The sequence below is a fragment of the Zingiber officinale genome, chromosome 3A (assembly GCF_018446385.1).
Source record: "Zingiber officinale cultivar Zhangliang chromosome 3A, Zo_v1.1, whole genome shotgun sequence".
NCBI lineage: Eukaryota > Viridiplantae > Streptophyta > Magnoliopsida > Zingiberales > Zingiberaceae > Zingiber > Zingiber officinale.
In genome coordinates this window covers 111,387,110-111,443,508 of record NC_055990.1, presented here as the reverse complement: position 1 = coordinate 111,443,508, position 56,399 = coordinate 111,387,110, and the positions used below count along the sequence as shown (strand labels likewise).

At 36.5% G+C, this 56,399-nt stretch overlaps 3 protein-coding genes across 4 annotated transcripts; 1 reads left to right on the top strand and 2 right to left on the bottom strand.

Moving 5' to 3' along the window:
* Positions 1–27,701: 27,701 nt before the first annotated feature.
* Positions 27,702–28,915, bottom strand: LOC122052275 (aquaporin TIP3-1-like). 2 transcript variants are annotated; one of them, XM_042613725.1, is made up of 4 exons: positions 28,881–28,915; positions 28,470–28,588; positions 28,148–28,395; positions 27,702–28,085 (listed from the first exon to the last, which is right to left on the bottom strand). In XM_042613725.1, exons 1-4 carry the CDS (start codon positions 28,913–28,915, stop codon positions 27,702–27,704), a joined length of 786 nt encoding a protein of 261 aa, XP_042469659.1. The 2 variants fall into 2 exon arrangements, with proteins under 2 accessions (XP_042469659.1, XP_042469660.1); XM_042613726.1 differs by lacking the exon at positions 28,881–28,915 and having other exon boundaries at positions 28,470–28,602.
* A 4,050-nt stretch (positions 28,916–32,965) lies between these two features.
* On the top strand, positions 32,966–36,903 carry LOC122052274 (probable prolyl 4-hydroxylase 3). Its single transcript, XM_042613724.1, has 8 exons — positions 32,966–33,245; positions 33,351–33,435; positions 34,633–34,730; positions 34,810–34,907; positions 35,538–35,667; positions 35,764–35,942; positions 36,026–36,115; positions 36,671–36,903. Exons 1-7 carry the CDS (start codon positions 33,049–33,051, stop codon positions 36,097–36,099), a joined length of 861 nt encoding a protein of 286 aa, XP_042469658.1. The 5' UTR covers positions 32,966–33,048; the 3' UTR covers positions 36,100–36,115; positions 36,671–36,903.
* A 1,152-nt stretch (positions 36,904–38,055) lies between these two features.
* On the bottom strand, positions 38,056–40,225 carry LOC122052272 (expansin-B16-like). Its single transcript, XM_042613723.1, has 4 exons — positions 40,056–40,225; positions 39,397–39,703; positions 39,202–39,331; positions 38,056–38,694 (listed from the first exon to the last, which is right to left on the bottom strand). Exons 1-4 carry the CDS (start codon positions 40,201–40,203, stop codon positions 38,500–38,502), a joined length of 780 nt encoding a protein of 259 aa, XP_042469657.1. The 5' UTR covers positions 40,204–40,225; the 3' UTR covers positions 38,056–38,499.
* Between the last annotated feature and the right edge of the window lie 16,174 nt (positions 40,226–56,399).

Genomic DNA, 56,399 nt, shown 5'->3' with positions numbered 1-56,399 from the left:
ATTCTTTTCTTAATCTTTTGTAGAAAGAAATATTTAATTTTTAAACTCTCTTTTAAATCATGAATATGGTTACAAAAAAGAAAAGTTTTCTTAAAATTAAAATCCACCTTTCAATCTACAAATAAGGAAAGATTTCAAATCTGTTCTTAATCTTTTGTAGAAAGCTATAAAAGGAAATATTTAAATTTTAAACTCTCTTTTAAAACCATGTTATCCACATAAGAAAAAATTTAAATAAAATCTCTTTTATATTATATGTGGTCGGCCACACCTAGCTTGGTCTCCAAGCTAGGGTCGGCCACTAATCTTGGCTCAATCCTTGGGTCTTGGCCGACCCTAGCTTGGGTTCCTAGCTAGCTTGGTCGGCCACCAAAGAGTGGGTAAGAAGGTGGGTATAATTCTCTACATACAAGAGGCTACGATAGGGACCAAGAGGAGGAATTGGTTTTGGTCTCCCGATGAAAATAAGCTTCCCGTGTTCGCCCCGAACACAACTTAATTTCATCAATAATAATTCATACCGCTAAAGAATTATTATTGAACTACCACACCAATCCCAAATTATATTTTGGGCTCCTTCTTATTATGAGTGTGTTAGTCTCCCTGTGTTTAAGATGTCGAATGCCCACTAATTAAATGAGTTACTGACAACTCACTTAATTAATATCTTAGTCCAAGAGTAGTATCACTCAACCTCCTCGTCATGTCGGACTAAGTCCACCTGCAGGGTTTAACATGACAATCCTTATGAGCTCCTCTTGGGGTTATTCTCAACCTAAATGAGTTACTGACAACTCACTTAATTAATATCTTAGTCCAAGAGTAGTATCACTCAACCTCCTCGTCATGTCGGATTAAGTCCACCTGCAGGGTTTAACATGACAATCTTTATGAGCTCCTCTTGGGGTCATTCTCAACCTAGATTACTAGGACACGGTTTCCTTCTATAATCAACAACACACACTATAAGTAATATCATTTCTCAACTTATCGGGCTTATTGATTTATCGAGCTAAATCTCACCCATTGATAAGTCAAAGAAATAAATATTAAATATATGTGTTTGTTATTATATTAGGATTAAGATCACACACTTCCATAATAACTAAGCTCTAGTTCTTTTATCGAGTCAGTATAAAAAGAACTTACCTAAAATGGTCCTACTCAATACACTTAAAGTGTACTAGTGTAATTTATTAGTCAAGATAAATTAATCCCTAATCACACTATGACTTTACCGACGGTTTGTTCCTTTCCATCTTAGTCGTGAGCAACTGTTTATAATTTATAAAGAACTGATAACATGATCTTCTGTGCGTGACACCACATACCATGTTATCTACTATATAAATTAATTGAACAACTACACTTAACATAAATGTAGATATTTTTGACCAATGTGATTCTTTATAAATGTTTACAAAAGCTAGGCTTTTAGTATACATTCCAACAATATCCCACTTATACTAAAAGACTATGTTGCCATAAATGCTGCCATACATCTGATTCTCAACCCTTCAACATGCCCATCATAAGCTCTTGCTTTAAGGACCTTAGTGAAAAGATCTACAGGTTATCACCTCATGCAATATAGGCGGCAACAACTTTTCTCATTATACGATGTTTCGTATTGGGTGGTACTTGCGCTCTATTGTGTTTACTTGTCTTATGGACTTATGTTTTCTTCGAGTTTGCTATTGCACCACTATTATTACAATAAATTGTAATAATTTTTGGACAAACTAGAAATCATATCTAAGTCCATTATCAAGTTTCTGAGTCATACAACTTCTATGATTGCCTTAGAGGCTGCCACATACTCAGCTTCTATGGTGGAGTCCAAATAACATCTATGTTTAATACTCCTCCATTGTTATGGCTTTACCTCCTAAAGTAAACATAAAACCCTGAGGTCGGCTTACTATTGTCCCTATCTAATTGAAAGTCAAAATCCGTGTAAACCACAGGGATCAAATTATCTACCTTGTAAACTAGCATATAATCTCTAGTCCCTCTAGGGTACTTTAATATATGCTTTACGGTAGTCTAGTGTCCTGGTCCTGGGTTACTTCGATATTTGCTAACTATGCCCTGGGCAAAATAGATATCCAGTCTCGTACACAATATTACATACATTAGGCTTCCGATAGCCGAAGTATAAGGAACTGTCTTCATGTCCTTTATCTCCTTTGATGTCTTCGAAGACATTTCTTTAGATAAAGCTACTCCAAGAAAGGTAGAAAACCTTTCTTGGAGTCTTGCATGCTAAAACGAGCAAGGATTGTTTCGATATATGAAGCTTGGGATAAGCAAAATATTCTTTTCTTGCGATCCCTTATTATTTTGATCCCAAGAATATATGCATTCTCCCAAGTCCTTCGTACCGAATTGTTTGGACAACCATACCCTTACTTCCGACAACACATTGATATTGTTTCCAACTACCAAAAATGTTATTTACGTATAGTACAAGAAATACCACCACGTTTCTATCACACTTCTTGTATACACAAGACTCATCCGGTTATTAAATAAATCCATAGGTCTAGATTAATTTATTAAACCGGATGTTCCAAGACCTTGAAGCTTTGCTTCAGTCCATAGACTGATTGAGCTTGCACACAAGATGCTCTTTGCCCTTTGCAATAAACCCTTCTGGTTGCTTTATATGGATATTTTCTTCAAGACTTCCATTAAGGAAAGCTATCTTGACATCCACTTGCAAAATCTCATAGTTCATATGAGTAACAATAGATAAAGAATTCGGACAGACTTAAGCACGACTACCGGTGAGAAAGTTTCCTTTTTCAACAAGCCTTGCTTTGAAAGTTTCCACCTTCCCATCTATCCTTCTTTTCCTATTGTAGACCCAATGGTTTTTACACTATCTGGTGGCTCTACAAGCTCCCAGAATTTATTAGAACATATATATTCTAATTCTGTATTCATTTTTCAAAGATGCTGCATCTTTATCTTGGAGCGCTTCGTCATATGTCCAGGAATTAAATTCATGTTCTCCAGGGATCAAGTCCAAAGACTTTTCCGAAATATGAATATTTCAGGTTGCCTAACAACCCTCCCACTACGATGAGGAACTTTCTACAATTGTGTATCATCTGTGATACGTGTTGCAGTTTATTGTGATATTTCATCTTGTGCAGTTGGTACTAGATTAGACGTGTCCTTTATTATTTCCTTAAGAACAAATTTACTTATGGGCTTATGGCTTATTACATAGTCCTCTTCTAAAAATCGGGCATTGGTGCTAACAATGACCTTATAATTTTTAGGACTATGAACCTCCTTTCGTTTCTCTAGGATAACCTACAAACAAGTGAACTCCTGTCCAACTTATCAGTGTCTCTCATGTGCTAGACCACCTAAATCCGAATATACTTTAGACTAGACTTACGCCTATTCTGCAATTGTATGGGAGTAGAGAGTTCTGACTTAGAAGGTACTATGTTCACTTCTGTTTCCAGTGTATATCCTCAAAACGAATTTTGGTAATTCTGAATAACTCATTATTGATCTAACTATTTTCATAAGAGTCATATACCTTCGTTCTACTACACCATTATGTTGGGGTGTACCAGGTGCAGTTAGTTGGGATTGAATCCCGACTTCTGATAAGTGACTCCTAAACTCTCCTAAGAGGTGCTTGCCACTATGATCTAATCGTAGTGTCTTGATATTTTTAGCTTGACGTTACTTCACATCAGCCTAGTACTCTTTGAACTAATCAAAGCACTTAGACTTGTGGCGCGTCAAGTAAATGTATCCTTATCTCGAATAATCGTCTATAAAAGAAATGAAATATTCGAAATAACCTCTTGCCTGGATAGTTAAAGGTCTACACAAATCAGAATGAACCAATTCCAACATATCTTTGGCTCCATACCCCATAGACTTAAAAGCTTCTTGGTTATTTTTCCTTCCAAGTAAGACTCGCAGGTTGAAAAAGATTTCCACTACCAATGAACCCAAGAGTTCATTGGTTATTATCCTTTGAATCCTAGCCTTAGATGCCAAAAATATGATTGGTTCATTTCCAAATGTTGCTTTCTCTTATTAAAGTTAGAAGATTTGTTATTAATTTCCATTTATTGCATCGTGGGAGTTATTGGATTATAAATTGTCAACCAACATACCAGAACAGATAACTTCCCTATTTTTCTTGATAACAAGTTTGTTATCAAAATAGACAGAATATCTATTCTTTGATAGTTTAGAAACCGAAATCAAGTTCTTTCTAAACTTGGTATGTAAAGCTAATTTTCTCAAAATCCACTTTTTATTCCTCTCGGAGGATAAACACCTCCCACTGCAACAGTTACTACTTTTGCAGCAATGCCCATGTAGACGGTGATTTTCCTTTCATATAGTTGTCGGGTTTCTTGGAACCCATGCAATAAATTGCAGACATGATCAGTGATTCCCGTATCTATACACCGTGTACCGGAAGATAACTTCACTAAACATGTAACAACTAATGAATAAAATACACCTTTATTGTTTTTAGTTCTAAGAAGACATCCCACCTTAATGTCCAAGTCTTATTTCCAATCATTATAATTGGGACCACTAAGTCTATCCTATAGTATAACCGCTAGGAGATTGACCAACATTTTAAATCCTAAGAATCACAAAAATATTTGGTCAAGACCAACTCCTTAAAAATCCCCATGAATTTTGTATGCTACGTTAGTGTGGGTGTATACAAATTCAAAGAGGAGATTTTATCCATTAATTTTATTATCTCGTCAACCTTACTTTATAACGAATAAAATTAATAGTTGGTCTTGTCTTTGGTCAAATATTTAGTCAAAACTTTGAATTTAAAATAACATTGATTCCTCAAACAATATTATTTAAATTCACCAACACCTCAAACACCGGGAATTATGCATGTCACGTTAGTGTGGACGTATACAAATTCAACATTTGTAAGAGGAGGGTCTTACTCATTAATTATCTTGTCAACCTTAAATTACCTCAAACACCATGAATTTTGTATGTCACGTTAGTGTGGACGTATACAAATTCAATTGTTTGTAAGAGGAGGTATTACCCATTTTATATTGTCAACCTAACTTTATGACAAATAAAATTACCTCAAACACCGTGAATTTTGTATGACATGTTAGTGTGGACGTATACAAATTCAAACATTTGTAAGAAGGGGGTTTTACCTAACTTTATGACAAATTAATAGTTGGTATTCCTTTGGTCCGCAAAATAATAGAAGTGACTCCGTTGGAGAGGATATTATTGAATGCGTCTAAGTGTATAACATTACTTGATACTTAGTCCATTAAATAGGATTATGCCCCTTCAGTTGGAGAAGATCACACACTCCTAAATAATTTCCTATAACCATCCATAAAGGAAGTTTGATCTAGTGATCCGCAACAAACCCATCCGTTGTGGAGGGAGGCACTCAGAGTCAACACGCAAGTTTGTTGCATCATTTACAAACCAGTAATGGAGACCGTGGAATTTATTTAAAACTCCCTCTCCCACTTAGTTATTTAAGGTGAGGAATTTTAACTATAACAAGCACATATCATATGCACACACACATCACAGTAAATAAAAGCAATAAATATGGAAATTAATTTTCCAACTATTATGGCTTCTTCCATCACTGTCCTTCACGTGTTGCCATCCCTAGAAATCATGTCATCGGGTCCATCGAGCTTTCTTTTCCGCTGCGCCTCTGGTCCTCCAATAGCACCATGCCTCGCAAGGATACGATCCGCGACAAAAATAGAATTTTTACATATATCGATCCTATATTCCATAAAAGAATGTACATGTAATCTAGATCGAAACAAAAATGTAAAATTTTAATAACTAATACAGCTCCTGCTGTATTTAATTTTACAATCATGCACACACAATAAAATGCCCTTGACATATCCAAGGGTCCAATCACACAATATCTATATGTCATAATAGTTGGAGCATGCAACTACAAAATTAGCACATCCTACTATTATCCTGCCTAAATTATGTATGACATGTGCATAATCTATTTGAAAACCAAACACACAGAGGCAAACCCTAGCTCTGATACCAATTGTTGGTTGGTCCTAGGAAGATCATACCAGTTCCACTGTACAAAAATTTTATACAAGTATTGAACCTTTCCTAAACAACCTATTGTGTTATTTAGAAGTTAAATTAGGAATAGCAAACGGAACTTAACATTATTGATTCCAAATTTAACTTATCTGTTCTTAATGGTTTAGACTTGGATCGCAAGCGAAACTTAACACTATTGATCTAAATCCACCTATGTTATGAATTTAATAAAATATTAATTTCCAAAATTGGCTTCCAGGACTGTATGGTGAGACACGTGGCCTTCTTGGGTATGGGAGCATCCACCATCGCCTAGACAAAGCCTTTTAAGGAAAGCTAATATTTAATTTCCTTATATAACTCTAGGTTTAACCAAAAAGAACAATCGAATCACAAATTCGAAAAATAAAACAAAAGAAACACAAATTCGAAAACTCTAGAATCATATGCCTCTTGTGTTTGGTATTTCCAAAAATAACTATACAAAGAAAACTAGTATGATGTGGAAAACAATTACTAGTTATACCTTTCTTTGTAAGCAAATAACCTCTTGATCTTCTACCGTATTCCTTTTCTTATCCCGGACGTTATGTGGGCAATGATCTACCAAGATAAGAACCACCAAAGCTCCTTCTTCTCCTTGCAAGATTCGGCCACCACAAGTACTCCAAGAATAGATGTGGTTCGGCCACCACCATCAAGCTCCAAGGGATGCTTCCTTTCTCTCCTTCTTCTCCAAGCTAGAATCTGGCCACCTTCAAGCTCCATGAGATTATAAGGTTCGACCAATGAAGAAGAAAGAAAAGGAAGAAGGAAAAAAATAATAGGGCCGGCCACCACCAAGGAGGAAAAGAGAAGAAAAAAAATAGAATAGAGTCGTTCTTTTTGAAGGCACCTCTACCCCCTCTTTTATAATCCTTGGTCTTGGCAAATAAGGAAATTTAAATAAAAACTTCCTCAATTCCTTTGCCATGAAAAAGAAAATTTAATTAATTAAAAATCAATTTCCTTTTCTCACATAACATGGTCGGCCACCTATATTTCCTTCAAGGAAAGTTTTTATTCATAAGAATTAAAACTTCCTAATTTGTTTCCGGAAATTTTTAATAAAAATTTCTCTAATAATTTTTCCCTTCAAGGTGGATTATAAAAAGAAATTTTATAAATTAAAAATTTTCTTTTAAACATGTGGATGATTTCCAAAAAGGAAAGTTATCTCTAAAATTAAAATCTCCTTTCAATCTATAAATAAGGAAAGATATCTATTCTTTTCTTAATCTTTTGTAGAAAGGAAATATTTAATTTTTAAACTCTCTTTTAAATCATGAACATGGTTACAAAAAAGAAAAGTTTTCTTAAAATTAAAATCCACCTTTCAATCTACAAATAAGGAAAGATTTCAAATCTTTTCTTAATCTTTTGTAGAAAACTATAAAAAGAAAGATTTAAATTTTAAACTCTCTTTTAAAACCATGTTGTCCACATAAGAAAAAATTTAAATAAAATCCCTTTTATATTATATGTGGCCGACCATACCTAGCTTGGTCTCCAAGCTAGGGCCGGCCACTAATCTTGGCTCAATCCTTGGGTCTTGGCCGGCCCTAGCTTGGGTTCCAAGCTAGCTTGGTCGGCCACCAAAGAGTGGGTAAGAAGGTGGGTATAATTCTCTACATACAAGAGGCTACGATAGGGACCAAGAGGAGGAATTGGTTTTGGTCTCCCGATGAAAATAAGCTTCCCGTGTTCACCCCGAACACACAACTTAATTTCATCAATAATAATTCATACCGCTAAAGAATTATTATTGAACTACCACACCAATCCCAAATTATATTTTGGGATCCTTTTTATTATGAGTGTGTTAGTCTCTCTGTGTTTAAGATATCGAATGCCCACTAATTAAATGAGTTACTGACAACTCACTTAATTAATATCTTAGTCCAAGAGTAGTACCACTCAACCTCCTCATCATGTCGGAATAAGTCCACCTGCAGGGTTTAACATGACAATCCTTATGAGCTCCTCTTGGGGTCATTCTCAACCTAGATTACGAGGACACGGTTTCCTTCTATAATCAACAACACACACTATAAGTAATATCATTTCCCAACTTATCAGGCTTATTGATTTATCGAGCTAAATCTCACCCATTGATAAGTTAAAGAAATAAATACTAAATATATGTGTTTGTTATTATATTAGGATTAAGATCACACACTTCCACAATAACTAAGGTCTAGTTCTTTTATCGAGCCAGTATAAAAAGAACTTACCTAAAATGACCCTACTCAATACACTTAGAGTGTACTAGTGTAATTTATTAGTTAAGATAAACTAATCCCTAATCACACTACGACTTTACCGACGGTTTGTTCCTTTCCATCTTAGTCGTGATCAACTGTTTATAATTTATAAAGAACTGATAACATGATCTTCTGTGCATGACACCACACACCATGTTATCTACGATATAAATTAATTGAACAACTACACTTAACATAAATGTAGATATTTTTGACCAATGTGATTCTTTATAAATGTTTACAAAAGCTAGGCTTTTAGTATACATTCCAACACCTTTGCCCAGTCGAACGCGTATCAGGTTAAGTATCTCTGGCCCGCCGGTGTTGGAGTGTATACTAAAAGCCTAGCTTTTGTAAACATTTATTTTTGAAATAAAAGCATCACATTGGTCAATATCTGTATTTATTTGTTAAATGTAATTGTTCAATTAATTTATAAAGTAGATAACATGGAGTGTGGTGTCACACTAAGGAGATCATGTTGTCGGTTCTCTATAAATTATAAACAGTTGCTCACGACTAAGATGGAAAGGAACAAACCATCAGAATAGTTGTAGTGTAATTAAGTATTTGTTTATCTTGACTAATAAATTACACTGATACACTTTAAGTGTATTGAGTAGGATCATTTAGGTAAGTTCTTTTTGTACTGACCTAGTAAAAGAACCTTGACCTTAGTTATTATGGAAGTGTGTGCTCTTAATCCTAATATAATAACAAGCACATATATTTAATATTTATTTCTTTGACTTATCAAAGGGTGAGTTTTAGCTCGATAAATCAATATGTCTGATAAGTTGGGAAATGATATTACTTATAGTGTGTGTTGCTGATTATAAAAGGAATCTGTGTCCTAGTTATCTAGGTTGAGAATGTTCCCAAGAGGAGCTCATAAGGATTGTCATGTTAAACCATGTAGGTGGACCTAGTCCGACATGACAAAGAAGTTGAGTGGTACTACTCTTGGAGCTAGATATTAATTAAGTGAGTTGTCAGTAACTTACTTAATTAGTGGGCATTCGTAATCTTAAACACAGGGAGACTAACACACTCATGATAAGAAGGAGCCTATAATGTAATTTGGGATTGGTGCGGTAGTGCGATAATAACTCTCTAGTGGAATGAGTTATTATCGATGAACTTGAGTTGTGTGTTCGGGGCGAACACGGGACACTCAAGCTCATCGGAAGGCCAAAACCAATTTCTTCTCTAGGTCCCTGTCGTAGCCTCATTATAGCCTCAAGTCCATCCAAATGTAAGGCTCTTCTTGGTGTCCAAGAAGTGGACCGGTCCAATGCTTGGTGACCAAGCAAGAGCCGACCACATCCTCTTCTATAGGGGTCGGCCCTTTGCTTGGTGACCAAGCATGTAGGGGCCTGCCACAATAAATCAAAAAGGGAGGGTTGTTTTGAATTTTTAAAATCTTTTCTTTGTAGAAAACTATAAGTTTTAAAAGAGAGATTTTAATTTTTAAAACTTTCCTTATTTGAATTAGGCCACATGTTTTAATAGAGAGTTTTAAAAGTTTTAAAACTTTCCTTTTTTAACCATCCTCATGGTTTAAGAAAAAAAAAAGATAAGTTTTAAAATTAAAATTTTCTATCATCATGTTAAAAAAGGAAATTTTATAAGAGAAATTTTAAATTTTAAAACATGGTTTTAATTTTTAGAACTTTCTTTTTTTAACTCCTACTTTAGGAAAGAGAGCTTGTAAATTTTATAAGAGGATTACTTCTTGTAAAAAGTTTAAAAAATATATTCCTTATTCCTCTTGATGAGGTGGTTGACCACCTTGCTTGGTGCCCAAGCAAGTAGCCGGCCATAATAAAATAAATAAAATCATCAAAAAATCAAAATTGGTGATTGATTCAATCAAGAGGAAAGAAAAGGAAAAATAAAAAGTGAAAAGGAAAAACTCTGGGATGATTTTATTTTTTGTAAAAAGTTTTCCCTTATTTGCCTTGGGCAAGTAATATAAAAGAAGGGGTGAGGGGGCTTCATGGGACACAACTCTTATTCTTTTGCTTGGTGATCTCTTGGTGGTCGGCCCCTCTCTCCCTTCTCTTTTCCCTTTTGCTCTCTTCTCCTTGGTGGTGTTGGTGGCCGAATTTCAAAAGAAGAGGAAGAAGCTTTTGGGTGGTGTTCATCTTGGAGGACCGTCGCCCACACGACTTCCAAGGCGAGGCGAGGAATACGACAGAAGATCTCGAGGTCATTAACTTACAAAGAGAAGGTATAACTAGTAATTTTCTTCCGCATCATACTAGTTATTTTCTTTGTAAGAATTCTAAATACAAGAGGCAATTAGATCTAGTTTTTCGAGTTTGTGTTTCTTCTTTTTCGAATTTGTGATTCGATTGTTCTTTTTGGTTAACCTAGAGTTATTTAAGAAAATTAAATATTAGCTTTCCTTAAAAGGTTTTTCCTAGGTGGTAGTGGTTGCTCCCATATCCAAGAAGGCCATGTGCCTCGCCATGCAGTCCTAGAAGTCAATTTTGGAAATTAATATTTAATGGAATTAATAACTTAGGTAGATTTAAATCAATAGTGTTAAGTTCCGCTTGCGATTCAAAACTAAACCATTAAGAACAGATAAGTTAAATTTGGAATCAATGATGTTAAGTTCCGTCTGCGATTCCTAATTTAACTTCTAAAGAACACAATAGGTTATTTAAGGAAAGGTTCGACACTTGTACAAACAAAATTTGTACAATGGAACCGGTACGTTTTCCTAGGACTAACCAACAACTGAATCTATACATGGTCGGGTGTTCACAAAGAACCTTATATTTGTTTAGTCTTTACTCGGTCGAATGCGTATCAAGAACTATATAAGGTTAAGTATCTCTGGGTCTGCCCAGGCTATGCCCGGTCGAGTGTTCACAGAGAACCTTATATTCATTCAACCTTTACCCAGCTGAACGCGTATTGAGAACGATATAAGGTTAAGTATCTCTGGGCCCGCCCAGGCGGGTGGTCACAGAGAACCTTATATTCGTTCAGCCTTTACCCGACCGAATGCGTATCAAGAACTATATAAGGTTAAGCATCTCTGGATCCGCTTGGGCTATGCCCGGCCGGGTGTTTATAGAGAATTTTATGTTCATTCAGCCTTTACCCGACTGAACGCGTATCGAGAACTATATAAGGTTAATTATCTTTGGGCCCGCCTGAGCTATGCCAGACCGGGTGTTTAGAAAGAACCTTATGTTTGTTTAGCCTTTACCCGACCAAACACATATCGAGAACTATATAAGGTTAAGTATCTCTAGGCTCGCTCGGGCTATGCCCAACCGGGTGTTCACAAAGAACCTTATATTTGTTCAGCCTTTACCCAACAGAATGTGTATCGAGAACTATATAAGGTTAAGTATCTTTAGGCCTGGCCGGTTGTTTATAGAGAAACTTATGTTTGTTCAGTCTTTACCCGGCCAAACGCATATCGAGAACTATATAAGGTTAAGTATTTTTGGGTCCAGCCGGGTGTTTATAGAGAACCTTATATTCATTCAGCCTTTACCTGACCGAACGCATATCGAGAACTATATAAGGTTAATTGCCTTTAGGCTCTCCCGAGTTTTGCCCAGGCAAGTACCCGTGGAAAACCTTACGTTCGGTTGAACTTCGCCCGACCAGATTCACCTAAGTCCATTCAACCATGAATTGACCAAGTGCCCTATTTATCTTTTTCTACCAAGCTTACCGCCAGGCGACCCTATATGAGTGTTCTGCTTCAAAGCTACATGGACGAGATTTTAGGGACTTCGAGGCTAGGTTATCAATATAACCAAATATCACTTTATCTCCACTTTGACTTGACCTCTACGTCATCTCTTAAATCCACTCACTATAACTCATATCAATAGATATTATAATTTTTAGAAAAACTTAGGAAACATATTTTGTACGATGTTACATTTTTTGAAAAATCTTGAGAAATATATTTTGTATGGAGTTTATCATATTTTAAATGAAATATATTGATTTTTAAATTTTTCTATTAAACTATATTCAAATTGTACGTTAGTAAAAAAAAAATTCCTATAGAGATCTGTTTTCTCTTTTCACCTAAGGGCCCTCAAAAGTTAAGGCCGGCCTGCATATGGCGAAAACTGATTCGACTTAAATCGTGTTTTTTTGTATTTAGTTTAGTTTTCCATATGATTTTCCATAATCATTTTGAATAGTTGCGATCATCTAGAAACCAAAACGAGACATCTCCTTCTCGATTTATAGCCAACACATTTTCGATAAGAAAAAAAACTTCTTAGTTAATGCGTCTTATAAATATTCAAAATTGATATGATTTTTTTTAAATATATAATATATTTTAATTAAGTTAAAATTTAGTTGAGTATTAAAATTTATAATATGTATAAGTAAATTAGCCAATGATTTTAAAAAAATATTATAATTTAGTCAAATAACAGTTTTTTTTATATCTAGATAGTTGTAAGAGTTCAATCAGTTTTTAATTTTTATTTTATTTTCATATATTTAGTATTTAGACTTTATTATTTATTTAGATTCTTAATAAATTTTAATGAAAACTTAATTAAGTATTGTAAATTAAATTCATAATTCTAATAAACATTAGATCTGGCAGAGACAGCAAACGTAGCAGATCCAGAACTCAATCATTACGGATCTAGGTCAGTTGGAGACGAACTCAAGTCCAGCCGGACCACTCTTTCGAGTACAACTCAAACCAATCCCGTCTAGAACTTGGTCCGCCCACTCGAGTTGAGTCAGTCAATTTATTAGGTCAAGTCAGCCGACTCATGACCCAACTCAACCCAAATTAAGTCCATCCAACCAGCGAAGGCCTGAACACCCGCTCCGGGTTCATCGTCGTGCTGTCGAACGGGTCGCCTGCTAGTACTAAGTACCAAGGTCGCCTCAACCTTTTTGAGGCCCTAGGCAGAAAAAAATAAGGCCTTAATATTTTTTTAAAATAAATATTATTAGAGATGTTTAATTTTATTAGTTATAGTAAAAAGTAGAAGTTGTCACCCTAGCAGCTTAACACGACCAATCTTACGATCATCTATGAGAAGGTAAATCAGGAAGTTATAATTGACTACTGTGGGAAGAGTGTTTTTCTCGGCTTTATCGAGATTCAACCCCTTGTCCATTGTGCATTAGCCAACTCAACCATGTCCCGGGGTGACATTTAATTTTATTAGTAAAATTTAAACACTACAAAAAAAAAATAAACCTTTAGAAGCGGTTTTAAGACACCTATAGCAACGGTATTCACCCGCTGCTAAATCTATTGCACCGGTTCAAAACCGTTGCAGATGTTGGCGACGCTAAAGCCAACAAATGCGGTAAAACTGACTTGTGGTTCATGACTAAGAACCGATTCTGATGGGTACCTATAGAAGCGGTTAATGACCGATCCTGATGCATACCTATAGAAGCGGTTAATGACCGGTGCGAATGGATACCTATAGAAGCGGTTAATGACCGACGCTGATGGCTACCTATAGAAGCGATTAATGACCGCCTCTATAGAAGGTTCCAATCTAGACAACTGCCCTTTAGAAGCGGTTATAACCGGTTCTAGAGGTCTAGTTATAGGAACGGTTAAAACCGCCTATTATTGAATTACCAATTTTACAAAAAAAAAAAAAAATCCTATTTTCTATTGTACTTGTAGAATTCAAATCAAATGCTGAAATTAAATTAATTGATAATATTCATATTTCATTTCACAAACCTAATTTATTTCCATAACGCATAAATATAAATTGGATTACTAAATCAACACATACAATTTGTATTTCATTTCAAAACATTCATAACATATAACATTTAACTCCACACTATAACACAAACATAATATTTTCTTCGATCTCCAAAATATATACAATCTTCAATAATAAGTTTTCTCCACAAAAAAATATCAAAAGGCATATGCTCCAAATGACAAAAGACATTTGTTTCAAGCGACAAAAGACATTTGCTCCAACCTTCAATAGAATTACCAAATTATATTCTATCAACATATTTCAATATATAATGAAAAAATATTTAACAAAAGCTTATACCAAATTAAAACATCAAAAGCTATGAAACTATCAACTAGACAAGAAATGCTGAAGAAATAGCGGAATTGTGGAACTTGTATGATCACACTTCAATGGTACAAGATTCTATTCTCAAAACATCAAAATCTAAGTAGATGGCGGTTATGTTGTAATCTTGGTTCTCAAGGTTCTAGCTTCATTCAACACATTGTAAGAGACAAGTTAAACAAATAGATAAGTAATTGTGTTGATCTTATCAAATTCGCAAAAAAGTCACTGTCAATTGCAATTAATTTCGAGGACATGAATGTGGACATGACATCCTTACTTGTAGAGGAAATTGAAAATTGTACTAGTACCTAGAAAGTATACAATATTGACAAACAAATTAATAGGTTCATACCTTTACAGAAAGCTTTTCTTCAAGATATTTGCAAGCCTCTCTCATTGCAAGCTATCAAGAAATATTGAGAAACATTAATTGGCAGTTTCAGAAGGGAAAATGAAATGAAATGAATTAATTATTAGATAGATGTAGATCAAGTAGTACATATACAATCAATTCTTAAGGGTTGAGGTTGTGACAAGTTTGACTTGCTCTTCATATATACACTTTTCAATCAATAGGATTATTGAAATGTAAGATTCAGAGGAACAAGCATGCAAGAATAGTATAAAAAAAACTCATATGCCTAGGATTATGAATTAACTTATTTTAAACATCAATTTTAAAAAGAGCTTGGATACACTCAAGAAAAAATCTCAAGTAAAACTCTTAAGGATAGACACATAAATGATGAGACCTACCATTTCACTTTTTGTGGGTCCCATCATTTATGTGTCTATCCTTAAGAGTTTTCCTTGAGATTTTTCCTTAAGAATATCATTTTTCTTTTAAAAAATAGAAAGTCAGGAATACTCTAATAAGAACATCTATAATTTAAAAACCAACTTCTCTAGTTATTATCTGTTTCTGGTGATGAAGAGGATCTACACCTATCTTCTTCTGCAGGTGATGGAACTTGTTGTTGCATAATATTTGCAAACATAGCTGCCATCTACAAAAATAAATAAATTTGCTATTAATGTACTTAACTATACAAATAATTTTAAATAATTATTTTTTTAGTGAGAAATGTTATTACTTGTGTCGGTAATAATTCGGGTCCACGAGAACCCCCAACACTTCCCGACATCATACTTAACATTACTCGTGCAAAATTCTGGAATTGATCATTTTCTTGCATTTATTTTTTTATCTGCTCTATTTCTATTTGTCATTGTGCTTCTCGCAACTCCATATATTTAATTTTCTCTCTCATTTCGTTAAATTTATTTGTCAAATTTGAATTTGAGTGATAATCTTGCCAATACATTGAGCTGCATTTACATTGCTCTGGGAACACTTGGTTAGGCAGCGCACTAGCTCTTAAATATCGTACCCGACCAGAATGCTCAGGTCCAAAAACCTCACTATATAAAGAATATAATTAAAGTCCAACCATATGTAACAACTTTACAAAAATGAAATGAAATTATAAGTAAATTGTTACCGAAATGCCTCCTCATGGACTTCCAATGGTTATGTTCCTTCAGGTTTATCTTGGAGGAGACGATCTACAATCTCTTTAAGTAAATTCTAACAAGAAAATAAATTATTACTATAAATAAAAAATATATAAAAGTTATCTTAAAAAGTAAAACATTATTACCTTAATTCGTATTGCCTTATCGTCAATAGCGGCACCTCCTTTCTTTCTACTTCTCCGACTCAATTGTTGTATTTCAATATGACTTGGTTTTCTACCATTCTCTTGAGACTAACAAGATAAGAAATCCAAATTTAACACCAAATATTAATAGAATAAGTTATTCTATATGTGCAACAACTTATATTGCTAATTTACACATTCCATCAAAAGCTAACTAATATACATTACATTGCTTGTAATCAATATTTAGAATCTCATAAAACCTTGGAACTTCAAGGATAAGAGCATTAAAGTGTAAAACAATAAATGAACAATGAGAAACTAATTATAAAGAAGAAAATAAATAATTTTGATTCTCACAAATTTATATTCCAATGACGGAATATTAGTGTGTCCCTATGCATGAGTCCCTTTCTTTTTGTTTGCATTTTCTCTATTGATTTTCAAAGTTTTCTGGCACAAAAATTTATAATGAAATTATAACATTTATAAACTTATGTCAAAAATAATTCATACTAGTTATACCTCAGTAGACTTCCAATAGTTACATAAAACTTCCTAAGTTTGAGGTGTCAATCCATGAGGAATGAGTTGTATTGCAACAAGCTCTTCTAGTGGAGTATTTGAATCATAAGATTAGCTTTCACTTCAATCATCCACCGTCTCCATCCATCTCCCATCATTTGCATTATAACTCTTCTATGGTGATTGGGGATATAGAAACATGCATATAAACATAAAATGAAATATGTTCAAGCTTTAAATTTAAAGTTGAAGCTAAACACTTGTAAACTTATAGTAACAAGTTACCATGCATCATTCAAGCGATTTGTTGGCATTTTTCTCCAATCTAAAAAGTGTAGGGGCAACACAAGTCCATTTCGTGCAATAGTCCCAATAAAATTTGCAAGCGTCGGTTGTAGATCACCATAAGGTTGCCCCCTTTCATTGAATTCAACTACGAGCACATGATCGGGATGTAATGCATGAATATCTCTTATGGTAGTCTTGTCCTGTTTTCTTTGCTGACTTTGGGATGAAGACATGACCTCATTTTCAATTTAAAAAAAAAAGTAATTTGCACTTAGTGTTGCAAAAATAATTTACTGTTCATATCCAAAAATATTTTTCACCTTGCTCATTAACCTCCTCATTTTGTATCTCCAATGGTGAATGAGATGTTGTGTATTGTGATCGTTTTCATCATCAACTCCTCTGTTACTTGATTCTTCTCTCCTAGATTGTCTTTGCTATTTTGGATTGGCTTTCACATTATTTTGTTTGCCATTTTCGAAAGTTACCTACATAACACAACATATAAATATGAATCAATATAGCGAAGGAAGATGTTATATATATAAGAGAATGAATCAATATTTAGTAGAAAAATTTATTTATCCATCTCATACAAAACATAGCAATGTAGAAGTATGATTAGTCAATTCATGCATAACTTAAGAAAAGCTCATCTACAAACAACTCATTGAGTGTTATCTCAAAGGGAAACAAAGAAAGGATATTTTGTTTAAAAGGAATGAAGGTTTGGTATTAAAGTCATATACAAATGCTAATTAATTATACTGGATCAATGGTTGAAAGGAGGTAAACCACTAAATATTGTACCTTTCTTGGTGGTAACCTCATGATGGGGAAGAGCAAGAAACAACATGTGGTAGTGTCGTCTCTATAGCAAAGACAAAAAATTTAACAAGACCTAAAAATCAAGAATACTTGAAGTTCAAGTGGGATGATGAAAAATCAAGAAATCACCGACTCTTGTAAGACACATAAAGCAAGACCTGAAAACCCTAACAACATATAGGAATCAGAAATAGGTCAAATCCTTTGTAGAAGGCTTCTAAAATAAAAAAAAAAACAACAAAATAAATACTAGCTGCGTACCTAACCTTGAGGTTCTCCTGGGTCTTGTAAGACACAGAAAAGCAAGACCTAACCTTGAAGCAGGAGGAGGTTATGCTAGCTGCATACCTGGGAGGAGACGGAGGTTCTCCTGGCAGAAGGAGGCAGAGGTCAGAGGCTCGTCAGCGATGGATTCTGTGGAAGCGAGGACACAGCAACAGCAGTGTAGTGATGAACACACTTTGGCAGAATCGGTAGGAAATAGTGGGAGTAAGAAAAGGGGGAGGGAGATATAGCGGGAACGGGAAATTTTGGGTAATTTTGGGTTCGAAATTAACGTGAAGATCAGCGGTGTAGATCATTTGGTTCGAACCTCAATCGATTGGGACAACATTCTCAATTGATTGAATTTATCAATCGATCAACAGATCGATTCAACAGCGTTGTGCTCTCACGTAGAAACACAGAAACTTCGTGAATCGATCGGTCGATAGATTGGATACCTCCAATCGATCGGTTGGTCGATCCAGGAACATTCTGTGCTTCGCATAAGTTTCATAAATCGATCAGTCGATCGATTGGAGTAAACCAATCGATCGGCTGATCGATCCAGGATCGTTCTATGATTTGCTCAGAAACTTCATCAATCGATCAGCCGATGGATTGGTTTACTCCAATCGATCGGCTGATCGATCCAGGAATGTTCTGTGAGATTCGGACTTGCGTCTCAATCGATCGCCAAATCAATTGATACCTGATGAATCGATCAAGTGATCGATTCAACGACGATTGAGACTGCAGTTCTGATTATTTTCAGCTCTGAGTATCTTAAATGCACCACTAATTATATACTAATCCAAAAATCATGAAATTTTGGGTAGACACTACATATATATGTCTTCTATGATTAAGGAAAAATAAGTTTTAACGAAAATGGTTCTTATGTCCGAAGATTGGCACGTAATTGGAAATCGTTTAAACCTTCAATCATTTTTGTAAGTTTGTATCCAACTATGCAATAGTAACTCTTATCCAAACACAAACTTCAACAGGGTTTTTCAAAAATGAGTTTGATTGTATTTCAAAATAAAATTTTTTTAATCATAATTGTTGGGCTAAATGCACATGATTTGTACACTTGCTTTCCCTATAATTGGACAAATGAATGTTTCGTATGAAATCCAATTTTCTTTCTTAACACAGATTCAGAACTCTTTAACTGAATTCTGAGTTTACTGTTAGTTAATATATTTGTCAACTCTCTTAATTGAGAGCACATGTATTCATTTAGATTTTTTTATGATCAATTACTTGTAACTAGCACATGGCACACAACCTAAGAGAGCTAACACATGAAGTGAAGATTCATGTTCTTTTTTTTAAGTAACAATTCTTGTTGATAGAGCTTTAGAATTCTAAAGATAGTTTCAACATAATGAACGACAACACAAAAATCAACTAAAGCTTTCATCATCTGTTTCATTGTTCACAACCGAAAGAACATCAACTATTGAGCCCTCTACATCAGTTCTAATTAATTCAACATCTACTCTATTTACAACACCTAATATCGATTCCATATTAGAAAAATTATTATGAATAAAATGCATCGTATTCATATCATCTTCATTGCTCATATTGTATGTATCTCTTGGTGTGTGACGAATGACATAGTACCAATCCTCCTCCTTTGGATCACGAACATAATAAACCATTTGAGCTTGTGTAGCCAAAATAAAAGGTTCATGTTCCTCACGTTCTCCTGTATGTATCAAGCGTGAAAAATTCAGCATTGAAAATCCAAATAGATCAATTTTGAAACCTGTAGTAGTGTTAACCCAATCGCATCGAAAAAGAACAATTCATCCACGGCCACCATAATCAAGTGAGAGGGCATCAGTTACTCGACCATAATAGATTGACTCATGATCATCATTATCATGCATCGCCTGCACCATAACTCCACTATTCTGCACCTTTTTATTTTTTTTCAGATTCCATCGTGCGAAATGCAAACTCATTTATGTTGAACCCATGATAACTAAATGCTACTAGATTTAGACCACGCGAAAGCACCCTAAGGTCTAAGTCATCGATTCATTCATTTACTCGATCAACCTGTAAGGTACGCATATAATTTTTACAGTAAAAAAAATTAACAAGTCTATTTATTAAAAATTTATAATATAAAATAAATCACATATATGACTTACTCGTTTTGCTAACCATTCTGGAAATTACATTCTAACCATGTCATCCAACTGAAAATTACTTGGGCATTGGCCATATCTATGTCTTCTCTTCAGTTCATTTTTTATTTCACTGTTCAATATCAATATTAATATATAATTAGAAAAATGATTGATCATAAAACAATAAAATATTATGCAAAAAATTAAAAAAATAGTAATACTTACTCACGATATGGTTGCAACATTATACAATTAAAGAGAATATATCTATGAGCATGAGTTAGAGTTTTTTCATCCAAGGTAACTACTTGAAGCCCTTTTGTTGGTCGCCCTATATGTGGAAACATCGGTAGTGTGGGAAACTCATCATTTGGTGTCTCTTTATGTCATGTTCCAGGATTGTTTAATGATCTGTTACCATCTATATAACGAGAACAAAAACTACACATTCATTTGCTAAATATGCCTCTGCAATGTTGGCTTCTGGTCGTGCTTTATTTCTAACAAAATTTTTAAGTTTCCCCAGATATCTTTCTATTGGGTAGATCCACCGATAATGTACAGGCCCAGCAATTCTTGCTTCATACGCTAAATGTACCATCAAATGAACCATTATTGTGAAAAAAGATGGTGGAAATTTTCTCTCTAATTGGCATTAAACCAAAATAACTCCTTCTTCAGCCTTCTGTAATTCTTCTTCTTGTAGGTCTTTGTACACAGTGTTCTAAAATATTCACACAAAATAATAAGTGGAGCAGTTACCTTTTTTGACAACACGCGACGAAGAGCAATTGGAAGGAATTGTTCCATCATAATATGACAATCATAGCTTTTCAAGCCCATAATCCTACAACGTCCAATATCCACACACTTTGAGATATCAGATGACATACCATCAGGAACACGAATATCTTTCAATATAGAACAAAATATCTTTTTTTCATCTTTAGACATAGAGTAACATGCAGGTGACAAATACTCTCTACCATTTGATTGTGTCCGGGGCCATAATTGTTTCATAATACCCAAATTCTTTAAATCTCTACGTGCTGCATAATTATCTTTGCTCTTGTTGGAATCATCTAAAAGTGTTCCAATAATGTTGTCGCAAACATTTTTTTCAATATGCATAGGGTCCAAATTATGTCCTATCAAATTAAATTCCCAGTACGAAAGGCTAAAAAATATGCTTTGTTTTCTCCACATTTGTTCAACTGATCCTGTTTTTATTCTCGCATTTGGTTTTGATGCATTACTCTTACCAAAAATCACATTCTTATTTAAGGTCATTCGTAGAACGTCAGATCCCGACAATGGCGCCAAATCCAACTCACGTTGCTATGGTTTTCCATAACTTGACATTGTTCGCAGTTCTGAATCTTGTGGTAGAAAACGACGATGCCCTCTGAATGACCACTTTTTGCCATGTTTTAGGTACACTGCATCTGTATTATCAGCACAAGTTGGACATGCATTCTTGGCATATATATTCCATCCAGACAAACAACCTAAACCAGGAAAATCACTGACTATCCAAAGTAATGCAGCCCGCAGTTGAAATATTTTTTTGTCACAAGCATCAAATGTGGCAATCACATTTTCCCATAAATCTTTCAATTCAGTCAATAAGGGACGCAAATATATATCAATATCATTTCCAGGTGCTTTTGGTCCTGGAATAAGAGTGGATAAAATAATAGAATAAGACTTCATGCATTCCCAAGGTGGCAAATTGTAAGGTAATAGGCCAAGTACTATGTGAAGTCCTTTGATTTTTAAATGGATTAAACCCATCAGCAGCGAGTCCCAAGCGTATGTTTCTAGGATCAGATGCAAATTCATAATGACGATCATCAAATTCCTTCCATGCTCAAGAATCAGCTGGATGCCTTAGATTTTCATCCGAAACACGTTTTTTGAAATGTCACTGCATATTTTCAGACGTCTTGGATGACATGAATAATCGTTGCAATCTTGGTTTTAACGGAAAATACCAAAAGACTTTGGCTGGAATTTTAACCTCGAGACATTTTTTCCACCTTTATATGATTCCTTGATGATTTCTGTAAATTTTTCCATCTTGGAAGGTTATTCTCACTTTCCCCCCAATAAATCATGCAATCATTTGGGCAAGCGTGTATTTTTTCATAATGAAGTCCTAAACTAGAAATTAGTTTCTTTGCTTCATAAAATGACTTAGGCACTTGAGCTTCAGATGGAAGTACTCGACGAAGGAAGTCCAACAATGTTGTAAATGACTTATCACTCCATTTTCCATTCACTTTCAATTGAAATAACTCAACAAGGAACGACAGTTTAGAAAACTCTGTGCATCCGGTATATAGTTGTTGTTTCCCTTCCTCTATTAGTTGATAGAAATCTTTCACATTAGAATTCATCGGTGTATGACTCGTTGATACTCCAATGTAATTTTCATTACTTGTAGATCCTTCATACATTCCAAATACATTATGCAACATTTCTTGTACCATGGGTTCATGGCTAGTTACTTCAGAAACTTGTTGCACCGAATCATGAAGTTCTTTGTTATCATGATCTTGTACAATTAGTTTTTCTCCATGAAAATTCCAAATGCGATAATCTTGTAAGATACCATTTATCATCAGATGTTCGTGTACTGTCTCACGATCATGACTCAATGAGTGTATGCATTTGCAACAAGGACATGATATCGTGACATCTGGAGCCGCATCACAAAATGCATAACGTAAAAAATATAAGATTCCCACCTGATACTCAATACTGCTATGTGGCGCAGCCATCCATTACTTCTGCATAATTTAATGTTGTTCAATAATTTATAAAAGTTAACACAATGAAGTAAGATTTATCAAAATTAAAGAAACTTCGTAGATAAAATTTCAAAGAATATAATTCAACAAACATATATATAAATACAATACCTAAATATAAAAATGAACCATAGCATCATAGACATGTTGTAAGCAAACTACAATAATAAACTTGAAAAATAATACGGATAACTTGTAAAAAAAGGTAAATTAAATTAAGGGATTCATTGGAAAAAATTACAAATTTACCGGCCAATACAAATTAAACCCTAATCGATTATAATTTTTATCACCATTAACATATAAAAACATTGTCACCATACTAAAAATAAACCAAGAAATTACCTCGAGAAACAAAATCAAAGGCGCGATTTATTATGTGGATGTCGAAGGATGATGCTAGGGTGCAATTAATTTGATGTGTCACTAGAATAGAGAGGATCACCGAAACATAGATGGTCTATAGAAAAGAAAAGGTCGCTGGAATAGAGAGGATCACCGAAATAGAAAGGTTTGCTGGAATTGTGAAAATAATATGAGATGCGAGCATGTTTTTTTATTAATCTCGTATGTACCCTTTAGAAGAGGTCGTATGTAACCTTTAGAAGCGGTTCTAAACCGCTTCTAAAAGAAACTTATAGGAATGGTTCTAATAATCGGTTCTATATGTGTCCAATAGCAACGGTTTACCAATCGCTTCAAAAAAACTCAATTGAAGCGGTTTTAAGAACGGTTACACTTGACCGATTCTATTGGGTCTGCTTTTACAAGCACTTAATCAACCGCTGCTAATATTGCGGTCCTAATGTCCAATTTTTTTAGTGAAAAGAACAATTTCATATATTGCCAATAATAATTTATACAATTGGAAGTAGTGACAAACTATGCCACTTATCAATAACTTTATCTTGTGTCAAACTTCACTTCTTTATTAGTAAAATTTAAAATATAAAAAATATTTATGTTAACTAATTTGGAAATGAGTAATAAATTATTATAGTATTATTAATATGCATTTTAATTGTTATTTTAAAAAATATCAATCAATTTTAACTTTGAGTAAAGAAAGTTTTGACACAACAATAAAATTATTGTATGTAACATAGAGAAATAGGTTCGAGTACTAAATATAGTCATTATGTAAAATAGACACTTTCTTGAAATCTTGTATTGGAGGGAACTTCGTAAATTAAATTATATTTTTATTAATTTTAATTTTGATAAATTATTAAGAAAATTTATTTAACCAAAAATAGTTAACTAATAAACATCAACGATGAATTATTAAAAAAATTGAAAGAAAAATAAAATTGTTAAAAAAATATAATGAAAGAGTAGATAGAACAGAAAAAATAAAATTTAGAAAAATAAATATAATTTGACTAGTAAAAAAATTAAAATTGCTAATAAAAATAAATACTAAATTTATTTTAATTATAATTTTAAGTATTTAATATACAACTTCATATATATATATATATATATATATTGGTGGGCCCCAATATAATAGGGGCCCTAGGCATAGACCTTAATAGTCTATGCCTTTAGCCGACCCTGCTAAGTACTAAAGCCATCCACATTGCATATGTTAATGAGGTGTTATACCATCCCTTAGTGATAAACACCATTATGAAGGGGTGTTTTAACATCCCTTCACTTGAACGCGTTCAAACAATGCTTGTCCACCCTATATTTTTATTTTATTTATTTTTTTAAAAAAATTATTTATTAAAAATTATAAATTTTAAAATTGAAAATTAAATAAAATGGCTAGTTTTTAATCGCTATTTTTTAACGACTAATTAACGGTTAATTCAAAATTTCATCTACTCACTGCACTCCAATTCTACTAAGTATTCTTCCCACCTATTTTTTAAGTTCCTATAATATTCTTTTCTATCCGAAATGGATGAACATAATAGGACGTTTTTTACAAATTATTGAGTAGACTGTGAGACACATAAATAATAAATATTAATGTTAAAAGGAATGTGAGTGAAAAAAGATATATTATTATAATAAGTATTTGGCAGTGAAACATATATTTTTTGATGAGATGGTGAGTATTATAATGATGATACATTATAAATGCTCTAATAAACCTGATCAATTACCCTATCCAATCGGACTTAAGGGCAATATATTAGATCAATTACCCTATCCAATCGGACCTAAGGGTGATTAGATATATTGCGTTCCCTTTGTAAAATGAAAGGCCAAGTAGAGAGTAAGTTGTTCACTACAATCCGTGAGACCATAATGGCGATCCTATGGCCAAGTGGTCGCTGATCGACCCTAATATACCCGATCCATTACCCTATCCAATCGGACCTAAGGACGATCGGATATATTGCGTTTCCTTTGTAAAATGAAAAACCAGGTAGAGAGTAAGTTGTTAAGTACAATCCGTGAGATCAAAATGGCGATTCCATGGCCAAGTGGTCGCCGATCGACCCAGCGTGAGGTTCTCATAGAAGTTTATGTAGTAAAAGATAGAAAATATTCCACCAACAATTAGGTGGTGTTTGGTTTATGGGTTTGGGAATGAGGGAATGAATTCATTCCCAAACCTTGTGTTTGGTTAATGGAAATGGAATCAAGATTTTGGAATGAAACCCAAAAATTTGGGTATGGATGAAACCCACCCCCTCCCTTGGGTTTTGATGGAATAGGATTGTGAATTAAGTTTTAGACAAAAATATCTTTAGTATATTTGTTCATTTTTTTTTTATTTCACACACTCTCTCTCATCATATTTTCTCGCTCCTTATTTTGTCATCACATTTTCTCTCTCAATATACTTTCTCTCTCCTCATTCTCTCTCTATATTCTCTCCCATCATATACTCTATCTCCTTATTTTCTCTCTCTTCATTATCTTCTATTACACTTTCTCTCCCATTATACATTTTCTACTTATTTTTTATCATATTTTCTCTCTCATCGTACTTTCTCTCTCATCATGCTTTCTCTCACCTCAATCTCTCTCAGCATACTCTCTCTCCTCATTTTCTCTCATCACACTTTCTCTCTCTTTATTCTCTCTCATCACACACTCTCTCTTTATTTTCTCTAAGCACACTTTCTCTCTCATCATATTTTCTCTCTCTCAGTCTCGCATTTTCTCTCATCACACTTTATCTCTCTTCATTTTTTCTCATCATTCTTTCTCTCTCAACCCACTTTCTCTCTCATCATACTTTCTCTCTCCTCACATTTTCATTTTCTCTCATAATACTTTCTCTCTCTTCATTTTTCCATAACTCTTTCTCTCTCAGCATATTTTCTCTCTCCTCAGTCTCTCATTTTCTCTCATCATACTTTCTCTCTCTTCATTTTTTTTATTACCCAAGCTCACTCTTTCTCTCTCAACCCACTTTCTCTCTCATCATATTTTCTCTCTCCTCACTCTTTCATTTTCCCTAATAATACTTTCTCTCTCTTCATTTTTTCCCATCACTCTTTCTCTCTCATCACACTTTCTCTCTCATCATACTTTTTCTCTTCTCAATCTCTCCTATCATGCATTCTCTCCTCATTTTCTCTGATCATACTTTCTCTCTCTTCATTTTTTCCCAACGCACTTTCTCTTTCATCAAACTTTCTCTCTCATCATTTTCTCTCATCATATGTTTCTCTCACATTCAACTTTCTCTCCCATCTAATTTTTTCTCTTATTTTCCTGTATGGGTAAAAAAGGAAATTTAGGTTCATTCCGATTGAAAATATTTAACTAACCAAAAATCATTTTTAAGAATGATACCCAAGCTCATACCCATTCCCATTCCATAATACTATGATACTCATTCCCATTCCGATTCCTAGGAGAGAACCAAACGCCCCCTTAGTATTTTAAAAACTTCCAACTTGTCGGAGAAATTTACCAGTAAAGATTCTCTGGTCCGCAAACCTCATAGAAGTTTATTTGGTAAAAGATAGAAAATATTCCACCAACAATTAGTATTTTAAAAACTTCCAACTTGTCGGAGAAATTTACTAGTAAAGATCCTCTGGTCCGCAACTTCTATGTGGTAAAAGATAGAAAATATTCCACCAACAATTAGTATTTTAAAAACTTCCAACTTGTCGGAGAAATTTACTAGTAAAGATCCTCTAGTCCGCAAATTGCAGACCAGAGGATGATCCACTGATATAGACCCTTGATTTGGATAGACCCCACTTTTTTAAAAATGACATCCATCTAAATCAAAGATTCTCATATAATAAACTATCTCCTAATTCACAATTTACGAATCAAAGGATCTGTTCTCGAAATTTACACGCTCATTTTCATAAGCGCTTTATAAGCTAACACTTTGAGATTCGTGCTTAAAGTACAATAGTGATATTATAACAAGGGTAAGATATGTAATGCTCTATTTTTAGAGACACTCTCAGCTATCATTTGCTTCCATTATTTTCTCACTTAAGCGTCGGAGATCCAAATGTGGGGAATCAACAGAACAACATTTCCAACTCACTTTTAGACCGGATCAGTTAATTAACTGAAACACATTTATTAATTAACTACAAATAAAAGATGATCAAAGGTGCCACTTATTACAAGCTCAAGAACACAAATACTGAGTTACATGCCACTCTGCAACACTAGGGCAAACAGAAGAACAAGCAGCAGGTTGGGCAAACAGAAGAACAAGAAGCAGGATGAAGAAGAAGAGAAAAGAAGGGAGTCGTACTAATAATTAGTAGTCCTCGGGAGTCAGAGGTTGGTGCGTGCGAGGCGGCTCCGCCGGGATCAGCAGAAACTCGTAGGCCAGTCCGGCCAGCGCCGACCCCAGGAACGGCCCCACCCAGTAGACCCAGTGGCTCTTCCACCTCCACCCGATCAGCGCCGGCCCGAACGCCCGTGCCGGGTTCATCGCCGCGCCGTCGAACGGGCCGCCCGCCAGTATGTTGGCTCCCAGTATGAACCCGATGGCGAGCGGCGCGATTGTCCCGAGGTTCCCCCTCTTTGGGTCGATCGCCGTCGCGTACACGGTGTACACCAGGCCGAAGGTCATCACCATCTCCAGCAGCACAGCGTGCCAGTCGCTGACGCCCGACGCCACCACGAACCCCACCGGCCTCTGCATGCAAATGGCTTTAGCTTAGTTATATATAGGCGAGGAGCGAGTTCGTTATCCGTTACCATGCCGCCGGTGGCGAGGCGGAGGAGGAGAGCGGCGACGACGGCGCCGAGGAGCTGGGCGGCCCAATAGAACAGAGCCCGAATGAGGGAAATCCGGCCGCCGACGAGCGAGCCGAGGGTGACGGCCGGGTTGACGTGCCCGCCGGAGACGTTGTACGCGACGGACACCGCCACGGCGAGGGCGAGCGCGTGGGCGATGGCCACCACCACCAGTCCGCCGGGCGTGGACGCGTCCTTGTACAGCTTCCCTGCATGCGACCAACACTCGGTTAGTCTCTCCCGATTAATTAACCAACAGTACTGACCGATTAATCATGCGTACCGAGGGAGAGAACGGAGCCCTCGGCGGCGAAGACGAAGAGGGCAGTGGCGATGAACTCGGAGAGGACGGCGCGCATGGCGTCAGGGTGGACGGCGTCCTCGGTGCGGCCTAAGGCGAACCTGCGAGGCGGCATGGTGGCTGGCTGTGGCTCTTTAGACGGGAAAAGAAGATTCAAAGCGTCGTCGTCGCTCCAAGGTGCGGTGGAGGCGATGGCGGTGGCGGCGGCGGCGGTGGATGGAAGGTGAGTCGAGGAGGAGGGGGGAGGTTTAAAAGGCGGGGAGGGGAAGATCGGCGGAGGGACACGTGGGAAGGAGGTGAGTCAGAGGCGTGGCACGTCGAAGAAGGTGCATGGCGTGGAGAGGTGGCCGAAACCGCTTCTGTTCTTATCTTGAACCGGGTTCGGTGACTAGCCGACGTTTTGGGCGCAGACCGCTGCTGCGCTGCATGCTGACCGAATGTATACCACGCGGTCCACGCCACTGTTTTTCTTCACTCAAGCAGCAGCTAAATACTAACTGGTATCATTTATAAATTCATATGATATTACTTCTTAATAACGAACAAAAGATTGGCATTCCTTCTTTTTTAAAAAAATATTATAATAATACTATATTTATATTTTTCCTATTTAGAATTTTTTTATGTTTTACTTTTAAACTAATGTGTATAAAGTAAGACCATTTTAAAGTGTTTTATTATAAAATAACATCATTTTAAAATTATTTTTATACAAATTGATAATTTATAAAAAAAACGTATTTATTAAAAGATGCACCTTTGTATAATACTCTTTCTATCTAATAAATTTGACTTTTTTTTATATTTTCTCTGTCATTTCTTTCACTTCTCTTCTCTTATATAAGCAACATTTCTTTTCTTTTCTCTCCTCTTTTTTTTTCCTTTCTTTTACACTCCGATACTTCTAAAAATATTTTAACATCTCTAAGAAGTCAAAATAAACAATGAATAATACCGTTTAACTTCTTACAACCCTAGAAATATACAGGAACTGAAATGAGTACAATCGGAACTCTCTAGATCCAACAAGTGAGTTTTGGTCGAAATCCATTGATAAACCTAGAGTGCTCCGATTGCACTTATTTCAGTTTCCATGTATTACAAGGAATTCAAATATTTCAAATATGGTATCAATTGTTTATTTCGACTTCTTTAAGGTATAAAAATATAATAAGGAAAAATTATTAAAAATTTTCACATTGGACCTGATGTCTCATATCAGGTCAAACGTGGAGGTTTTTGGTGTTTTTTTTATTATATTTTAACACCCTAATAAGTCAAAATAAATAATGGATAATATATTTGAACTCCTTGTAATCCTAGAAATCTATAGGAATTTAAATGGGGTACAATCGGAGCTCTTTAGGTCCATTAATGAATTTTAGTCGAAACCCACTAATGGACCTAAGAGATTCGATTGCTCCCATTTCAATTCCTATGGATTTCTGGGGTTGTAAGGAGTTAAATAGTACTATTCATTGCTTATTTTGACTTCTCAGGAGTATTAAAATATCTTTAGAAGAATCGACTTCTCAGGAGATTTTTTGAGTTCACATTATCATGGATGCATGCATAGGAAGAAAAATGTAAAGAGAGGAAAGAAAAAAAAAGAGAGGAAAGAGAAAAGATGTTGCATGCATAAAAGAAAAGAGAAGAGAGAGAAATGATAGAAAAAATAATAAGAAAAACAGTCAAATTTGTTAGGAGGATAGAATAGAAAAAATACTATACAAAAATATATCCTTTGATAAATGACAAAATAGCATATATCTTTTAATATATATATATTAATCAAAATTATCCAAGATAGAATGGCCTTGGAGCAGTTTTGACTAAAGTAGCTTCAAGCTTCGAGATGATATTATTTTGTATAAAATAATTCTAAGATGAAGTATAAAGGAGTATTTCAAAAATTAAATTATGAGCAAGAGGCTATTTTAATAAATTTTGAAAGAAAGATGTTCTATATATATATATATATATATATATATATATATATATATATATATATAAATGCCTTTTTGATTTTCTGGCCTTGAACTCTAGCTTGTCATTAGAAGCAGATAATCATAGTGAGTGAAAGCACTCTACCCTACCATTTACTTCCTCTCTACCTGAGTGGGTTGTAGCTCACTATATCCGTCCTTATTGCATCTCCTTCAAAATATATAATTAAAGTGTTGACGTAGTGGCAAAGTACTCAGTAATAATAAAGAAATTAAAAATCAAATTCTAAATAGGATGAATATTATAGAGGTTGACTGTTGATTGTATATAAATTGTGTTCTGAATTTATTTGATAGGCATATTATAGTGGTTAAAGATCATCTTTCTTCAAAATTAATCCGGTGAAACCGGAAGGAATACCAAAAAAGAATCTTTTAGTGCTTCAAATAAGATGAAATTGGCATTTAGTTAAATGAGAAGCCTGAAGGAATTCACAACCTTTTAAAATCATTCTTCTCTATGACAAAGAGAAATTGTTCTAACCCCTGGTCCCCTGCCCTCCAACTAATCATCTTTGAGGAGGATGCTTCCATTTGCCTCATGTTTAATGATACTCGATCGAGTGTCCTGTTTTCTTCTTCATATTCTTAGTTCCGTTGCTTAGGTATCCATCTTTACTTTCATTTAATGCATTTTGGAGCAATCATTCATAGGATCTCAAATTTTCCTAAATGGATTTTGATGATCTAAGGAATGTGAATGTTATTCATTGTCATTGGTTGAGCTCTATAGCTAAATACAACACACATATCTAAGGTAAGATTAGTTTATGGCCTAAAATATATATTTTAAAAATTTAAGTATATTTTTTATTAATATTTATATTTTTTTAAGATATAAAATGTTAATATTTAAGTTTTTCTTCCACTTTTTTCTTCCAACTACTCATCTTTGGCGCCCTCAAATACATGTTAATATTAAATTATGAGTGAGATATTATTTTAATATATTTTTTTTAAAAAGGAGTTCTTCATTGATATAAATAATTATAGGTGCTCTTCGAAAAACTACAAGAAGGCGAAGCACACATAAATAGAAATTATGTTTTAAGGAGGTGTTTAGTTCTCTTCTAGGAATCAGAATAAGAATGAGTATCATAGTATTATGGAATGGAAATAGGTATGAGCTTGGGTATCATTCTTAAAAATGATGTTTGATTAGTTAAATATTTTCAATCGGAATGAACTTAAATTTCCTTTTTTACCGTTATAGGAAAATAAGAAAAAAAATTAGATGGGAGAGAAAGTTGAATGTGAGAGAAACATATGATGAAAGAAAATGATGAGAGAGAAAATGTGTTGGGAAAAATGAAAAGAGAGAAAGTATAATCAGAGAAAATGAGAAGAGAGTGCATGATAAGAGAGATTGAGAAGAGAAAAAGTATGATGAGAGAGAATGAAAGAGTGAGGAGAGAGAAAGTACGATGAAAGAGAAAGTGGATTGAGAGAGAAAGAGTTATGGGAAAAAATGAAGAGAGAGAAAGTATGATGAAAGAAAATGAGAGACTGAGGAGATAGAAAGTATGCTGAGAGAGAAAGAGTGATGGAAAAAATGAAGAGAGAGAAAATATTATGAGAGAAAATGAAAAAGTGAGGAGAGAGAAAGTATGATGAGAGAGAAAGAATGATGGGAAAAAATGAAGAGAGAGAAAGTGTGATGAGAGAAAATGTGAGACTGGGGAGAGAGAAAATATGATAAGAGAGAAAGTGTGCTGAGAGAAAATAAAAAGAGAGTGTGTGATGAGAGAGAATAAAGAGAGAGAAAGTGTGATGAGAGAGAAATGAGGAGAGAGAGTATGCTAAAAGAGATTGAGGAGAGAGAAAGTATGATGAGAGAGAAAGTATGATGAAAAAATAAGTAGAAAGTGTGTAATGGGAGAGAAAGTGTGATAAAAGAATGAAGAGAGAGAAAATAAGGAGAGAGAGTGTATGATGAGAGAGAATATAGAGAGAAAATGATAGAGAATGTATGATGAGAGATAATGAGGAGAGAGAAAGTGTGATGATAAAATAAGGAGAGAGAAAATATGATGAGAGAGAACAAGGAGAGAGAGGGTAGAATTTAAAAAAAATTGAACAAATATACTAAGTGTATTTTTGTCTAAAACTTAATTCACATTTCTATTCCATCAAAACCCAAGGGAGGGGGTGAGTTTTATCCATACCCAAATTTTTGGATTTCATTCCAAAATCTTGATTCCATTTCCATTAACCAAACACAAGGTTTGGAAATGAATCCATTCCCTCATTCCCAAATCCATAAACCAACCTCATAAACAAAACGCCACTTAAATGTATATCTCTTTCAAGACAAATATTTTATATCGATTTAAAATTTTAAATATTAATTCTGAAATTCAATCAAAAAAATAAGTTTAATTATTTTATTATTAATATATATTATCCGCACGTGTTTCTAGTTATGTCGGTATTTGATTCTTATTTAATATATTTTTTTAATTATTTTGGAAATCGAAAGCGTAATTCGCACTCGTAGACAGACTTTTCCTCTCTCTCGGTCTCCGATTTCTCGCCGGCCACAACTGCGCGCGGCGATGGCGACAATGGCGAGGCTGACGCGTCACCCGCGGCTGCTCCCAGGCCGGAGATCGTCTTCGCTCACCCTCATCCTGGTGGTGCTGCTGACCGTCTCGGTGGTCCTCCTCATGCTCCTCGCCCTCGGGATCTTCTCGCTACCTGTGGATTCCGACGGCCCAGCTAAGCACGGCCCTCGAAGATCCGTCCACGAGGCGTACGTTGAGCTCTTTTTCCCCGTTGGTGCTTCTATAGGCAGATCGAATGGATCTGTGGGTGTTCGCCTTGGATCTCTGAGGTTCCGTTCCTCTGAGTTTTGCAGGAGGAATGCGCTGGAGCACGGAGGGGATCAGTGGACGGAGCAGGTTTCGTGGGAACCCAGGGCGTTTATCTATCACAATTTTATGGTTAGTTTCCATTCTCGTCTTCCATGCGTTATGCTGCTTCCGCCCTTTCGAATTGAGGAGCATCCGAAGTTGCGAGACTTTTTATTCTTGATTCTTTAACTTACCTTAATGGGATGTATTAACCTCGTTTATGGATCTGACTGATGGTTAAAGTTCACTCCATTTATCGCCTCTTTTCTGAGAAATTTGCCTAATTTTCCACAAATGGGTTTACGATGCACTCTCCTGTAACGAATCCTTGTGGAGAAATAGGCTGTTTAACAAAGATAACTTTGGGAATTTGGATAGTCATCTGAACAGGGCGTCTAATGTATTTTGATCTGGGCGTCTTTTTCATAGTGTCGATGCTTGTAAGCTGTATGATTCAATGGTCTGCCTGAATGCTCCAGGCGATCTTTTAATTTTGCTCAACTGTTTGTGCTTTTGCTTTTCCCTTTGCTTCTCGACCAAAAAGTTCCTTAACCAAAATTGTCAACCTTTCTGCAATAGATCCATCAGCAGTATATTAATCTAAGTTTAGTAGCTAATGTGGGACTGGAAATGTGTGGGATTTTTTACCTGAAGGAGCTATGTTTAGGAAAAAGTTTCTTCATTCAGCTCTAGTTGTCTGTGTTTGTTATTATCAAAACCCACATCTCTGTTAACTTTAACTCCTCTAGTTGCCTTAAAAGTTATTTTCGTCCTTCAAGATTGTTTCATTATTTCTTATAAATTGACCATAATTAAGGGTACCCATTAATCATTATTACACTCTGACCTTTAATCAGGCGTTTGCATTATTTTTAAGTTCTAATTCTGCATTTTCCATCTCACATGCAATTTATTTTGGTCTTTCTTGATGTAATTTTTTTGGCATTCTTTGCCCTTTCTATTTTCATTTTTCTTTGCGGTGACGTTCATATTAAGATAGCAACAACATCAAACCCTTACCATTTTACATTATTGTTCCCACTGTGCTACCATTTATGCTTGAGTTGCTTTCCTCCTACACCTTTTATCATGATGATATGATGGCATGGGCACAGGTGACAAATCTTATTTTTTTTAATTGTTTTTATCCTATTCTTTCCTCCTATGACATCATTTATTCTCTCTAGTGCTACCTAGCCACCTATGCATGTTTTATCTTCTGCATGGTTTGTAATGTTATACATGTTGTTTGTTAGTAACAATAGCTGTTTTATACGTGTTTATTAGTCCCAGAAAGAGTGCGAGTACCTCATTGAATTGGCAAAGCCTCATATGCAGAAGTCAACAGTTGTAGATAGTGCGACAGGTCGGAGTAAAGACAGCAGGTTTACATTTCATTGGCTCTCTTTTATCATCTGCCTGTTAGTTAATCAATCATCCTAAAATGTGGCAATTTCTGACTAGGGTCCGGACAAGTGCTGGCATGTTTCTTAGAAGAGGACAAGACAAAATCATCCGAACAATTGAGAAAAGAATAGCAGATTTTACCTTCATACCTGTAGGTGTGTATTTAGTGAGTTATATGAACTGAAGAACTATGCCTGACGTTATATTTATTGCTTTATGACGTGCCATGTTTTAACTCCTGATTGCTTTCAGACATTTGAGTATGCAGTTTATACAAAATTATTTTGCTGTCTTCCTATTTGAAAATCCTGACATATATCAGACCTCTGCTCCTCTTAATTGATCCATATTGTGTGAATTATTCAAAAATAATTGTTATTTTGGCTATTCAATTTTGTATCTTCTTATACATTGACTCTGCTTGCATGTGTATTCACTGGTTACATGGTATATTTGAATGCTTATTTGCACTTGTTCTTGAACATACTTGAATATTAGATGTTAAAAAAAAATTATTATTTTTTTTTTTTTCATTTTTGGGTCATTCAATTTCTTCTGGCAAATTTTTTTGGGAGAAGAATCCTTTGTTTACATCAGACTCAGTTGGAGCTTTACGCCATGTAAACTGGTATATATGAGCATTTTACTAATATAGTTAGTTCATCGTGCCACTATTCTCCTATCGAAGATGAATTATGCATCTTTTGTAGTATCAATTTTTCTTCAGTGTACTATTTAGGTGTTGTTTTTGCACAACTAAGATTTAGTTTTGTTCCTTATTTCAGAACATGGAGAGGGTCTTCAGGTTCTCCATTATGAAGTTGGTCAGAAATATGAATCTCACTTTGACTACTTCACAGATGAATTCAACACTCAGAATGGGGGTCAGCGAATAGCTACACTTCTCATGTACCTGTAAGAATCATCCTACATTGAACTCAAGAGGCTGACAGTTTTTCAACAAAACATTTTTCATGACCTTAACATCAATGTTCCATTTTTCTCGATCAGTTCTGATGTTGAGGAAGGTGGTGAAACTGTCTTTCCTTCTGCAAAATTCAACAGAAGTTCTTCAGCAGAGTTATCAGAATGTGCAAAAAAAGGCCTTTCTGTTAAACCAAAGATTGGTGATGCTTTACTCTTCTGGAGTATGAAACCAGATGCCACTCTGGATCCATCTAGTTTACATGGTATGTTTTCCGCTAAGAACTATTTTCATCTAGCTGTTTGCTCTAAACTCAACACTCTCAGCCACTAATTGAACTTGTTGCAGGTGGATGCCCTGTTATTCAAGGAAATAAATGGTCTGCTACAAAATGGATGCGTGTTCATGAATATAGAACTTAGTTACTTTGCTAAGAAGGTACTTGAATTCGCTTGAGAAATGTTATTGTAGCCTTCTTAAAGCAACAGAAGCTAAACGTAAATGCAGCTTCAGGTTGCTTCAACCTACCATGTGCGGATGCCCCATAATTCTGTTGTCCTTGTAGTGCCTTGACCACAGTTAATCACTATGCTACTGACTAGATGGATGGATAAATAGTCTACGAACATTTACAATAAATGCCCATGTATATATATAAACTCTATTCTTTAATCTGTATTATTATGAAATTGTGCTAGTAATCCTAATTAATATAGTAGAATCAGAACCTCATGCTGTAAATTGCTCTCTTCCAACTGTTAAATATATCTAAAACCCCTTGATGTCGATGAATTTAGGGCTGCATTTAATTGTGAAAAGCAAACTTCATTGTTGATAATAAGAAACCAAGAAGTTGAATCTTTACTGGCAAGGATGAATGGAAACTTGTTTATGTTTATTAAATTTTAGCTTTTCCTTTGTCATAAATATAATTTTTCTTTCCAATGTTTTACATGTTTACTTGATCTCAACCAGCTTCTATTTCATATTTAGTGTCTAGAGTTGATCCATTTAGCATCGGATAGGGGTCCGGACGCAGGGTGAACACTTAATCTTCATGGAAGGCAAGTCACATTGCTCTTCTCCTTATTTCCTGTCAGTTTTGTAATCCAAGTCAAACTACAGATATTCGATACGATGTAAATGTTATGAGTCGAACTGGATAGTGTTCTGTTTTTCATCAATATTTTGACAATAAGATAAGCCAAGCTTCTAAGTTGGATTGACCAGGATTGCTCATACTTGAAAAACTGATCTACAATAGAATTGGTTCATTCTTTTTAAATATTTCCTTTTCGTAAACGTAATTGATAGAATGGGCGAAAAGAATCTATAAAGATACCGGCGTTAATATTGTTTTTGAAGACAATCGAACACTAAGAAACCCAGCTTGGTCTGGTGGTGTTATAACATTTTATTCACACTGTCACACTGATCTTCATATATAGAAACGGAAGTATATATTTATTTACAATGAATTTATTATTATAGTCATGCAGTAAAAATATCAAAGGATGAAAGTATCAAAATAAATTCCTAGATCTTCTAATAAAATTTTAATATTAAAGTTAGAAATGCATTCTTAGATCTTGACAAAGAGATTAGTGTTTCCCACCAAAGTGAAGTGTATTACATATTTTAAAATGCTATTTATCAAAAACATTTAAAAAAAAAAGAACTCAAACTGGATTTAAAAAACAATTAATTTTTAAGTTAATATTTAAAATCAACTGTACCAAACAATATAAAATTCTACTCATAACTCATTTTCCTTGCTTTATTTTTCTATGATCTTATTTCTACGCACCCTGAGAGCATTGACAGCTCTAAAAGAATTGTATAAAGGCACAAGCATGTGGAGTGGGACTTATTGCGACTGATCCAACTAAGAAAGGTAAGGGAGAAAAACATATAATTTTGTTTGATCTCTCCCTTAGTTAATTTATGTATTTATCGTGATTTCATATTGTTGTATTTGTCATGATTTCAGATTACCAAATTAAATATTAATTGATCGGTAATATCTTAAATATGTCTCTTGAAATTTTCTCACAATAGGCATTACTTCGACTTTCCCTTTAATATTCACATTTCTTATCTCATCTGTCCTCTATACAAACACATCTATTTTAACATCTTATCTTTGCAATTCTCATCTTCTTATCATATACTTGCTTTATAATCTAACATTAAGCTCTATACTACATGAGTTTAGTCCCTTTAGCAAATATGAGTAAAGAATTATAACAACTTCAACGGCCAAGAGGTAGATTGAATGTAACTAGAGTGTCATTCTTGGAGCAAGAGTTAGAATTCTTATCAAAGAAGATTTTCTCCTTACAAGCAAAATATCCAAATTCAAATGAAAAACAATACACTAAGAAAAACCACTTATATTTATTCCATTTCTAAAGGTACAATTTCATTCCTTGTTATTGAGCTAAAGTAGTCCCCATATCACTATCATAAACAACTAAACAAGAGACCATGTGCCAATGCGCCAATCAGTCCCTCACTTTCTTCACATGTCACACACAGGCAAGAATCTAACAGCTTGTTGTATGTGATCCTGCAATCTCTACAATCGACAATGAAGTCTCACTCCAAACAATCTGACCGTTATCCATTTATTAAACACAGTATTCATTCTTGGACCCCATCCATTTCTTCATGTTGGGATCCTACAACCAAACAAACACAAACAGCACAAACAGGAAGTAAACAAGAAGCTCACTCTTCCCTTTGGAGAGGGCTGCAAACATATACACACTTGCTTCATAGACTAAAGAGTAACGAAATAGTATGTGATGATGTAGATTCCTTCACGAGAAGTTGAGGCGAGAGGTGTAGGTGGCCTTGGGAGTCCAGTTCCTGGGAATCACATCTCTGGCCGAGAGGGTCTTTCGAGTGGTCAGTGTGGTGAGCTTTACTGAGAAAGGCCCCTGCAGAGGCCCCCCAATGATGCACCAACTTGCCCCCCACACATGCTTCATCTCTTGCCACAACACAGAATTTGCCTGCCAGATTTGTTAGTCGTTAAACTTGATATTATAAGTTGAGTTCTTCAATTTTTCGAATTAAATGGCCACTCAATCAAACCACTAGATCATTAGAATAAAGAAGCTTGATTTGTACTGTATCAAGAGAACCTTAAGTGAGGTTTGTTAGTTGTTAAACTCAATATTACAAGTTGAGTTCTTAAACTTTTCAAATCAAATGGCCACTCAATCAAACAACTAGATTCTTAATTTGGTCTTGAAAAAAAGATCAAATTCAGAAGAAAAGTGTTTAGTCTAAAAGGGAGAAGAATAAAAAGAAGCTTGATTGTTACTGTATCAAGAGAACCTTAAGTAAAATGCCAAGTGAAGAGCTCTGATGTGGTCAGAACTATGATCATTTGAGAAGGAAAAGATTGCTTGAAGAACAGAGTATGATGAATTTGTAGAATTGTCATTGATGAATCATCAAGAACAAAGCAAAGAAAGTGGTGTAAGAGTAGAATCTTTGAGAAGGGGGAAATTTACTTGTTTAATGTGCATGGATCCGATGTCTCCATCAGCATCCTCAAACTCCACAAGAAGAGATAGCCAAAAGCGTGTGGAACCTTCATTCACATGGAATGCGATGTTCTTCCCAGGGTATTTGCACGGAGTCCTGTTAAAATGTTTAGCGAATTTAAGAACCGTAGCATTTCTCCAAATAAAAGGGGAATGTCTTACCTTCGGAAGACGACAGGGATCTCGCCGCGGTTGCGGAGCTGATCGGCCCCGCCGGAGATGGCCATGCGGCCGAAGGCGGCGCCGCTGAGGTCGAAGTGGGTGCGGCCGAAGGCGCAATACCCGCCGGGGCACTCGTCGGTGACGATGATGGTGGAGGGGCGGCGGGAGCAGATGGCGGGGTCCAGGCAGCGCACCTTGTAGCAGACGCCACACCCCTCGCCGCCCTTGAACAGCACCGGGCTCACCGCCCCCACCCGCGCTCGCAGCGGCCGCACATCCACCAGCGTCCCGTACCCGCACGCCCCGCCTGCCGTTAATCACAACCCTAATTTTTATGATTAATATATTTCACTTTGGCCCTTTTAAGAATGTTGTTTTACAGTTTTAAACTCTCCTTTTTTATATAATGATTCTATTAATCATGTTATGATAAATTTGACCACTCTCCTCGCGCCACGTAGCGAGACTAGGTGATGGCTCAGGGAACATCGCAACGGCTACCAGTCTGCAGTTTGTAGACGACGAGCCCTGGCCGTCCGATCTCGATCCGACGGGCAGCAGAGGGAACCCCCTTCGCTGGCGCGGCATCCGGCGATTTCGCCAGGGTGCGAATTTTATGCAATGTCGGCCGAGTGAAGGATGTGGGAAGGGGGGCTCACCGTCGCTGCCGTCACCTTCGGCGCTGCCGTACCAAGTGGCCGTCGCGGGGAGCCAGTGCGGGTCAAATGCAGCGCCGCCGTCGAGGCGTCGGAACAAACTCAGCGAAGCAAGCACCACGACGGGGTAGTAGAAGGAAAGAGCAGCCATCTCTTCCGCTTGCCGGTGGCTGCTCCCCGTTCTCCTTCCTAGATATATATATATATACAGACGAAGCAACAGCGGGAGGGGTGATATCGAAATTTAGGGCTGAAGATGTGGCAAAGTGAAATTTGGCGAATAGTTAATCTCATTATTGTAGCGCGCAGCTTTCAGTCCCTCGTGTCATCCATGTGCGTTCTTCGTGGAGTGAAATTACAATTACTTGACTGCCCTTGTTCAGTTGCATGTGCCGACACTCTCTCTCCCCTCCTCAAGCGGTTGGCTGGGTCGACCGTTGGCGGCCGAACCGGAATAATTGGAGAGGGTTGGTTGAGCGGTCGATTTCTGCCGATCTTTTTTTGGCAGTGGAAAAACAGTTACGTCTTGAGCGTGGGCCCAACCAATTACTATATTCAGCCCAAGGAATTAAAATATATTTTTAATTTTTAATTATCTGACAAAATATTAAAATAAAATAGGCAAAAATCAAAAGGCCGTCCCAATCTATATATAGGAATCGATGCAAAGATAAATTTTAATAAGAGCTAACAGAGTTTAAATTTTCCATCTTCAAATTTGTCTGTCCTCGTGTTTCACATAGGTAACGATATAAATGAATAGTGTTTCTAGTGAGAAATATGTGATGCTGCAGTGACAAAAGAAATCCCTTGCCGAACCCCTTCTGCTCTCGAAATTTCTCTCTGAACCCTTCTATACCCTAAACCTTTCTCCGAGCTATAACTCCGTCTTCGCCTGTAGCTTGCGCCCTACCTTTCTCCAGGTGACTCCCTTCTGTTGGTCCCGATGAGACCGACTAGGAGGGATGAATAGCCTACGATTAAAATTAGAATAAAACAATATCTTGACCTTCTTATTTATTTCTTTTTAAGTTGTCATTATTTTCATTAATGCTAATTGTCTATAATTGCTTAATTTAATTGTGCATCTTTGTTTTTACTTAGCAAGGATGTACGGTAAAAACAAAGATGCACAATTAAATTAAGTAATTATAGACAATTAGTATTAATGAAAATAATGACAACTTAAAAAGAAATAAGTAAGAAGGTCAGAATTTACTTGATTACAATATAGATAATTGTTAATCTAAGGCAGATGAAAGCACAAGAAAAATCTTCTTCGTTGAAGGTGGAGTAACCTTTTACACTCTTTGATAGCTCAGAAAGTTATTAGGAAATGAATATAGAAGTTGTTCTTGATTTCTTAACTCCAGGGGTTTTTTTATAGCTCTTGGGAAAACTCTATCCATATCTTGAAAGCGCCTTCAAATATATCCAAGGCGCCTTCAATAGGCTAAGCTTTATCTGCTGAAAATAAAATTTTATCTTCGGCTAACGACTATGGAAGATGCCTCCAACAGGTTGGAGGCACATTCGATACTATTCATGGAAGGCGCCTTCCAAGCCACTAAAGTTGCCTTCTCTAAGACGGATCAACTCCTTAGCTAATCTTCTTCGCGTGGGTGGTGCTTCGATTAACCGGAATTGAGCTCACCCGAACCCAACTCCGACCTTTTCCTTGAGCAAGCTTCTTTCTCAACTTCTTGTCTCTCGAACGTTGTACACATCCTTCTCGTCCATCGGTATATTCTTCCACAACACCTTGTCCCATGGATGCACCGAGCCCGTCGGCTCCTTTCTCGTGCCATCCTTCTCGCTAGCCTCATCTTCCACTCTACTTCTTGTGCTCCTAAGTTCCTGTACACTTAGACACAACACATCAAAAATAAATAGGATCTAACTAAACTTGGTTGACCATATCAAAACTACCACGAAGTACTTACAATTGTTGGTACCGAAAATGTAGCTAGAGGAGGGGGGGGGGGGGTGAATAGCTCGACCCGATCTCGTGCTCGTCGTTGCTTGTTTCTTGTGATGAAATGCAGTAGAAAATACAAAGAAACAACACTCAACGCTAACACTAAGGATTTACTTGGTATCCACCTCAAGGAGAGGTGACTAATCCAAGGATCCACACACTCACGCACCCTCCACTATATAAACACTCCTTTTCGGTAACTACAGAAGGCGGAGAAGCCCTACAATATTCTCAATACAACAAGAAACAAAGAGAAGCAAATACAAGGGAAAGCTTACAAGCTTTGGACAATGAAACCCTAACCCTAGCTTCTTCTTCATGTTGTAGATCCGCCTCTTGACTTGGAAATGCCTCCAAGAACCTTCAAGATTTGGCGGTGAGAACTCTGTGGAGAAGCTCTGGAATCGCTGTGAAGATCGGAGATGAACAGTGCAAGCGTTTTTGGAGAAAGAGCTCGACAACGGCTTTAATCGACGCTAACGGTCGAATCCCAATCGATCGGATTGCTCCCAATCGATTGGGGAGGCTTTGGATCGATCGACCAATCGATCCAGAGTGCCTCTGTCCTCTCGGAAAGTGCCTGGATCGATCGGCTAATCGATCCAGGGTTTTTCGCACAAACTCGCAGCTCCCAATCGATCACCCGATCGATTGGAGGCTCCCAATCGATCGACTGATCGATTGGGAGGCTTTATGTTCGCGCGACACTTCTCCCCAATCGATCCACTGATCGATTGGGAAGAGGTTTGTCGCGGGGACTCATCCAATCCATCAGCTGATCGATTGGGCACGAGCCAATCGATCGGCTGATCGATCCAGCTCTCGTTTTTGCCCAAAAACAAGTCCAAGGTCCCCTAAACCAACATCCAATCGACCATGACCTGTTGGTACATCATGTCTAGCATCTGGTCACCCTTGACCTGCTAGAACTCCCTCACCAAGTGTTCGGTCAATCCCTTTAACCCACTTGTACTTTTCTCCTCGTGCCAAGTGTCCGATCATCCTTGACTCTCTTGGACTTATCTCCACCAGGTGTCTGATCAACCTTGATCCACTTGGATTTCCCGTGCCAAGTATCCGATCAATCCCTTTGACCTACTTGGGCTTCCCAACACCAGATGTCTGATCAAACTTGATCTATCTGGATTTTCCTTGCATGACTTCACTCACCAGGACTTCCCTTCTGCCTAGCTTCACTCACTAGGACTTCTCCTCTGCCTGGCTTCACTCACCAGGACTTTCACCTGGCTTCACTCACCAAGATTTTCTTCTGCCTAGCTTCACTCACTAGGTCTTTCACCTGGCTTCACTCACCAAGATTTTCTTTTACCTAGCTTCACTCATTAGGTTTTTCACCTAGCTTCACTCACCAGGATTTTCTTCTGCCTTGCTTCACTTACCAGGACTTCTAATTTGCCCGGCTTCACTCACCAGAACTTTCGATACTGCCTAGCTTCACTCACTAGGTCTTTCACCTGACTTCACTCACCAGGATTTTTCGGCTATCCGGCTTCACTCACCGGGACTTTCACCTAGCTTCACTCACTAGGATTTCCCATCTGCCTGGCTTCAGTCACCAGAGCTTCCATTCTGCCTAGCTTCATTCACTAGGACTTTCCCATCTGCCTGGCTTCACTCACCAGGGCTTCCATTCTGCCTAGTTTCACTCATTAGAACTTTCCCATCTGTCTGGCTTCACTCACCAGGACTTTCCAGTCAAGTATCCGGTCAACCTTGACCTACTTGACTCTTCTTCACAATCTATCCACATGAACAATTGCACTTGCAATCTCCATGTATTATCAAACATCGAAACTCAAACATCAAGACTCGAGCTTGAACCAATTCAAGCTCTGTCAACCAGGTCAACCTTGACCTAGGGAATATTGCACCAACAACAATCTCCTCCTTTTTGATGTGCATCAACCCAAGTTAAAGTTAGGATTAAAAACAACAATCTCTTCCTTCTTGCTTTATCTCTTTAGTATTTTGATCCTAGTGCATGAGCTTTATGTTCAGATAGTTGCTGTATCTATCTTGACTCCACTCTTATTTTTCCTGCGTTTGATACTTCCACTCAATCTTTGAGCTACTCGTTTCTGTATCTATACAGTCTCTCGTTGCTATCGATGATATTTAGCAGATACTATATTACTAGGTATCAGATACCAGATGCCAGACATTAGATATTAGGTATTAGATATATAGACACCTGATACCATATTTACATGCTTTGGTTGCTGTTTATTACACCTTACTGAGCATGCTGGCTTCATGTAGCATACCTGTTTCTGTTCATATATATATGATGACTGTTGCATTATTCGCATCATGTCATTGCATGCATTGCCGACGACCCTGGCTCCCTTGTGGTTGAGACGGTCGTTGGCCAGGGACGCACGCTCGGCCACTCATGGATAGTGGTAGCTTGGAGCGTGCCGTTTGTCCTGTCGTGCCCTCCACTCGCACACTCATGGGTAGTGATAGCTAGAGTCGTGGCCAGCAGGGACTCCCGTCGCAGACGTAGCTATTTAGCTACTATGCACTGTCCATCCGGTCACTCGAGAGTAGTGGTGGCCTTTGGGTAGTACAGTTGTCATCGATCCGGTCTCTCGACTATACAGGGGTCATGGTGCAGAGAGGTGAGCGGGGTGACCATCCGTACATACGCTGTTGTTATTATATCCGCTGGTTGCTTACTCATACTTGTAAGACCGTTGGATTCGATAGAGGGGGGGGGGTGAATATCGATTCGATAAAGATGAGTATAAACGCAGCGGAAAACTAAAATAGACACAGGTGTTTTTTACTTCGTTCGGAGCCTGTGACGACTCCTACTCGAAGGCCCGTACTCCGTGAGTACTTTCGTTGGGCAATCACTATCAATTCGATTGAAGATTACAGATAAGTACAAGAATTGACAGAAATAAAATACCGACAAGAGAAGAAGAGTTAGACTTTAAGAAAGCGCTTTGTCGGAATAGCCTCGTGGCGTCGCAGGAGCGTAGAGCAACAGAGCAAGCAGTAAGTTTTCAGTGCAGACTTGATGTTTTTGAAGCTCCTACCTGGGGCTTCTTTTATATGCTGTCCCGGGCGCCTGGATCCCTTCCGGGCGCCTGGAACGTGACGTAGCTGCACGAACCATGATGCTCCACGTGGCGACGACTCGGCTGGATGAAATTTGCCTTCCGGGCGCCCGGATCCCTTCCGGGCGCCCGGACCTCCGGGCGCCCGGATCCCCTCCGGGCGCCCGGACCACCTTGTTTCAAAACAGGGTTAGTCCGAGGCAAATATGTATCCTGTAAAACAGATTGTTAGCACAGTTAAAGTTCAATAGATGGATAAGAAAGAGTATGACTTAGATTCCGTCTTTCCGAGACCGGAATCTAGTCACGATCTCGACTTAGATATCCGAAATGGATCTAAGCCGGATCGACGCCTAATGTCCCCTTCCCGGGAACGCGTCCTCACAGTCACTCCCCTCCAGTGACTTACCTCACTTACCTGCCAGACGTCCGGTCAGCCCGTCGACCCGTCTGGACTTCTCGCCAAGCGTCCGGTCAGCCCGTCGACCCGCTTGGACTTCTCGCCAGCTATCCGGTCAGCCCGTCGACCTAGCTGGACTTCTCGCCAAGCATCCGGTCAGCCCGTCGACCTAGCTGGACTTTTCCTGCACACTTGATAAAAGTGTCAGACAACAACAAACCTAACTTAACCTGATTTGTCATTCATCAAAACCTGAGTTAGACCGTTAGTGCTAACCGCACCAACAATCTCCCCCTTTTTGATGGAATGACAACCTGGTTAAGTTAGTGATAAAAAATATGCAAGAATCAAGCATGATTATTGAGGTTTTTAAGGTTTAAGTTAGTTTTTCAAGTTTGCATTAAGTTGCTCTAACTTAACCAACCTAACCCTCCCCCTTTGGCATACATCAAAAAACGAGGGTAAACAAACATAGTGAGAATTACTGAAAACAATAAGACTTTGAAAAATAACTGAGTTTTTAAATCCAAGAAAAGATCAAATTGACTTGGGGGAGTCTAAAGTTTGAAAACTTGTTTAACGCATTAGCTTTTAGTTTTTAGAAAAAATGCTAAGTGTAGATAGGTTAATTTTCAAACATAAGTGTATAAGGATTAAATTTCAAAAAAATTTTCAAAACAAGTTTCAACATAAGTTTGAAATGTTTTTTTTTTTTTTTTCAAAATCAAGAAAAATAATTTTGAGAAGCTTAGTTTGTAAACTAAATTTTGTAAGATTTATCCTTCAAATCAAATTGTCAAAATTGAGTAAAATCAAAATTTTTAAGAACTAGACTCAGGACAATTTTCAAAGTGAAATTAAGTTTAAATCTTTACTTTTAGTTTTCAAAGGAGTTTGGTAAAAGTAAGAACATATTTTTAGAATGTGTTTATAAAATTTGTTCTCCAAAATCAAATTTTCAAAAAGGTATTAGATTCAAAAGCGGTTTAACATACTTGAAAAAGTCAGTTTTTAAACAAGTTGTTTTTAAACTTCAATTTTCAAAATTAAGTTTAAAATTCAATTTGACAAACTAAATAGTTATATTTCTCCCCCTGAATTTGATACCTATCTCTAACCAGCTGTCTAACCAATTAGGTACTAACTAACTATCAGAAGATAGTAGCGTTCACTAGGTTAGTCAGATTAAGTTAATTATAATCAGTCAGTGTTTGACTTGGTGATGAACTTAATCTGATTAATATCTGATTTGTATTTAACGTCCAGACTTATGCTGATGCACTGAAATAAGCATCTTAGGTCTAGACAGTTGGCCTATGCATCTCACCCCTTTCTATGTTTGTCAAACACAAGCAAGGTAACCCTAGGGTGTTGGTGAGATGCTCAAAAACTAGTCCTATGGGTACATGCTTTCTAAGGAGGTAAACTTAGTCTAAGGCAAAAACTGTTTTTGAAAGTCTAAGAATGGAAATTTTGAAAACAAACAAGTTTAGCCTATAAGTTGATAAAATCATTTTTGAAAGGATTTTTGAAATTTCCTAGGCTATTGAGCACATCCCTAATTGTCGTCGTAAGTTGCTAAATTCACTTTCAGGGAGTGGTTTTGTAAAAATGTCAGCTAAATTTGATTTAGACTCAATGTACTTGAGTTCAATATCACCTTTAGTAACATGATCCCTGATGAAGTGATGCCTAACTTCAATATGTTTGGTTCTTGAATGATGCACAGGATTCTTAGTTAAGTTAATCGAACTTATATTATCAATTAATACTTTTACATTTGTAATATTTAAGTTGAAATCTTTTAGAGTATGCATCATCCATAATATTTGTGCAACACACTCGCCTATAGCTATGTATTCTGACTCAGTTGTAGATAGTGCAACACAGTGTTGCTTTCTACTAAACCAGCTGACAAGGGATGGACCAAGTAGTTGGCATCCACCACTTGTGCTTTTGCGGTCTAATTTGCATCCGGCATAATCTGAATCAGAATATCCTATTAATTCAAAGTTGTTGGTCCTAGGATACCAAATACCTACATTCGTGGTTCCTTTGAGGTATCTAAAGATTCTTTTGACTTGAGTCAAATGAGATTCTTTAGCACAGGTTTGGTATCAAGCACACATACTAACTGCAAATAAAATGTCAGGTCGGCTTGCAGTTAAGTAAAGTAGACTACCTATTGCGCTCCGATAATGTTTTAAGTCTACTGGTTTTCCATTAGGATCATCATCCAGGATTGTGTTTACGGCCATAGGTGTTTTTATTTCTTTAGTATTTTCCATTCCAAATTTTCTAAGTAACTCCTTAGTATATTTTTGTTGATAAATATAATTTCCTTCATTTGTTTGTTTGACTTGTAACCCTAGAAAATAAGTTAATTTTCCTACCAGACTCATTTCGAATTCGTGTTCCATTAGGTTTGTAAATTCATTTAAAAATTCTGAGTTGGTTGAACCAAAGATGATATCATCTACATAAATTTGAGCTATAAAAATATCTTCTTTTATTGATTTCACAAATAGTGTTGGGTCAATTTGACCTTGATTGAACCCTTTAGAGGTTAAGTAAGAGGTTAGTCTTTCATACCATGCCCTAGGTGCCTGTTTAAGTCCATTAATGCCTTTTTAATTTGTAGACATAATCAGGGTGTTCTAGGCTTTCAAAACCTGGTGGCTGACCTACATAAACTTCTTCTTTTATCAATCCATTAAGAAAGGCAGACTTGACATCCATTTGGTATAGTTTGAATCCTTTATGGGCTGCATAGCTTAGTAACATTCTAATAGACTCTAGTCTAGCTACCGGGGCATAAGTTTCATCATAGTCAAGTCCTTCAACTTGACTGAACCCTTTGGCAACTAACCTGGCTTTGTTCCTAGTAATTTCTCCAGTTTCACTTAACTTGTTTCGAAATACTCATTTCGTTTCTATTATTTTCTTATCGTTAGGTGGAGGTACTAGGTCCCAAACTTCATTGCGCTCAAATTGAGCTAATTCTTCTTGCATAGCTATGACCCAGTCTGGGTCAAGTAGGGATTCAGCTACAGTTTTGGGTTCAATATTTGAGATTAACGAGATTTGACTTAGGTTTCTGAAAGATGACCTAGTTTGGACCCGAAGGTCTGGGTCACTAATTATTTGATCAGTAGGATAGTTTGGGTTGACTCTTATGGTTCTAGAAGGTTGACTTTCTTGTAGTTGTTCTTCTTCTTCATGATTTTGGGTTTGGTTTGTTCCTTCAGAATTGATATGTTCATGAACAGGGTCAACTGGTTGAGGTTGGGCTTGTTCTAGGTTTTGATTGGATTCTTTGAATTTTACATTGGTGGTTTCCTCAATTCTTAAGGTAACTTTATTATAAATTCTGTAGCCTCTGCTATTCAGAGAGTAACCTAGAAAAATTCCATTTTCTATTTTGGAAGTGAATTTGCCTAAGTGTTCTCTAGTATTTAGGATAAAGGCTGGACAACCAAATACTTTAAAGTATTTTATATTAGGTTGTTTGTTGTAAAATATTTCAAAAAATATTTTATTGTGGTTTTTGTTTAGTGTTGTTCGGTTTTGTACATAGCAGGCTGTACTAACAGCTTCTGCCCAAAAATATTTAGGTAAGTTATATTCATTTAGCATAGTTCTAGATGCTTCAAGTAAGGTTCTATTTTTCCTTTCTACAATTCCATTTTGTTGGGGAGTTTTAGGGCAAGAAAATTCATGATGGTAGCCATTTTCAAGGCAAAATTTATCAAAATTATGATTTTTAAATTCTCCTCCATTATCACTTCTGATTCTTTTAATTTTTATGCCTTTTTCATTTTCAATTTGTTTGCAGAAATTCGTAAAAATTTCAAAGGTTTCATCTTTATTTTTTAAGAATTTGACCCAAGTGAACCTAGAATAATCATCTATTATAACTAAACAGTATAGACTTCCATTTATTGATTTAACTCCATGGGAGTCAAATAGGTCTAAGTGTAAAAGTTCTAGGACTGAGTTGGTTTGTGATCCATTAATTGGTTTGTGGGTAGATTTTGTTTGTTTGCCCTGTTGACAAGCATTACATATCGTTAGATCTAAGTTAGGTAATTTTGGTAAGCCTCTAACTAGACCATTTAATTTAGTTATGTTTCTGAAATGTGTGTGTGACATTCTTCTATGCCATAACCAGGTTTCTTCTTTTTGTGTTAAATAACACTTGACTGAAGAAGTGGTTAAGTTAATGGCATAAATATTGTCTTTTCTAAAGCCTTTTAGGCTTATAGTTGGATTATCTAGATGTTTGATCAAACATTCTGTAGATAGAAATTTTACCTTATACCTAGTGTCACATAATTGACTTATGCTCAGAAGACTGTATTTAAAATTTTCAACAAGTAGAATATTTGTAATTATGAAATCTATTTTTAATTCAATATTACCTATACCAATTACCTTGAGTTTACCGTTGTTTCCAAAGGCAACCGTTCCTAGGCTTTTGTAGGTTAATTGAGTGAACTTGGTGTGATCTCCAGTCATATGTTTGGAGCAACCACTGTCCAAAATCCACTTGGTTTCCTACAACAAGTAGGATTTTTATGTTAGTCTTAGTTTATCAATTTTTGATCAATCATTAACAAAAAATCTTAATTTTGAAATTAATTTAAGTTTAAAATTTTGAAGTTAATTTTTAAGTTAAAATTAAAATTTTGAAATTAATTTTTAAGTTAAGATTAAAATTTTGAAATTAATTTTTAAGTTAAAATTAAAATTTTGAAAATAATTTTTAAGTTTAAAATTTTGAAAATAATTTTGAAAATAATTTTTAAGTTAAAATTTTGAAAATAATTTTTAAGTTTAAAATTTTGAAAATAGTTTTTAAGTTAAAATTTTGAAAATAATTTTTAAGTTTAAAATTTTGAAAATAATTTTTAAGTTAAAGTTTTGAAAATAATTTTTAAGTTTAAAATTTTTGAAACTAATTTTTAAGTTTAAAAATTTTGAAAATAATTTTTAAGTTAAAAATTGAAATTTTTAAGTTAAAATTTTGAAAATGATTTTTAAGTTTAAAATTTTGAAAATAATTTTTAAGTTTAAAATTTTTGAACCTAATTTTTAAAGCCTTATTCATCTCACCCGAACTATATTATCAATCAGGGAAACCTATGGTTTTGTGAGATGAAATTGGTTTGATTATAGAGTTTTGGTTTAACTAGTGTTAGATTCAGACTTAGCTTTGGTTTCCACAAATAGGCATTCTTCGGATAAACTTCTAAACTTGGTGAGTCTCATGGACATCATTAGAAGTAACCAACCTTTCGAAGTTTTCCGAATAGTCCTATCCACGGAACTTAGTACTAAATCTTGGTCTAACTGGTTAGGATTCGTTTAAGGGTAGCTTCGGTCAGTTCCACTTGGCCAAATGCACCAGATCGAAGCCATATCTTTCTAGACATGCGATGCCCAAGCTTCCCTAACGTACTATCATCCAAAAACTTCACCAGTACCATGAGTCAAGTTAAACTTGGTCTCTTTTTACTAATCCTAATTACCCTGTCGGGTTAGTTAATTTTGGAGGTGCCAGCTATTCTGGAGCCTCCCCCTGAATTATTGGCCCTTAATTTAGATTTTGGGTTTGTGTCGATTCTTTTTATAGTTATAATCAACTTGGTGATAATCTAAATTTTGTTGAGTTTGGAATTTTGATTTTAAGTTAAATTTATATTTTAGTTTTTGATCTGATTTATTCAAGTTTATATAATGTATTTTATCTTTAGGTATATAGAATTGATTAAGTCCTACTTGCGTGGTTAAGCACGCTTTCGGGACCCAAGCTTGTTTAGTTGCTTTGTGTTGGGTTAATAATGATTTAAAGGTTTTGTTTGAGTTTGACTTATATCCAAGTCCGGTTTTATTATAGCATGCCTTTTGGTTATTTAGAATTAAATCTAAATTTTTAGATCTTGTTGTGAATTTTTCCAACAATTCTTTTAACTTATTAATTTCATTTTTAATGATAAATTCTCCTCCTCAAGTGTTCGATCTTGAGTTGGATTCAATTTTTAATTGTTCCTTGAGGTTTTGATTTTCCTCAAGAAGCGATTTATTTTCATTTTCCAACTTAACTACTTTTTTATTTAAACACGAGATAATTCTAAAGAATTTACGATTTAAGTTTAGGTATACCTCTTCGGAACCTTCGGAAACGAGTGCGGACTCGTGGCTTGATTCGGGTTCGGACCCGTCTTCCGATTCGTCTTCCGTTTCAGCTTCGCGAGCCATCAACGCGAGGTGACGTCGGTGCTTTTGCCTTTCTTCTTCCGATCCGTCCGAGGAGGAATCGTCCCATGTTGCTTTGAGGGCTTTCTTCTTTGTTGACTTTGGTTTGTCAAGTTTCAATCTTGGGCATTCGTTCTTGTAGTGCCCCTTTTTGTTACATCCGAAACATGTGACATTTCTTGAGTCGGCTGGTGAACTGATCTTCTGAAGATCCTGTTTGCTGAAGCTTCTCTTTTTCCTGGTGAACATTTTCCTTACCAGGTTCACCAGGTGTTCTTCGTCTTCAGAGTCTTGATCGGAATCTTCTTCAGATTCGGGTTTGTTCTTCTTTTCTTTAGAGGAACCTGCAAATAAAGCTACACCTTTCTCGACCCCGGCGTTAGTTTGCTCATGAAGTTCTAATTCACAGAAGAGTTCATCCAATTTTAATTTAGATAAATTTTTTGAAATTTTGTAGGCATCTACAATTGATGCCCACAAATTATTTCGCGGAAAAGCATTTAACGCGTACCTTATTAAGTCTCGGTTCTCCATTTGGTGGCCTATCGCGTGGAGACCGTTGAGGATATCTTTGACCCTCGCGTGGAGCTGACTTGCCGTTTCTCCTTCCTGCATTTTTATATTAAAAATTTTGTTTAACAGCAAATCTCTTTTTGTTACCTTCGCGTCGCTTGTTCCTTCGTGCAGCTCAATCAGTTTATCCCAAAGCTCCTTAGCGTTTTCATGCGGTCCAACCCGGTTCAGTTCTTCTCGTGTTAGTCCGCAGTGTAGAGTATTGATGGCTTTGTTTTCAATTGATGCCTTTTTCTTTAAATCATTTGTCCATTCTTCAGGGTCTACTATTTTCCCGGAGTTGTCTACTGGAATTTTGTAAGCCTTTGTAACGCTCATCCATTGGTCGTAGTCTGTCTTCATGTAGACCTCCATTCTCCTCTTCCAGTACGAAAAATCATCCCCGTTGAATAGGGGAGGACGTACTGTGCTGAAGCCTTCTTGTTGAGACATCTTATCCTGCACACACTAAATTAACTGGAAAAAGAAAATCCCAAGACTTCATCTTGGATTAGCAGTGCGGGAGAAAATAGAAACTCTAAGTTGGTGTTGTACCAATTTAGATTTTAAGTGCAACGAAAAAAAATCTTCCAAAAAGATAATAATATTAGTTTGGAATTAAAAATTTACCACCTGTCTGATTGGTGGTTGCACCAAATCAGAGCGGTACCTGCTCTGATACCACTTGTAAGACCGTTGGATTCGATAGAGGGGGTGAATATCGATTCGATAAAGATGAGTATAAACGCAGCGGAAAACTAAAATAGACACGGTGTTTTTACTTCGTTCGGAGCCTGTGACGACTCCTACTCGAGCGTACTCCGTGAGTACTTTCGTTGGGCAATCACTATCAATTCGATTGAAGATTACGGATAAGTACAAGAATTGATGAAATAAAATACCGACAAGAGAAGAAGAGTTAGACTTTAAGAAAGCGCTTTGTCGGAATAGCCTCGTGGCGTCGCGGCGAGCGTAGAGCAAGCGATAAGTTTTCGGCAGGACTTGATGTTTTGAAGCTCCTACCAGGGCTTCTTTTATATCGTCCCGGCGCTGGATCCCTTCCGGCGCTGGAACGTGACGTAGCTGCACGAACCATGATGCTCCACGTGGCGACGACTCGCTGGATGAAATTTGCCTTCCGGCGCCGGATCCTTCCAGGCGCCGGACCTCAGCGCCGGATGGCGCCGGATCCTGGCGCCGGACCACCTTGTTGTAAAGCTCCTTTTCCGCAAAACAGGTTAGTCCGAGGCAAATATGTTTCAGAAACAGATTGTTAGCACAGTTAAAGTTCAATAGATGGATAAGAAAGAGTATGACTTAGATTCTGTCTTTCCGAGACCGGAATCTAGTCACGATCTCGACTTAGATATCCGAAATGGATCTAAGCCGGATCGACGCCTAATGTCCCCTTCCCGGGAACACGTCCTCACAGTCACTCCCCTCCAGTGACTTACCTCACTTACCTGCCAGACGTCCGGTCAGCCCGTCGACCCGTCTGGACTTCTCGCCAAGCGTCCGGTTAGCCCGTCGACCCGCTTGGACTTCTCGCCAGCTATCCGGTCAGCCCGTCGACCTAGCTGGACTTCTCGCCAAGCGTCCGGTCAGCCCGTCGACCCGCTTGGACTTCTCGCCAGCTATCCGGTCAGCCCGTCGACCTAGCTGGACTTTTCCTGCACACTTGATAAAAGTGTCAGACAACAACAAACCTAACTTAACCTGATTTGTCATTCATCAAAACCTGAGTTAGACCGTTAGTGCTAATCGCACCAACAATACTGTTGTTGCTTATCTATGCTGCTGTTACTAGCTTATGCTGTTGTTGTTTACTTATGCTGATATGCTTACATAGGTTGAGATATATACCTGTGGTATGTGTTTAGACACTAGATCACTTACTATTGACATGTATATACCTCACATGATACCATGTAGTTATGAGCAGTACTGTAGCAGGATTTTGCTACACCTACCTTCCATTAAGCCTAGGATATGGTTTCAGGTATGGACAATTATTATGATATCACTGTAGTATCTGCTATTTCCATACGAGACTGTATACCTTTGCATCTCTAGTTCTTTACTATACTCATGCACTATCTGTCTATTACCCGCTGAGTCTTTATACTCACCACCCCGTATATTGGTAATTTCACCAGGTAGCAGGTAAAGGATTTATGGAGTCACCTGGAGATCCTGTCCGCCAGTCCCACGTCACATTCGAGGACGATATTATGGTTTTGGTATACTGTACGTTAGTTGTGTTTTCGTTATGTTTCTTGTTCTTGTGTTTGTGTATCTTGTATTTGGTTTGATTTTATTGTGTCAAGCCGAGCCGGCTCACAGTTAGTTGCTTTGTGTTTTGTGATCGTTGTTTGTGATTTCCGCTGTGTTGATTTTTTTTAGTACAGCCGTGTGGGTTGATTAATATATTTATATAACTGCGTGGTTGTATTTATTTCTGTTCCAGCCGAATGGGCTGATTATATAACTACGTGATTGTGTAGATATATTCCAGCCGTATATGGCTGATGTATTTTGTATGTATGTATGTCTCAGATTGTCACCCATACAGGGGAGATGTTGCCGAAATTTTTCGGTAAGAACTCCTCTGGGGGCGTGACAATTTATTGGTATCAGAGCCATAGATTTTACGAGGCCTATTTTCATTTGGTTTTTCATGATTTGGTTTCTCGATGTGACTTTTCGGGTTTTGGGACCATGCAGCGACAAGATTCTCCAAGCTATAGGAGGTATTTTTGCATATTGTTATCTTACATTTCTGTTAGTGCATGCATAGTTGTTATGTTAGTTATGTTATGTATTAGTATGTTTTTGTTAGTACCTGTCTAGTTGTTTGTAGCATACATCAAATGCGTTGGGTCAATCACTGATCACGATTGACCCTACTAGAGATCAAGGAATACAGTCTCATAGGACTTCTTTTACTATACCACTAGTGTTATTAATTTCTGCTATCACTAGTTTAGTAGTGGTTAGTATCTGCTAAATATCATATTGCTTCGGTTCATGGAGAACCAATTTACTCGTATTGCCTTGGTTCGTAGAGAACCGATTTACTCTTATTTGACTTGGGTAGTAGAGGATTGATTTATCCTAGTTGGTTCGGTTTGTAGAGGACCAGTTTACTCTTGTTGCGGTTAGTAGAGGACCGATCTACCTTGGTTGACTTGATCAGTAGAAGATTGATTCGTTCTTATCTGTGTAGATGGTAGAGTACTGAGTTAATTTTATTAGTTTGGTAGTAAGAGACCGACTCACTCTATTTTATAGAGGTTCTGATACTCGGGTTATGTGTGCTGGTTAGATAACCTAAAAGTTACATTTGAGTTCAGGGCTTGTACAGACGGAGAATTGACTAAGTTAGCTGCATACCATTGCTGGCTTGACTAGTCTGTAGAGGATCGATATATCCTATTCTATGGAGGCTTTAACCATAGACTGTATGTACCTGGTAGGATGACCTTGAGGGTACATTCGGATAGATGACCCCCACTGACGTGGAAAAGTGTGGAGCTAGTTGCTTAACACTTACGAGATACTTTATATCTGTGGGAGGTTAGGTGTGATCCTGAGTCACTTCTTATCCGGGAGGAGTTTTTGTAGGAAAACACCTCGATATAGATTTGTGATACATCCGGGTGACACCCGATGTATAGGTACTTAGAGCGTTTCTATTGGTTGAATGACATGAAAAAGACATCGCGGATTTTGTAGCTTGATGTCTAGTATGTCAGCAAGTGGAGGCTGAACATCGGAGGTTAGTAAGATTATTTCAGTAGATTCGGATACTGGAATGGAGTTGAGCGCATGTTATAATGGACTTTATTGTGGGATTACCAAGACACAAAGAGGATAGGATATGTTGGGAAATCATTGATTGGTTGACTAGATTTGTTTTCCTTTCTATCGATCTGTAGAACGGATTCTTTGGATCGAGTAGCAGGGTTTTATTTTAGAGAGATTATCAGACCTCATGGTATATCTCTGAGTGTTATATTGGATTGAGATCCATGATTCACCTCATGTATCTCGCAGAGTTTGTAGCATTGTGA

Bases quoted from the DNA above. Each gene is read 5' to 3' on its own strand.
- LOC122052275 (XM_042613725.1), bottom strand. From the start codon at position 28,915: ATGCAGCGCAGCAGCGGTCTGCGCCCAAAACGTCG. The intron at 28,589-28,880 runs GCTAGTCACCGA...GCCGCCTCGCAG, and splicing joins GGTCTGCGCCCAAAACGTCG to GTTCGCCTTAGGCCGCACCG. The intron at 28,396-28,469 runs GTACGCATGATT...GGTCGCATGCAG, and splicing joins GGGCTCCGTTCTCTCCCTCG to GGAAGCTGTACAAGGACGCG.
- LOC122052274 (XM_042613724.1), top strand. From the start codon at position 33,049: ATGGCGACAATGGCGAGGCTGACGCGTCACCCGCGGCTGCTCCCAGGC. The intron at 33,436-34,632 runs GTTAGTTTCCAT...CGTGTTTATTAG, and splicing joins TTATCTATCACAATTTTATG to TCCCAGAAAGAGTGCGAGTA. The intron at 34,908-35,537 runs GTGTGTATTTAG...TCCTTATTTCAG, and splicing joins TTTTACCTTCATACCTGTAG to AACATGGAGAGGGTCTTCAG.
- LOC122052272 (XM_042613723.1), bottom strand. From the start codon at position 40,203: ATGGCTGCTCTTTCCTTCTACTACCCCGTCGTGGTGCTTGCTTCGCTG. The intron at 39,704-40,055 runs GTGAGCCCCCCT...GATTAACGGCAG, and splicing joins CGAAGGTGACGGCAGCGACG to GCGGGGCGTGCGGGTACGGG. The intron at 39,332-39,396 runs GTAAGACATTCC...ACATTTTAACAG, and splicing joins ATCCCTGTCGTCTTCCGAAG to GACTCCGTGCAAATACCCTG.